This window comes from Ictidomys tridecemlineatus, chromosome 11, assembly GCF_052094955.1.
Source record: "Ictidomys tridecemlineatus isolate mIctTri1 chromosome 11, mIctTri1.hap1, whole genome shotgun sequence".
Classification (NCBI taxonomy): domain Eukaryota; kingdom Metazoa; phylum Chordata; class Mammalia; order Rodentia; family Sciuridae; genus Ictidomys; species Ictidomys tridecemlineatus.
In genome coordinates, this window is record NC_135487.1 from 93,193,324 (window position 1) to 93,265,412 (window position 72,089).

Below are 72,089 nucleotides of genomic sequence, written 5' to 3' on the forward strand. Positions count from 1 at the left end.
ACAGATGTGAGACCCTGGGTTCAATCCTCAGCACCATATAAAAATAAATAAGTGAAAAAATGTATTGTGTCCAACTACAAATAAAAAAATATTAAATAATATTGATTTGTATAATAGATATGTTATAAAACCAAGTTGTATGCTTATGTCTAGATTAGGTATACAGACACATAGACTAAGCTCAGAAGTGTATTTAGATTTCAACCACTGTATTTAATATGTTAATATTTACAAAAGTTATATAGTTATTTTTATTTTCTGTTTTTTTAAAACAGACATTGGACTTGGATTGGAAGGTAACATCACTTTTATCCCAGATCAATGATTTTACTTATTTAATTATTTCAATATTAAGCAGTGTGACTCTTCAACCATCATAAGTCATATTATAGAGACAGAAATGTCTAGTGTTATAACACAAGGCAAAGGAAAGAAATGACTGAGTTAAAAAGGATTTTCTTCTAAAAGTAAAGACCTCCCATGCTGTGCTGTCTTGCTGTGGAAACAGTGTTACATGATAAAGATAAATGAGAATATTCGATTTAATCACAATTGAAAATAATCTGGTTTAATAAATCAAGTCAGACCAATTCTCAAACCATATAGATGGATACTCAACAATGGACTGTAATAATTTTTTGCTTTTCATGAATAACTTTCCTTTGACTATCTAGTTATTCTTCTCTATGTTTATGCTGATAGATATTTATCAACATTGCAAAGTGATAAATGTAATGAAACAATAATTAAAACCATCTGTTACTAAGAGAGGAAAAGACAGATGGATAGTTGGGAAAAAGTAGCCCTGAAAAATATTATTATATGCTGAAAAGGAACAAGTAAAACTGATAAGAAAAAATAAGTCTTGTTAACTACACAGGGTTGAGATATTTGGTTAAAATTTAAAAATATAAGTATTTTATAAATTACTCAACATATTACAAAATTAATGGCAAATGAACTCATTTATTAGATTAAAATAGGACATATATTATAATGGCCAAATATGAAACTAGATACTATTATCTGAAAACAGCACTGTTTTCTAAAATTAAGACACAAGAAATTACAAAGCAATGAATCAAAGCTATCTGCATCTATAAAAATAAAATATTCTAATTCTACTCTAAATTTGCCATAACAACAATAACAATGACAAAAGAGAGGTACTATTTATAGTAAATAAGCTCATTTTTCAATTAGCTTACAACTAACAATGAAAAATAGTAAGACGGGTGAATAGATAGGAAATGACAAAGATATTTAGCTTACAAAAGATAAATAAGAAATGCAAAATAAGCTTTAAGTTTTGACTAAATAACTCCACAAGACGAAGTTCCAGTCTAACCAAGATGAAGCTACATTCACTCATTCCATGTGCTAAGCATTTATTGAAGAAATATTTATGAGTCTGTCCCATACAGTGGGTATAAATTGATAGAATGTTTTAGAATGTAAATATATGGACATGCCTCACAAGGTATAAAAATAGACTTTTCTTCTTTTCTTTTCTTTGGGTAATTGAAAATTCTCAAAATAAATAAATCATGCTGATGCTATCATTGTTGTTTTAACTTTAATAATAAAAGTAAGAGGTCATAAATTCACATACAATAATCCAAAATTAAATTATTAATACATTTAATCATATAATGGCAACTGCAAAGATGTTAAAATATGGAAGTATACTGTGACTTAAAAATATGAGAGAGAAATAAAAACATAAATCTCGAAAATAATTTTAAATGCCATTTTGACAAAGTAGGTCTTACCTACTCAATACAATTTTAACAAACCAAATCCAACAATGTTACAAGAATAGCAAAGAATACCAGTAATTATTTATCTCTAGAATTCAAAATAGCTTAACATTTGGAATTTAATAAATGTACTCTGTCATATTAATAGACTAAAACTACCACAATTAGATGTCATTATATATCTAATAGATTATCTAGAACAAAAAAGATTGGCCATATAGGTAGTATTTAGGAGGAGATGGGGCCAAGGAAATCTTATACACTGTTAGTACAAATGGAAAGTGAAAAAGTTATTTTGAAAAATAGGTTTGAAGTTTCTTAAAACACCAAATATGTTAAGTTGTTACTGCACTTTGTGTGTGTATATATGTATATACACATGTAAAGATGGTTTCATACTCTTAAATATTTCCCATGTATTATATTTCAATTATACCATGGTTAAAACAAAGCAAATCAAGACAAAAGCCAGATAATAGAGAGGAACATAAAGGGTATTTCAATGATATGCTCGATATGCTCTTAGACTCTGAATTTCCTTCTCCTTAGAGAAAGATCACAGATTTAACAAAACCCCATGAATTGGAGGTTCCATGTTAGCCCTTTCAGTACTGGGAGGCAGATGGATGGATTGGATAAGATATAACTGAGAAAATAACATTGTATAGAAAAATTAATTAAGATAAACAAGAGTAAAATAAAATTGCTCAGAAAAAAGACTTACTCGATATACATTTAAATATTTGGTTAAATAATCAGTTTAAATAGAAAGATAATAAATTTAGTGTACACTATGGAACATGTGGCAAAAGTAGTAACAGGCATGTTGACTGACTAGAGTAAAAAATAGGGCATTAAACCATAAAATGATAAATGAGCCAAGCATGCCACTGAATATGAGTGCTGTGGGAAATGAGCTGTCTTCTACTGTCCACTCAGTGCCCAGGCACAGTATGGGTGTGAGGGTCCTGAGAGAATAACTGCTTCCAGTTCTGTGCTGGTGCTGTCCTCAATGGCCAGCTACCATGCCTTGTACTATGTAGTGCTTTGGTTTGTTGTGTTCAGTGAAGGCATTGTGTTTGGTCAGGAAATAGAAGGAACTGAGTTTGGTCAGGAAATAGAAGGGATTGGAAGCTAGAATCACCCAGAAAATAGAAGTAAAGAACTAATGAGAGGACAGTTCCATACAGAGCACAGAGTCAGTCTACCCTGAGGGATGTGGCCCCATGTGCTAAGGAGAAGCTGGTTGAGTCCAACCTGGTTCTGATATCCTCTGAGGTTACTCTTTAATTTTCTGTTCTTCACCTGATCCAAAAGGCTTTATAAATTTGACCGTCTCTGCCCAATACATGGACTATGGATGGGCCCTAGAAGATGCTGCAGGAAAAGTCACTTCTCACTGAAGAATGAGCATTTGATGACAAAGCTCAACTGCTTTTTTATAATTTGCCTCTCAGAGATCCAGCCCCATCCTCTTTCACCTCCCAGTGCTCCCTGGAACTATTAGCTTCTTGGAAAATTGTGCTTCTGTTGAGAGAATCCTTCAGTAGAAGATCAGGGGCACCTTTTGTTCTAATCCTGAAGCATTGCAATGTTTGGGTACAATCCAAGTAGTTGAAATCGAATATCATTTTGTACAAAAAATCCATTTTTTCAGAATTTATGGTATAGAAACATGCATACTTTTCTACATATGGAAAATTGAACTTAATATGAAGAATATTCAATTACATAACTAACAGCCAAAGTCCATTAAGGGTGTAAAAAAGCTTTGCACCTTTGATTTTGTGCTTAATAGCACTGCAATGAAAATATGTAACAAAATGTTAGATTTTAAAAGTGTTATGTGATAATTCTCAAAAATTAGCTTTTGTTGATATGATTGAAGGGTATTTCAAACATATTTCCATACATTTGAAGTGAAATGCTTACTCCAATGATGTGATTTAGTAATGTCTAATGACTTTTAATTGATTGAATATGTTTTAAAAATTTAACATCAGCTATATCTTTCTCCTTAATTTAAAATTTCAATTTCTTGGCAATATAAATAATTACAAATACACCACATTTCTATAAAAAAAACTTTTGATTTTAATTCATAATCTATATATACGTGTGAATGGATGAATCAGGAACATACATATGTGTGTATATAATGGCATAATTACATATACTAATATAGCAAATAATTAGACATATTACATTTCATTCTCCAAAATGGGTTATGTACGTGAATTTTAACATTTATATGTAAGTAAGTCTAAAAGCAATTTTAGATAAATTATTACTAAATTATTTACACTGGAAAGCACCTAAACTTTTCATAAGGAGAATATAGTATTGAATGGAAATATTTAAAATCTCAATGAAAATATTTGATTTTTTTAACGTTAAAATATAAATTTGTGCTGTGAATAACCAACTGTGTTTTTATCTTGGCAAAGCCTGTCTTTGATCATTATATTTGTAGGTTGTGTGGAGACATAAGGGACAGGAGACTTCCATATCCCTGTTATGGTAAAGCCACCTAGGCAAGCATTTCATGGATGCAAATAAAAAGAAACAGACAACAAGAGGAACTTTTAAAAACTGTTGGGAAAACAATGCAGGGCAGTCTGAACCTCCGCTCCTCACTTGTTGTGCCCATGTCTTTTGCTGTCCAGAACAAGCAGTCGCCCAAGAGATTCTCAACAGTGAGGTAGCCATGCTCCTTGTTGTGCTTAAATAGTCAAGCGATCTCTGTTGGTTAAGCCAAGAAACTGCCCATCCAGTATAATTTGTAAGCAACAGGGTAATAGAAGATATACTCAAACACCAATTTTTTAGTGCCTTTTCTGTCCTGGGGCTTTTCACTTACATATGGGCAAAGTAGTTATTAGTATGTAGATTCTGTATGTTAATTTAAGGCCAGTATTTGTTATTCCCTAGAGAGACCCCAAGTTTGCACTTGAAAAGCATGGCTGATTGTTGTATTTTAGAAGACAGAACAAATAATTTGTCATTTAATATTTAATGGATTGTTATATTTCATGACACACATATATACACACAAATACACATATCACTCTAACATACATTATTTATATAAGCAATAAGATAAATCAACATATAAGAGAGGGGAGAAGATATCAGTATAGAAAAGCAGCAGAAATGTGGGAATAATTGAGAAATAGGTACATGTGTGCATATGCATATTAACATGTCTGTACACTGAGGTTTTCTATTTTAGTAAAATGAAAATGAAATGGAAGCATTAATAAATTTGTCACTCAGAGATAGAATACCTGTTCTCTTTAACACACTTCCTGTGGGTGGGGCTTCAGTCTGCACAGGAGTGGAACAAGTCTATTTCTATGGTTGCCTTGTTTTGAGCCCTGGCTCCTGTGTTTCCATTGATGGCTGTGGTCTCTGAGAGCAGGAAGTCCTCTTCCTGGGCCACTGCCTGGACTTGCTCTAATTTGTTCTATTAATGGGCTCCAGATGTCAGATTATAAAAGGAAGCTGGACCAGGCTAAAAGATTGTCATTCTGACCCTCTCTTGGATTTTAAAGCTCTTGCCCTTTTGTCTTCTGTGAAAATCAAACATTCACAGAGAGGGTGAATGAAGCGGGAAAAGCTGCTTTTCTCCTGTGGAAGTCATGGCAGCAGAAGGATGACGGATGCTTGGCACTTCTCTGGAAGGACAGCATCTGCCACTGTTCTGTGAACTGTGCCTTGATGGAGAAGGTGAAGTCATAAAGAAAGACAGTAGGAAAGAACAGTGCTTGTGAGCTTCACTCCAGAGACATCTTTTAGTGACTGCTACTCCTTCCTCCATGGTTGCAGTCCCCCAACTGGGTCTTTGACATCTCCCTGTAGGAAAAATGAAGAATAGATCTGAGGTTTTGTTTTGCTTTTTCTTTTATTTTTCAGTAACTGCAGTGCTAAAATGTATCTACTTGTATAATACATATCTAATTCATTGCATTTGTCACTCCATTTGTCTTGGTAAAACACATTTAAATCTGAAAAAGTCTCCACAGAGTAAATCAAAGTGAATATAGTCAGATGCCTGCTGCTGTTGATAAGAGTACAAACTGGTGATAAAGTTGATCAACTAGCACAGGATTTACACCTCTTAGCATTTAATCCTCATTTTCATTAACTGATTTCCTACAGGATCAGAGGGTTCTGTGCAACTCTTTCTGAATTTGTAATGAAGTTTATTCCAAAAATGTTCAAAAGGTTTAGGCTTTCTTGGTTTAAAAGGGGATTTCTGTTTCAGTTAGTGTGTCTACAGCAGGCATATTTGTTTTTTCTGGTAAAGGTATAGTTGGAGGAAGAAAATAACCTTTTTTTTTTTTTTACTGAGGAAAATATTCCTTTTGTTCTTCTCTGGATAAGTAGGGAATTATAGAAAAAATAATTGGCTATTTATTCATACAAAATTTAATATAACTTTAAAAATAAGGTAGGGATCTGGAATTATTTTAAAATTATAATAATGAGCTAATTGCCTAGTAGTGATGAGAATGATATAATTTAAGGTTAGTAGACAACCTAAGGTGTTTTGAAGAATCACTGTCCATTGGTCTTTGAAGCCTGACAATATTCACATTTGTTTCTAGGTTCCTTCTCTTGTGCTCAGGACACTCAAATTGCTATGCTTGTAGGTGATAGGAAATGCTAGGCACCCTGAAATTCAGGAAATGTTTATCACGTTGGGGAACGGAATAAAGCAGTTCAGAGGAAGCCAAATCATCATGGAAAATACACAGAGTGAATAAAAACAAATACAGAAAACTGTACATATTAAGTTGAGAAATGCAAAGAACTATTCCATTTAAAACATGTCATCTGAGCTCTGGGATTAGGAGCCTGATCTGAGATCAGTTAAATTCAGACCGAATCTGGTGAGCCTGGAGTTATCCTTGTCCAGCATAGAGAAAGATGAAGAATATGCTGATACATTCCACACTCCTTCCCAAGTACATGGTTTGAGACTCCCATAAAGGGGTGTATCAGAATTTTCCAGCCAAAAAAGCGAGTGAAACCTTGCAGTCTAACTCTGCATATGGACGCCCATAACAAGTTTAATTACATAGGATCAGAGCTGATAATTTATAAAACTGCACAATAACTGAAGCACTGGGGAAAAAAGCATCCAGTTTCAAAAACGTTACCAAGAAAAATAGGGCTGCTGAAAAATATTGTAAACAATTATATTTTTTTAAAATTTATTGCTGTAAAGCCTTATTCTGAAGTGGCTGCTATTATTAGAAATTAGAATCCCTTTTTAATGTGGTGTTAGAATCTGGACATACTAGTGAGTTCAACTTGAGTGAAAACATTGACACCAAGATATTTTATCAATATAAGATAGATATTAAAAAAAAAGCACATCACTAAAAGTCCCTGGTATAAAAGTCTAGGGGATAGATCACCATTTTCCAAATCTACGGTTGTACACAGAGTCACATCCTTTGTGTCTTCATACATATACTTAAGGTAATGATGATCATCACATTCCACCTTCTTTCCTACCTCTATGCCCCCTCCCTCCCCTTTTCCCCTTTGCCCTATCTAGAGTTCATTTAACTTCCCCTCCCCCCTCCCCACCGCTTATGTGTAATATGAATTGTAATGCATTCTGTTGTCATATATAACAAATTAAAATTTTTAAAATAGAGACAGTACATATGTTCAGCTTATAAGCAGTCAGCAAAGGAAGACTTAGATTTTTTTTCAAATATCTGAGAGGGTAACATGGAGAAGAGTGAACAGATTTGTTACTTTACAGATGGCCAAAACCTTAAATAACCAAATAAACACGAATCCTTAAAAAAAAACTAGATGAGATAATCATCCAAGAGATGGATAGAAATACTAATAAAAAATAAGGAAAATGCTAACCCAAGTAGCTTACAACACAGCTGACGCTGCTGTTGAAGCCACAGTGGGAGAAATGCAAAAAAAAAAAAAAAATTTAGAATGTTGACAATTAAAATTTTCAAGGAATAAACAGAAGATCTAATGAATGAACTAACAGAGAATATGCAGGTGATGAAAGAATATTTTAATGAATATATAGAGATACTGAAAAAGAACAATGCAGAAATCCTAGAAATGAAAGGCTCAATAAACCAAATACATATTCTGTTGGAAGCAACAATAGATTAGGCCACTTTCAAGACATTCTCCAGCCTCAAGAACAAAGTATATAACCTTGAAAATAACTTTCACAATAAAGAAAAGATGTTAAAAAATGTTAAATTACTAGAATATTCAAGTTTTTAGGATAACATTAAGAGGCCAGATATAAGTATTGTTGGCATAGAAGAAAGCACTGAAATCCAAACAAAATAAATGTATAATCTTTTCAATAAAATAATACCAGAAAAAAATTTCAAACTTTAGAAATGAGAAGAAAATCCAAATATAGGATGAATGTAGAACCCAAAATAGACAAAATCAAAAAAGATCTTCTACAAGGCATATTATAATTAAAATTCCTAAGGCATAAAAAGACAGAATTTTAAAAACTGCAAGATAAAAATGGTAGATCATGTTTAGAAGGAAGTCAAATAGTATTTTTATTGAAAAATGAAAAACTAAAAGCCAGGAGAGGTTGGAATACTATATAGTAAGACTTGAAAGAATAGTTCCAGTCAATATTATTATATTCAGCAAAACTGTTCAGAATTAAAGAAGAAATAAAACTTTCCATAATGAGAAATTTAAAAAATTCATAACCACTAAGCCAACATTACAAAACATACTCAGTGAGGTCTTTCATATAAAGAAATGAAAAATAAATATCCAAGTCAGCATATAGATGAACATCTCATGAAGCATAGCCACTGAAAAGATAATCAAGTGTAAATAAAGCATTATAAATAAATAAAAATGGCAGGAAATAAAAATCATCACTCTATAAGTACTCTGGATATACTTGTTCTAAATCTTCAATCAAAATATATAGATTGGCAAAAGACCCAAGCATATGTGTTTTTTTTTTATAAGAAACTCACTTTACAGACAGACATTACTGGCTAAAGTTGAAAATATAGAAAAAAAAAAAACTAAACCATGCAAATGGAGACCAAAGTAAGCAGGAGTAGCTACTCTCATATCTGACAGTATATTTCAAACCAAAATTGATCAGAAGACACAAAAATGGTCATTTCATCCCAGGTAAGGAAATAATTTAACAACAATATATAATGATTTTAAATACTTATGCTCTTAACATTGGTGTATCTTCATCCATGAAACAAACCCTGATCAATGTAATGAATAAAGGAGATCCCAATACAAATATTGGGTGATTTCAACACATCTCTTTCACCAATAGATAACTCATTCTGACATAAACTAAAAACTTCAAAACCAAAAATATTAGTCATCAAATGGACCTAAAATATATGTAGATTATTTAATCCATTAACAATTGAATTAACTTTTTTCTTACAGGCACATTGAAATTTCTCTAAAATAGACCATTTTATAAGACACAAAGCAAGTTTTATCAAATACTTCTACTACTACTACTACTACTACTACTACTACTACTACTACTACTATTACTACTACTAATAATAAATGCCTTGCATATTAACTGATCATAATGGGATGAAATAAGTAATAATTAACAGGAAAAAGAACAGAAATAATTATAATAATACCTGGAGATTAAATAATATGCTTTTGAATATGAATTTATCATAGAGGAAATTAGGGGAAATTTTTTAAAACCTTAGGAAAAAAATGAGAATAAGGATATAACATATCAATGTCTGGAAAAGCAAGAAGGAAGTTTAAGGAGGAGAGTTTATAGCATTGAGTTCCTCTATTTAAAAAAAAATCAAAAGACTCCAAATAATATAAAGTTGTACTTAAAGTTCCTAGGAATACCGATTCAAAAATCAGTAGAAAACAGTGTAAGATAAATGCCAAAATAAGTTGAGTATAATACCAAAATAACACAAAGGACTGATGCAGCAAAGAGTTGCTTCTTGGAAAAGATAAACAATATTAATAAATTCTTAGTCCAGCTAACCACAGAAAAGAGACAAAAGATGCAAATCAACAAAAATTAGAGGTAAGGAAGAAAATATTAATTCAGATGCCATTTATATTTAGAGGATCATTAAAAATCTATTTTATACTACAATAAACAGAAAATCTAGAACACATTGATATATTTCTAAATAATTATGATGTACACAAAATGAACCATGAAGATATAGAAAACAAACAGAACAAATACCTAGCAATGAAATTGAAGCAGCTTTCAAAACCCTTTCAACCATGAAAAGCCCAGGACTAGATGGATTCTCAGCTGAGTTGTACCAAACTTTGTAATAAAGGACGATAATAATCTTTTTCAAATCATTCCATGAAAAAGAAAGAGATGAAGCACTCTGAAATTCATTTTATGAAGCCATTATTCCTTGGATACCAAAACCAATAAAGATACATCAGGAAAAGAAAACTACAGAACAATATCACTGATGAACATAGACTCAGAAATCCTTAATAAAGTTTTAGCAAATTTGCATTCAATAACACATAAAGGGGCTGGAACTATAGCTCAGTGGCAGAGTGCTTGCCTAGCATGTGTGAGGCACTGGGTTCGGTCCTCAGCACCAAATACAAATAAACAAATAAAATTAAGGCGTTCTGTCCATCTAAAACTACAAAAAAAATTTGTAAAATAACACTTAAAGAAGATAGAACACCATGATCAAATGGATTTCATTCTAGGAATGCAAGTTTAGTTAAATTTATGTAAATCAATAAAGGTAATTCACCACATAAATAAAATTAAGGACAAGAATCACATAAGTATGTTAATTGATGCAGAAAAGCCATTCACAAAATCTAGCACCCTTTCATTTTAAAAATACTGGAGAAGCTAGGGATAGAAGAAATTTACCTTAACATATAAAGGCTATACATGACAAACCCAGAGCCAACAGTATATTGAATGGAGAAAACCACTGAAATCATTTTCTCTAAAATCAGGAAGAATAGAAAGATGTCTTCTCTCACCACTCGTATTTGATATAGTTCTTGAAATTCTAGCCTGAACAATCAGGCAAGAGAAAAAAAAAAGAAAGAAAGAAAGAGAAAGACACACAAAATAGAAAAGAATTAGTTAAACTATCTCTGTTTGCATATGCAAAGATGCTGTGTTTAGAAGACCCCAAAGAACTTATTAGACATCTAGAGCTGATAACAAATTCATCCAAGTAGCATAACAAAAGATCACATAAAAATTCATTATCTTCCCTACACTTTAATAACTAACCTGCTGAGAAAGAAGTCTGGAAAACTGTCCTGCTCACAATAGCCTTGTAAAAAATAAACAAATTGCTTGGGATAAATCTAACCAATAAGTTCTTTCATTGTAGACCTCTACAATGAAAACTGTAGAACACTGAAGAAAAAAATTGAAAGCAGACTCTAGAAGATGGAAAGATCTCCCATGTTCTTCAATAGGTAGAATTAATAATGTCAAAATGACCTTACTACCAAGAATAATGCAATCCTCCTAAAATACCAATGACACTATTCACAGAACTATAAAACAAACAATAACAAAAACTACACTCCTAAAACTCATTTAGAAGGACGAGAAAACCAGAATAGCAAAAACAATTCTGAACTAGAAGCACTGATGCTAGAGGCATCCCAATACCTGATCTCATTACACTACAGAGCAATAGTAACAAAGTGGATATTGAAATTGTATTGACATTAAAACATATAAGAAAACCAACAGAATAGGATAGAATACACAAAGACAAACCCACATAGATACAGTCATCTGGCCCTTGACAAATGTGCCAAAAACATTCATTGGAGAAAAAATAGTCTTTTCATCAAATAGTGCTGGGAAAACCAGACATCAATATGTAAAAAGATGAAACTAAACCTCTGTCTTCACCCTGAAGAAGTCAACTCAAAGTGGATCAAAGTCTTAGGACTGATCAAAAACACAATAGTTGCTAGAAGGAAATATAGGGTCAACACTCTATTATAGTGGTGCAAGCACTGACATTCATAACGAGACCCTTAAAACCCATGAAATAAAACCACATCAATAAGTGAGGTTATGTCAAATTAAAAAGCTTCTGCTCACAAAGTAAACAACTAGGAGCTTGTTAGTCTACAGAATGGGAGAACATTTTTTGTCAGCCACTTCTCTGACAAGGGATTAATATTCAGAAAATATGAATAACTTACAAAACTAAGCATCAAAAACACACAAAAAATCTCAACCAATTAATGGGAAAAGAAGTTAAATATACATTTCTCAAAAGAATAAATACAAATAGCTGGCAAATATATGAGGAAATGTTTAACATCCTTAACAATTAAGGAAATGAAAATCAATACTACACTGAGATTTTATCTCAAATCAGTCAAAATGGCAATTATCAAAAATACAAATAATAAATGCTGAGTGAATTTGGGGTAAAAGATGCATTCATGCATTGTTGTTGGAACTACATGTTAGTACATTATGGAAAACAATATGGAGATTTCTTATAAAATTAGAAATTGAACCACCACATTACCTAGCTATCCAACTCCTTGATGTACATCCAAAAAGAAATAAAATCAGCATACTGCAATGATACAGACACATCTATGTTTATAACAGCACAACTAACAGTTGCTAAGTTATGGAAGCAGCCCAAGTGCCCATAAACAAATGAATGGACAAATATATTATATATATTTATTTTATATTCATATACACTTATATTCATTCATAAAACAAGAATGAAATTATGTCATTTACTGGTAAGTGGATGGAACTGGATAACATCCTGCTAAGTCAAACAAGCCAGACTAATAAAGTCAAGGACAAAATATTTTCTCTCACCATATGGCGGGGAAAGGGGAGTATCATTATAATAAAAGGGAAATCGGTAGAGAAAAAAGATTGGTGGGTAAGGAAAAAATATGAAAAAGAGGAGGAACTGTGGCATTAATTTGACCAAATTATACTATATATAATTTGGTCAAATTAATATAAATAAATATGCCACAGTGAAGCCCCCCTTTACATTTCATTATAAAGCACCAATTAAAAATAAATAGAAGAACAATAGAATAGATAAATGAGAATGGGGGTAGGGAGAAGAGGAGAAAAAGAGGAAGTAGTGGAGACTGAGTTGGAGCAAAGTATATTTCAAGCATGGTATGTTAAAATGAACCCCTCTATTACATATAACTTTAATGCACTAAGAATAAAAAAACAGACAATTAAAAACAGTATTGGCAGTGCACTTTTCCTTCTAATTAGTTTTATCAGTTATGGCTTTTTGTCTAGTTGATTTGTTCATATTATTTCCCTTTTTCATTGAACTATTTAAAAATAGTTTTATTTTCACAGCAAAATTGAGTAGAAGGTAAAGAAATCTCCCATAGCTGTCCCCTATAGACACTTATAGACTCCTCCATTGTTTTCATCACTCACCATAGGGTTATTTATTTATTTATTATAACTTACAAACCTACACTGACAAGTCATTACCACCCGAATCCATACTTTACAGTAGGGTTCATATTTAGTGCAATATGCTCTACAGGTTTTGACAAATGTATAATGGTAGATATGTGCCATTGTGGTAACACACCCAGTGATTTCACTGTCCACCACAGCCTTCCTGCTCTACCTATTCACCCCTTCCATCCTCCTACCCCTCGTAACAACTGCCTTCTCCCTGTCTCATGGTTTTCCCTCTTCTAGGTGGTCATTTGATTTGACCCCACAGTATGTAGCATTTACATATTGTCTTCTTTTCTTGCAATAGATACATTTAAGTTTACTCCTCACCTTTCCTAGACTTGAGATCTTCTTTTTTTTAAATGTTAAAAATATTCCATTGTATAGATATATAAATTTCATGAAAGTTACTTATCCATTCCCCTGTTTTGGGATATTTTAGTTGCCTCAAAGTCTGGGCAACCATAAATACAGCTGCCATGTACATCCCTATGCAAGTATGGGTGTAGACATAAGTTTTAATTCTTCGTATAAATACCAAAATGAGCAGTCATCTGGATTGCAAAAGCATGTTTACTTCTACAAGAAACCTGTCTTTCAAAGAGATGTGCTGTGCTGCCCTCTTACCCAGAATGAATAGGAGCTCAGAGACTGTATTCTGAGTTTGGGCCATTTTAATAAGTATATAATGGTATCTCATAGTAATTTTAATTTGCATTTCCTTAATGACGTGTGGTATGCTGCATTGTTTCATGTACTTATTTTCATCTTTAAAGTTTCTTTGGTGAGGTGTCTATGAAGAATTTTGACTTCTTTTATAGTTAGGTTTTTTTTTTCTGTTCATACAGTTGAATTTAAAAGTTTTCATTTTGAATAACCATTTATCATGTATGTCTTCTGTACATATTTTCTTAGAAATCTCACAGTTGTTATTCTCTTTATTTTCCCCCAAATGTCAGAAAATTCAAGTATGACTAAGACTTTCCTGAGATTATAATAATTTTATATAGTGATTTTGTTATTTTTGTAGTAGTTTCTTTTTATTTAGAATTTCTTTGAGAATAGTAAATATTCAAGAAATATGCTCTAAAAGAAAAATTCAGACATGTCAAACTATAATATAGAAAACAGCACAAACTTATATAAATCTGAGTAATTCATTTATATCAAATATATGTACAAATTTTAAATGAGGTTTAAAGAGCCTTCTTGGCATGAATTTTAAAATATCAAACCCAAATGATTCATAGAATCTTTCACAGTCCCGCTTATTAATGTAACATAAATGTTTTTACATGTCTATGTAACCATCAGATTCTCCAGATGATAAATTTTCTCTCTATATATCATCAGGAACCTCACTCATCAATGCTTTATTCTTAATTTGCGGGAATAAAACAATTGAACGAATGAAACAACATTGGAGGGCCTGATTCTCTTTCTCAGGTTAGGCAAATAAACACTTTGAGAATTTGCCCTGGATATAATGGATCTTATGAGGAACATTGCAGTCATGAGGTGGCACTGGCTTGCACTAGCAATTGAGGTCTATTTATGTGCATCTCTTCCAACATTTTTCTTTAAGGACAATGTACTCAAGGACATCGAAAAACTACAAACTCAGGCTCACCACGCTGCAGAAAGCCAGACCACACAACGCATTTTGCTCAAATGGGCATTAGCACTTTGGGGATTTTTTTATGGTAAAAAGTCCTAATTGTTGGAGTGCACTGCAGAACCAAACATACATGCTAATCTTATAAATCGAGGTCCCAGCTCATTAAGGTAATCAAAATTTTCATCCTGGACGGTGTCGGTTGACCCTAAGGAGCTCAGGGAGGCTGGCCAAGGACCCCAGGCCCTTGAAGGCGTAGGTCTGAAGGGAGTCAAAAGGTGGGGCGCAGGGGTCCGAGTCCACCTGGTCCAGCTTCTCCAGGATGAATTTCCTAAAGAGGGTGCTGTAGGGGCCCACCTGCAGAGACTGCCTGTAGAGGCTCCGGATCTCTGCGAGGTGGTCTTCCGAGCCCTGTGTTCCCGCATCACAGCGGTGCTTCTGACTCCGCAATGTCGAAAGCCTCTGTGTCTTCTCCACCTCCTTCATCGTCGTAGCAGAAGACATTCTCTCCCAAGAAAGAGGATCTGCTTTCTTTGTTGTCTTAGCGCCAACATCAAAAATATAAACCCTGATGAAGAAAATGTATCAGAATATGAATGAACACACACAGAGCATAATGAACTCCACAATCCTGAGCTTGTTAAAAGCTCCAGACACAACCTTGATTTTGAAGATAACGTGACGGAAAGTAATTTAAAACTGGACTTGCAAAATGACATAAGGAAGAAAATAACAAACATTCTTGCTGATGACTTAGAGGGAAAACACTGTGAAAATACATTGAACTGTTTTCTGTGAACAATTTAGAATTCAAATTTAACTTTTCTCAAATATTAAAATGGAACCAAGTAGATTAATAGAGCATTTTTCCAATCTGAATACACTTGGCAAACTCAGTGACAATGAGTCCGGTTAAAGTAAGTTCAGAACAGGACAGTTTTATATTCCACATTAAGGGGACATTCTGTGACATGATTATTTTCTAAGTTGGTATTTATTGACCACAAAATATATGTCAGTTTCTTCTAAAAATTTATATTTATTGATTGATTTAGTTCTTATTAAATTCACATATATGTTATATTCCTTTAAGATGAGAAAAGTAAAGCCTAAAAGCATTTAAATCACATCCCCAGAAAGACCCAGCTAGGAGACAGAAAGGTCATCTTCAAATTAAGAAAGTTGTTTCAGAGCCTGGGCCCCATGATACCACATTAATTTCAGAAACTCCAAACTATCTTGCATTTGAATCATAATACTGGTTTGTGCAGATCAATATTTATTACACAAAATAGTTTTAGCAAAATGTAGAAACAGAAGAATTTCAGAACACTTTTTAATTAGAAGAAAAACTGTGTGTGCATATGCAGGTGCATGCTTGTGTGTGAGTGTGTGTGTGTGTGTGTGTGTGTGTGTGTGTGTGTGTGTGCACATCTAACTAACTAACCTTTCTACATCCTTGGATTTACATATCTTTTCAGCACATCAGGGATAGGATTTGAAACACATATGAAGGGATGTTAGAATTTTCACAAAGATAAATATATTGGTACTATTTTATACAAAAAGAAAACAGTGAGGAGTCTCAGGTTAGTAAAATTAGAAATTAAAGATGAGGCATCATAACTGATATCAGAAAATAAAGGATAATAAAACATACTGTAAACTATCACAGACCAAGTAATTGGAATTAATAGATAAATTCCTAAAAATATATAGCTACCAACACTGTGCCAAGGAGAAACTGGAAATCAGGACAGAACAATAAGTAGTAAGCATATTGAATCAATAATCAAAATCCATATTAAAGTCTAGGACCTCATGGTTTCAATGCTGAATTCTACTGAACAACTGAAGAAGTAATTCCAGTAAATCTCAAAATCTTCTGAAAAATTAGGAGAGGGAATACTACCAGATTCATTTTATGAGGCTAATAACACTTTTTGATACTGAAACCAGACAAATATGCTGCAAGAAAAGAAAACTACAGACCAACATCACTGATGAACATAGATGCAAAAATCCTCTAAAAGGGTTGGGGAAGCAGGTAGGACAGGGAAGGTGGCCATAACCACTGTTACTTCATAAGGTTACTATGAAGATAAAATTTCGTAACACATGCAGGGCATGAGGACAATTTTCTGGACAACAGAAGTGCCCAATTGTTCTTAGGTATTTTTATATCTTATATTTGTGCAATGCATATGTCAAAACATTTATAAACTGGCATACATACACATACTCTTAAAATTGAAGGGTCAGTGATCTTTGGTTTGAAATGTGGATTTGCCCACTCTATTTTTCATTTATTCTATTTGGTTTAAAAATTATAATACATTTAGAATAGCAGTTAAACCATACTGCTATTCTATATAATAGAATAGCATAGAATAAATAGAATAAATATATAATATAACATAATTATATATTTATCATGTTACTTTAATAAGTGGAGATATGTTCAGTTCAGCACTACTTACCACATATTACCATAATGAAGATGAGAATAGCAATTATTACTTCGACCCTGAGTCCCAAGAAAAGCACGAGTTTCTTATCACTGCAGGTCTGTGTATTCCCACTGTCATCACAGTCACAGACATGTATGGTAAGTGTGTTTGTTCTTGTAAGTGATGGGATCCTGTTGTCCGCAATTAAAATGGTTATGAAGAAGTTGGGCTCTTCTTGAAGGCTAAACCCACTTCTATTAGTCAAAATTGTACCTGTGTTATCTAAAACAAGATACCAGAATTTATCAACAACATAAAATAAATCAATCCATCTTGTGTATTAGAGCCACTACTATAGAGATATGATTAAATAAGTTCAAATAAAAGAGAAAATTTTTGATTAAAAGACAACTTGAAGGTTCCCTGAAAATTAATTAATGCTTTGACATTACCTAATTGTGAAATGAGATGAATTATTTAAATCAGTTCCAAAACGTTTTTGAGAAATATGGAAAATAAAAGCAGAGTAGAGCAAACATTTCTATAGCCACATATGAGCATTTATAGGGGTTACTAGCATTAATTTTATGCAGATGCTACCAGTTTTATTTGGATCAACTGCACTAACACTGCTTTTTCTAACATCTAGAGCCCATTATTTTCATACATCTTAGAAATACATAGATTTTCTATTATATAACTATTAAAGAATGTGATCTCAAATAGTAGGTTTTCTAAATAGAAAAAAGAACTGATTTTACTTTTAGGAAAATATAATAGTAGGATATCTGATTTTGACTTCACTCATTTTATTTTTAAAATTCAGAGAATCTTCAAACAATTTTTATCTAGAGAAGCCACTCAAAATATTAATGAAAATGGCCAACACATACTCAAAATGTAAAATTGTTTTTCCCCAAGTCCCAAAATATTCTGAATGATTTTTATCAATGTGATTCTTTGGGTCTTAGATCTATATTTCCTCTGTATTTATTTATTCAGAATAGTTTTGCAATACCTAAGTATGTTCTGAATCCATCAGTCTACTTTATAAGATGATAGTAAAGTGCAAATAAATGAAATCTTCTTGAAATGCATATGTAGTTAAACCTTTTTCCAAATCATCTTTTCAATGCTAAAAAGATAATGCTCTTGAAGTCCATAAAACACATGAAATTTATGTACGAGGCAGATTTAAGTGGTGAGAAACAGTTCTCATCTTTTCAATTCAATGTGTTTTATTACCTTACTTGGGACTACAAACATTAAACCAAACTTGTATTCTTTAGGTTTTGCTATATTTATTTTGCCTCAGTAATATATGTTGAATTATTATAAAGATGTATAAGACATATTATATTTGATATTTGTGGGATTTTTTTCTAAATATATTTGAACTACTTTCACTAAGAATTTGATACAAATAAAATAGAGACATGTGTCTGTTCCCTCTCCCACCAAAGGCACCTCTGAATTGGAGACTAGACCCAGTGGTGGGGAGGAACGGCTCAGTATCTGGTCATAGATATTGTGTGGCTTATATATTTGAGGTAAAAAGAAAGGTTTAAATAGAAATCTATATTATGGCCAAATATCTCTTCCTAAAGCAAATTTAAAAGGAGCAGAATGGCCTTCTATAATTAATCCACTTCTACACAAAAGGAAGAGAAATTCTTTTTCTACCCAAAATCCTTCCAGAATATTTTATCCTTTGATTTATAAAATAATTTTGTTTAGAGGGAAAAGAAAAAAAAATAAACGACTTTCATATATTTGTAACTCCTTATTGATGACTTTAAACATTTGTGAATCAAAAACAGCTCACCTCACAGTACACTAAGGGTATTTTCTCTTCAGACAAATACTGAAGATTAAGATATGAATGAACAGCTAGGGTTGTGGCTCAGTGGTAGAGCACTTGCCTAGCACATGTGAGGCCCTGGTTTTGATCCTCAGCACCACATTAAAAATAAATAAGTGAAATAAAAGTATTGTGTCCAACTACAACTAAAAATATAAATGTAAAAAGAAAAAGATAACGAAGGAATCGAGAATCCAGGACTGCAATGAAGTTTGCCGGGTCAGACAGAAAAGAGCTTATAGCCACTGTGACTTTTAAAACCCACCTCTAATTTGAAAAAATGCAGTGAGAAGGAAGTGTGGCCAGTATTTTCAGAACTTGACTCTGAGGTTTTTTTTTTAACTTTTTTATTATTACTCTTTTGCTTTATTTCTTGACATTATGATATTAAAAGCAGTGTGAAAAACAATGCCTCAAGTTCCATTAAAATAAAAAAGTGATTTATGAAAAATGAGTCAAAAAATCATTATGACTGAATGGTGTTACCTTGATTATCTCTGATTGTGAAACTTGAGTTGTTTGTGTCTTCTGCAGAGAGAGTGAAATAAAAATGGTGGTCTTCTATAGATTCATCTCTGTCTACTGCGCTGATGGTTTGAATCACCTACGAGAAGACAGGGATAGACTTTTATCATTGCTGTATTGATTCAGGGCAATTATCACTGGTATTATTATTTTCAGCTTTTATTAAGTACTTTAGCCAAATAATTAGGGACACTACAGATGGGTAATTGTCAAATCATGGAGAAGATTAAAAATTTTCTTAGGCAACAATAATGTGTATGTTGTGATTTATAAAGAGGGTTATGACTTTATATAATACATTCTCATAAATGCATCATGTGGATTCCAGAAGCTAAATTTGTTGGAAGTTCTTCAAACATTGTTGCTATATTTTGACATCATCTTTTACCCTCCTTTCCTACATGTTCCCTTTCCTTCTTTCCTTTACTTCCTTCTTTATTCTTACTTCTTCTGAAATCTAGTCATTATGACTTGATGAATTTATACATTTCCTTTTTATACTGAGTTCAAAACGGGTAGAGTTATTGTCTTACTAAAGTATTTGCTAAAGTAATGAGTTTTTTAATTGATTTGAGGGAATAAGGCATTTAAAGCTTAGGGGGAAAGTATATGATTTCCTTTGACCCATAAAGATTAGAGAAAAGCGTTTTCAATCAAAATATGTTCCACTATTTATCTCAGATAATAAAATGATGAAGTAATGCAGATATGAACACATCATTTCTGAATTAATTCTTTTATTTCAAAACATGAATGTGTCAGTAAAGTAGTTCATTATGGTCAAAAAAAGATATGCTTGTCAAAATAGCATAGTGAGATTGTGATTAATTCTGAAAATTGAAGTAAATTGAGTATAGAAGCTAGTGTTTTAAATTTTCTATAATTAAAGTGCTTTTAACAATGTGTCAGACAAAACCATCCTCAGTTGCATGATGGCAAATACAAATTTATGAAGCTATATTTCAAATAACAGATTTCTCTCTACATGCATGAAGAACATTGTGAGGCTAATGCAATTTGTCTATTTCTCTGCATTCATTATATTTTTTTCATAACCTCCCTAAGTAAATAATAAATTTGTGATAACTAAGTAATACAATAAAAGAAAACATTTTCATTCAATCCATGTTTAAAGTAATAAATACAAATGTTGAATCAGGATGGTACTTTAATTTCAAAATATCATATGCTTTTGTATAAGTTGTTTTGTGTAGGTTTTTGTGTAAGGAGAGGACAAGTCCTAACAGTCTCATACTGTGAATCTCAGCTTTACTACTTGCAAGTTTTCTAAGTTTAAAAACTGTATACATGAACACTTTCAAATTCATCTTTAGGATCCTGTGCTTTAACTTATCAAAGAATTTATTGCCCAATTGGCATATTTCTATTAAATTTTCTTTGTGAAAACATACTCTTGTTGATATTTGTACAGGGTGGTGTCCTAAGTGATATTAGTAATCTTATATGAATAGCAAAGTAAGATTGATGGCATACTCTAAAATTGATTTTTATGATATAATTTGATATCACATACACTCTAGATTTTTAGACACCAGATACTTTATCTTATCACCTGATGCTCCATATTGAACACAAACTTTTGAGTATATGGTGAAAATCTCCACTTTGAATTTAAAGGCTTAAGAAGACTGCAGAGGCTTTGAATATATTTTGAATTACATTTAAAATACTATCCCAATTATAGTATTAGTAGACCGAGAGGGCAAGGATTCAAAACTCTGTCTCCTTTCAACAAACATGATTACACTTCTATTTGCTTTATAAATTGAGCCTCAAATAAAATATGCTTTATTGGATTCCAGTACTTTAAAACATAAGAATTCAATCAGTCCATATGAGGAATCATTGATTCAATTGAATTAACCTTGAACACATGACATGTACACTTTTCATGAAAACAAAAAATCTCTAACAAAGGACAACACTAAAATTTCTTCACTGAGAATATTCATTTTTCCTTTCAAAACAACATTGAAAAGGACTTTGTGTTAATTTTTCAATAAAAGTCTAAGAAAATCCTGTTTGTTACATTGCCCAGAGGTCTAAACGATTTACTTATGTTGACTAACTTGGGACTCATTTCTGCCCTTCTATATTTATGAGAGAAGCAAAGACAAATTGAAAAGTTAAGAACATACAACAAGTCACCAAGATTAAAAATACTAGAAATAGAGGCAATCGAATAATTCCAAATTACAACAAATGTCAAGAGCTCATACTTTTAATTTTCTCCTTTCTCTCTGGGTAGAATTTTGCCCCATGTCTTTCTCATATACTACATTCAATTTCCTATCTATAGTACTGTGAACTCTATGATGGAAATATATTGTGCCAGCCTAAAGAGTCTTTTAATAGGGATTCATCAATGGATTCAATGTTATCATGTATATTATTTCACCTAATCTTGCCATAACCCTTTTGAATAAATCCTGTTATTGACCCCATTTAAACTTGAGTTTTATGTAAGGAAAGGGCTGGCTCAGAATGACAATGCAATCTCATTCTCAGATGTTTTGAGATAATAGATTTACAGGAGGATTATCAGGCACATTGCTCTTTCCCTGGGTTTGCTACTGTCCTTACAGGTAGGATATAAAGTTACTGAAAAAAGAAATGGAACAGAGAAGGCCAACCAGGACATTTCTTATGTAAAAGACAGAGACATACAGAGAAATGTATAATATAACATTTATAATATACAGAGTAGATATAGACCAAAAATAATGGTTAAAAAGCAAGAAAATAATCTGAGGTTTCCTGTGAAAGACAGGGAAGTATTTTTAGGCCAGAAGTAGAGCAAGTGAATTAATTCTTGAGTAAAACATGAATTACTGGGGAAAGTTTCACCCAGACCAAATGCTAGCCCGTGAAAACCAAGAGGGCAGAGATATAATAGGTAGAAGTAAATGAGATTAACGTTTGTGGGTGAAAGATGGTCTAATATTGGCAGTTTCATAAGTTTCCGCTTAATTATTTGATGGAGTAAAAATAGTGTTTGACTCTGAAGATAATCATGGGAAGAAAGATAATCACTGCACTGTGTATTTTTCCAGAGAAGAGGCATACGTAGGACCACTTACTAAAATGTCACTCCTAGCTTCATTATCCTCGTTCAAAAAACACACATTTTTTGACAACTACACTAAGAAGCTGCTATTGTCTCCAACAATATATTTGACTCTGTTTCCTTTTCTTGCAGATCAGCTACCAATAAAACCTACTTCTAAAATAAGTCTAGGAGTAAATTGCTAAAGATTATAAAATATAAATTGAATAAATACACAGAAAATGAGCAATAATTTTCATAAATTAATTTTATAAAATGTACTTAGTAAGCAATGTTCCTCAGTACAAAAATGTCAAAGAAAAAGTAGGAATTGCAATAAATGAATGACATAGTTTTTTTAATTTCATCTGCCTTTTTGATTATGTATATATTCTATTGATTTTTACCTTGCAGTAGGCTAAAGATGCAAATTCTTTCCCATTGTCAGAAAAAAAACTATTCATAAATTTGAATTAGACCATCTCCTTCTGTACTAATTTATTGGGAAAATGATTATAAAATAGACCCACTCTGACAAAAATAATCTATAGAACTCAAAAGAATTTAAAAATATCTGTTCAAAAACTAAAAGTAAAAATTGATACAGTAATAGTTGAGCCAACAAGAAAATATGGACAGTAGTGTTTTTGCTCTAGTTTTGCCTATTCAGCAGTTTACTGGGAAAACATTTTTGAGAAGTTAATGGTAGTATTACATTCTGGTCCTAGACAGAGACAGAGAAATACCGAATTTCCAAAAATGAATCTCACAAAATTGGATTACATACTTTTAATAGCAATTTTCTTGTAGAAATAAATCTATGTTCCATTAAAAATTATATATTATATATTCTTAAAGTTTTATCTCAATGTATAATTTCAATTCCCTTTAGGATAATTTCAAAATTTATAAATGTTGTACAAAATAAACATATGAATGAAAACTACTAAAGTACAAAAGTATCTGATTAATGTCTTGATATAATCATTTGATGCCTATTCCACTGGCAAGAACATGTCAAGTGCTTCCAGACCCTGGACACGCACTGTCTGTCCCTATAGTTCACATTCTAGTGGAGGAGAGAGAGAAACAGAACTACAAACCTGCAAAGTGTTGAGGAAGAACTTGAAATATATAAAACACCTAAAGTCCATAATGCTCAGAATAAATAGGGTCAGAGGACCTGGGATATAGACTGAAATTAGAAAACCTGCTGCAGAGTGAGTCTTGTGTGCATCATGAAATGTTCTAAGATGGCATATTACAGAGTTTAAACTTCATACTGAAAATCACAAGTTCTAAATTGGGGAAAATCATGATCACTCATTTTTATTTGGGGTCCTGTGACCCATGGAAATTAATTAGTTTTTGAAAAACTCTTTCTGAGCACATTTTTAAAGCAGGTATGAAAAAACTGTTGTCATGATACCAGGGACCCACTGATTGTTATTGAAGACTTCCTGATAAGAGATCCAAAAGTATGCTAACAATCAAAATCACAAGAATTATTTATAGTAAGAAACATACAGAAATTAATGAAGTGTTTAAATGAATTGAGAATACTCAACATAACTTCAGATTGAGACAGAGCTTGTGAATCCCACAATTTCCCCTTGGGTATGCTGTGCTTCACATGATGTCACCAAAACAATATTTTTTCCCCATTTCCAAAGGGACTATGTATTATTTTGACCATTGACCAACCACTGAAATATGATTGTCCAGGAAACTGTTTTCATGTGTACAGCCTTGATTAAAAAATATAATTAAAAATATATAATTAAAATATAACTAAAATATAATTGATTAAAAAATTAGCACACATTGCCATGTACATGGTGTGAGATAAAAAAAGCAAAGTTTGATATTACAGAAGCATCCCTTTTCATAACTATCTAAGAAGGATCCACTTCAGAAGAGATCTTAGGTCCTGGGTAGTGTAGGATATGTGAGAAGAAAATAGAAATTGACATATGAAAAACAGGGAGGAGATGGAATCAGTGGAACTTGGTGATTTACTGCATCTGGAGAATGAACATAAGAGGAAGTAAGGATGATGTCCATATATCTTTCATGTGCATCTTGATGAGTGTTAATATTTTTGCTAGGAGTATTGAGAAAAGTTGAAAGCAAACAATATAAGCATAGTAATGTTTTTTAGTATATGATTTTGATCATTGATTTTAGCACTAGTTACAACAGTTCATTCTCATATTTATTATGTGTGAATAATAAATATGACTTATTTCGAGTCAAATAATAAAGTTGACTCATTTCATGGCAATGCAGAACTTTGGTTCAATTTTATCAAAGAGCTTTCTAGAATGCAACTTTTTGTGTTATTAAATGTTAGAGTCTGTAAACAAGTCTGGATGGCACCTGGCAAAATGCCAGAGGGAGTGGTTTGTGAAGTAACGCCAGCGAGCCATTAAGTATGGAGATTCCTTATTGGTTGACTGCTGTATCTAGTTTGTGTTAATTAGATAAGCTGTGTTGCATGTATAAATACCGATTTTATCCTACAATAAATGGCTCCTACTCCTGCTGTATCAATGTACACAAGTTGCTCATCACCCCCCGGCTATTTTGCTGTAGCCGGACTGCGGCAATTAATAAAATGATCATCAGTGAAATTAATAATATAATTACATAATGAAAAATTTTAATAGATTCAAAATATTAAGTTTTGCTACCCTTCTAAAAACATTATGGTTTTAGATATTACCTTTTAATTCTTCAGACCTTGTTCTTAATAATAATTTACATATTGTTACAACCATATTTGTAATACTATTTGTGTTGAAATTAATATGTGCAAATGTCTAATTTCATTTTTTTTTACTTTTTCCATAAGTAAAGCTACTTAAAATGGTTTGGAGAGCTGGAGTTGTGGCTCAACAGTAGAGTTCTCTCCTAGCACGTATGATGCACTGGGTTTGATACTCAGTACCACATAAAAATAAATAACAAAATAAAGGTATTGTGTCCAACTACAACTAAAAAACATATATTAAAAACATAGGCTGGAGATCCTTTCTTTATTTTGGGAAAGTTTAAATCCTATGATGATATTTGTAACTTATAATTTTGAACATATTCATGTTTGCAATTCTCTTGACTAAGATATCTCTTAGGATTTTATATCACATGCTCTAATAATCTTAATGGTCATTGCTTTAATTCACTCTCCTTTGGTTTTTTACAGCATTACTTGAATATTTTATTTTGTTTCATTTCAACCTAATGATTCTCTGAACTGTGTATTTTGAAATAGGTATAGATTCATAGGAAATTGCAAAAATAATCCATAGGCTCTCTTAAACACTTCATTCAACTCTTACTAAAGGGTGGCATCAGATATAACCTCAGCACACAATTAACCTTACATCCTTCCACTCAAACAGTGGAAGCCAATCTCAATGATGCTACAGAGGAACTCACAACTTTTCATTTGCATCGTAAATAGCGGATACCCTCACACATCTGGCTAAAGACATGAACCTGGGTCTGCTGCCCTCTGCAGTCCACGCAGTCAGTGCTGCTTCTATGCAATGCCAGCACACCTGGCAGCACATTCTGGTCTTCACAGAAGGGAACAGGCTTCCTGCTAAGAACTTGGAGACACAGTCTCATCACAATCTTGAAAGAACAAGTTTCACTATCCAAAGAATTTTCCCTTAATTATTTGTGAATACAAGTTTTAAAAATTTGATAATCTTGATATTAACATTAAGGTAATCAGGGAAAATTGATTTTCTAGGATAATTTATTGATTGTTGTAGAATCTAATTGCCTCAAATTGTGTTACTTCAAGACTCATTAATCTGGTTGCTCTATTAATTTAGAAGCCAATTTGAAATATATTCTACTTTTTATTGGATTTAAGGTGCTTTATTATGTGAATGGCATTCAAAAACACTTCTTACTTTGGATAATATTCCTAAATTAAGAAAGATCAACTTTATACAAATTACATTTTACACAAGTTTTATATACTTTGATGGTAGCAGGATACAAAATCAATTTATTAAAATACTCAATCCCCATGCTATTAACAATAAAAATTCTGATGTAATAGGATATACAGCCATATAACTCTTAATAACAGGGACTTGTGAGAAATGGGTTGTCAGGGCATTAACCCCTGGGGCATTATGATGGAGTACTCTCATACCAACGAGGTGGAACAGCAGACCACACACCTAGGTGCCATGGGTCTAGCATCACCTATATTGTCCCACTCTAACTGAAACAATTTTAGATAGTTCATCACTGTGTAATAGAATATAATTTCTAGACTTTACAAAAGTAAATAATATGTTGATTTCTGTCAATACATTTCATGAACAATAAATTGTTCATATATTACTATCTAAATGTAGGAGGGAGAAAGAGATTAATATCATGTTTGTAAGATTTTAGTGGCTCTTTCAAAGGCTATTTTGTTATTTAGTGTTTGGTTTTGATTTTACTTGCGGAAAACCTAGTCAGAACATTTCAAAACAAAAATCTGAACTCAAGTTAGTCTGAATCTACTATTAACCTCTAAAGAAACACATGAAAGGAACAAGGACAATCTTGTCGACATCATAGCACTAATGCCTAGATTATGAAAATAAGGCTTTTCAATGAACACGAAATACAGTCCTTGTTGTCATGTACAGTGGTAGCACTTAAATCACCTGCACATGGATTTCAGTCCATCACCTGTAGTGCAGCAGGAGGGAGACATATTTAGGTTTCCCTTTGGTTTTGAGTGGAGTAACATTCTTTCAGATACTTCTAAAACTGAGATAATTTGAGAGTGACATCTGAAAGTCCCCCTCATGATTATTTGATGATGTCTGTCCTTCCTCCTTAAAGTAAATTGATTGTAAAATAAGGCTGATCCATGTGACATTTTGAGTTTGAATTATGATTATTCCAGACAAAAGGTGAGAATTAAACTGACTCTTGACCTCAACATCATGAATATAATTCTTTCTACAAATCAATAGAGAAAACTCTTATTTTCATGTTTGTTTTCCACTATGAAAATAATTTAAGGATAGCTATTAAGATTACTAAGGCAAAAATAGTTACAATTAACTCCCCTCTTGGAGACAAGTACATAGGACAAGCTTGACTTAATCCATTGTAAATTATGTGGAGTTGGAAAGTCAAACCTTTTTGAGGCATGGTATAATCATCTGTAAACTAGAAAAAAGCATGCTCTTTTATGGATATTCCTGTGTAACTTTACATTTAAACTTTCATCAGAGTACAGGAGAACTCTTATGTCCTTAAATTCAAAACCCTCCTTTCTTAGTAGGGTTTAATCTTGGCTATACCTTTATAGTATGTTGTACCAAACATTAGTATTTGAATTTTCTTTTGAAAAGTTCTACCAAGATGTAGATGTTGATATTCTAAGTTTTTTTCCTTTTTCTTTGTTTTCATTCTTACAAATGTTCCAATGAATAAAGAAAGAATAATTAACTTATTTTAATTTAAAAAATGTTAATTCTTTTTTCAATTACTATATGGGTACATTGCAAATTTTTTAAAAGTTAAGACACTATGGAAACAGTGATATATGTTTTGAACTTTGTCAAGATATTTCATCATTAAAACAATTATTTCATCATTGCTCATAATTTTTTCAAATGTGCTTCTAAAGAGTTATAACATTTCAAAACTTGTACGATGAAAGGCCTACCAGAATGGTAAAAATGAAATAAATTTTCACCATAATATTCTTCTTTTAATTGTGTTGCTCCTAGTATAATTTAACTTTCAAAGAGATTTAAAAGAAGACTGACACACTATCATTTTAGTTTGATTTGAGTTTTCATTGTAAGAAGTTAAAACTTCAGAATTTTTTTATTTTATCATAAGCACAGGGAAAATTGAGAGGGGAAGACATTTCACAAATTTTAAGTCAATCAGAATATGAATACCAAAGTAGAAACTAACACTGTAGGCTCAGGATACTGGTAAAGTTTACCATGAAAGCAAAGATGCAGATTATGAGACTTCAGGTGAAGTTATACCATTTAACTTTTCTCAAATTAAAAATTGTATCTTATCCATATAATTATTCTGAGTTAAACAGTATAATTATATGGATAAGATAAAATTTAGTAATCATCCTATAAGTCATTAAACAAGAAGAATTTCATTACAAAGTATCTTGAGCCATTCTGTTTTGCTAAACATAAGTGGGATATTCACTTCAGTCTATGGCCCAAAGCCACCTATGAACATGATGTCACTATCACTAAGTGGTACCCCCATTCTCAAAAAAATGTGATTACTCCTATTTTTATAAATACACTGACTTCTGAGTTGTAGCTTATGAACCAGAATCTTGGAAAAGAATGTGTCATCCACTCAGGTGGTAGAGCTACACATGAACTCCAATGCAATGAAAAAGGAAAACCCAATCTATCAAATGTATATTTCTCATTTACACATGGTGCAAAAGTAGAAAAGGGTTACTATTAACATAGCTATTTATAATTTTATTGTAAACAATAATAGAGGAGTTATAATAAAAAATACAGTGTGTTCGTTAGAATCACCTATCTTTAGTCAACAAATATTTATCAGCCAAATCTAATACTCTGGCCTAGACTCCAAGCTTCCAATGTGTAAGTTGTGCTGTCTTCCCAAGTCTTCTGCTCAGTGATCTTGGCTCAGCTGAAAGCACTGAAACTGCAGACTTACTTGGTAAATGACTTGCCACCTGGGGCATCATAGTTATATAGAAAAATGAAGTATATTAAACCACTTTTTAAAATTTTTAGAAATAGTTTCTCTTATAAAGGTGACAATTTAAATACATTCACAGCTATTATGAAATTATTGCCATATGAGTTATATATTTTAAAATCCTAACATACTGCATATTTCAAAAAACTAGAAAAAAATCTTGTCATTTTCACCATGAAGAAATAATAAATGTTTGAAGACATATGTGTTTAATCTAATTGAAGCATAATGTGATATGAATTAATAAGCACATTTTTGTACAATGAATCAAAATGCATTCTACTGTCATATATACCTAACTAAAATAAATAAATTAATTAATAATAATAATAAAAAAAGACACAGACCACCAAACTACCAGCATGTAAACTACAAAAAGTTGCCTTTAAAATATGCTCTAGTATTTCAAAATAGTTAATAGATACTCTTTTATTCTTAATGTTATTGGGAAAATATATTAAAAACACATATTAAAAACAAATAAAATATATTATAAAATAATAAAAAATAAGCACATTTTTAATGTTTTAGGTACCAATTAAAAATAATTTTTTCCAATTAAAATTTGTAACTAGAAAGTTGAAATATGTAACTTTAAAATTTAATTATACTTACAATCATTGTAAAATATAATTTATGTTCAGTGCATAAATTTAATATGTATTGATTAGAAAATTGCAAGATATGTTGATTATTTTCAAATTATTTAAATTTTGAGGAAACAGACTTACTATATTTAAAGAATCATTAATTAGATGTAAAATAGTTAAAGTGATTTTTCGAAGTTCATTAATATATTTGTCTTTCTGTTCAAGAAATCAGACGTGTTTAAAATGTTTGAAAACATCAAAATTTATGTATGGCATATAAATTACAAGTGAAATAATCCACTTATAATATAAACTTTTTAAAAATTATGTAAGCCTAGTTTCCTTGGGAATTGTGAGTTCCAGTACATTTGCATTCTTTTCTTATTTTATTTTAATGATCTCTACCAGTCTACACATATGTCCCTGATTCTAAATTTCTTAAATTTTATATTTCTGGGCAGTATAGCACAAGGGAGAAACTCAGAACTTTTATATCTTCCACTTTCTCAAAAACTATGGTTTTTAACCCATAAAAATGAATAAATTTAAAAGATTATTTGCATATTTATAATCATGCATTTTAAAAAAATATATGCTTAAAATTACAAGATTTCAGATTTTCAGAATAAAATGGTTCAAGCATAAACATAATTGAACATAGTTCACTTAACAGTTTAAAAACCATAGACAATTTCCAGTATCTTATGGTTGAAAAATGAATAACAATTATGATGTACCTATGTCTTAAGATATTCCTATCTGCTACTGTATTAGAAAATTAAAAGTAAAACATAAGGTTGGTTACTACTCCTGATTGGTAAAAAATGTAATTCCTGCTTTTGTAAAATACAAATGGTACCAATTCGCTTCATTGAGAAATTTAATGTCATTTAGAATATATTGATTTCTGTATTTCTGAAAATAAGACTATAAAATTTTTGGGAATTAGAGGCCATTTGAAAAACAAGCTATGGTATGTATCATACAGAGTGCCCTACAGAGTGTCTTTAGAAATTTTTAAAATAAAATAATCTTTGTTTTTAGAATTTTTTTAAATAAAAAGAAACATATACTATTATGTTTAACACAAAACAGAAACATGTAATTAAGATAATTAAAGTGTCTATGAGAACATTTCAAAGTGGGATAAGTATATAACAAAATCTATGTACAACATATAAAATATTAATTATGTCTAATATGTGAAATATAGAATCACTATAGTATAATATATATATATATATATAATATCATATGAATATTAGTATTATATGTGATATAGTCATTATGTATAGTATATAAAACAGTGATGTGTTACTCAGACTTCGGTAATTTAGGAAACTTTCTTACCTGACCAGAGTCTGCATTTTCACACACATAAGTCTTATAGTATTCAGAGAACTCAGGAGCGTGATCATTGACATTTAGAACTTGTACATACACAGGAACTGAAGAAATCTGTTGAACATTGTCTATGAGTTGAATAATACACAATGAAAAAATAAGTTTAATAATGTCTTATAATCATGAAAAATTGCCTTCAAGACTATACAGTATATTTCTTTTTTTTTTTTCACTTGAAAAATCAAAGAACCAGATCTCTGTATGAGGACAGGATCTGCAAATGATTCATGTATTTTTTCAACAATATAGCCAAGGAAAATTTCTGTTTCACGCCTTCTCCTCAAGCAATATTTACTAAGTGTCTTTCACTGGATGTTGGTCATAGTGGGAAAATAGTAGGTATAAGGTCAGCTTGCTTCATTCCTGTAATTGCTGTTAGTATTTATATAAACAAACCTAATTCTGATGAATGTATGTATTGTTAATTTCCCTGATTCCACTGACAAAAGATTGAGAAACCATTTACCATTCAGCATTGCCTGAGATTTCAGTTAATGTAGAAATATTTGTATAAGAATATACAAGGCAAGCTGGGCACAGTAGTGTATGATGTAATCCTGGGAGGCTGAGGCAGGAGGATTGCAAGTTCAAAGCCAGCCTGAGCAACTTATGGATGCTCTAAGCAACTGAGCAAGACCTTATCTCTAAATAAAATATAAAAAGTGCTGGGGATAAAGTTCAGTGGTTAAGCGCCTCTAGGTTCAATCCGCAAAATATATACCAATCAATTCTCTTAATCACTAAAATTAAGGTGCACCTTTTAAAAACAAAAATTGTTTTGTTTAAATAGAATGTTCCACAATGTACAATAATTTTTAAATTATGTTTTATTTTAAAAATAAATATAATATTTTAAAAATATTGATACTTTATTTCAGATGATCAATTTCAACATTGATGATTTTGTATATAAATTATATATCTACTTTTATTAAATCTCATGTTTTAATTTTTTCCCTTAAATTCAACCTGAAGCCTCACTGTTTTTCTCAGGAGAATTCAAACATTTCCAATTCTTTTCCTTTGTTCTCATGTTATCTGCATTTATATTCCTTATTTTCAAATATATAAGTATAATTGAAAAATAAATGTATTTTGGTTTTATTGTTTCAAGAAAATTTGTTTTTCTTTTCTTTTTTTTCCTTCTGGTATCACGATTGAATCCAAGGGAGCTTAATCACTGAGCCACATCCCCAGCCAAGACAATTGTTTTGTAAGAGAATTTCTAGCATATTTAGGCAAGACAAGCCCAAAGTATTTAAAACATATTTGGTATTTAATTGTTTTTTTTTTAAATCCCTTGAATCATTTTAGTATTACTAGATACATGTTTCACTCACTTGAGAACATAGGAGAAACAACATATTGGAGATAAATGAGACACCTCAGAGAGTAGTGACAGGAATTTGGCTAAATGTTCTCATAGATTGTTCAAGTTTGGTTCTAAGGAAGACACACAATGAGGGCTAATTGAGACCCTACATTTGAGTCATTCATACAAATAAAAGCATTTAAATATAATTGTCTTGCAAGTTTAAAAATGGAAAAATGTGACTGGTGAGGAGTATAATGTTTATAGTTAATTTAGAAAACACTGAGTGAAACACATACTTTCTTTCATTTGCTCTATTAATATGGGAAAATGTAGCATACGATTAAGACCACAGGCTTTGGAATCTGATATAATTGTGATTGTTCTATCCATTTATCACTGAGGGTGGGAAAGCAAATTACAGAGGCTGCAGTTTTGTGTGTGTGTGTGTGTGTCTGTGTGTGTGTGTGTGTGTTTGTGTGTGTGTGTGAAATTCAAATAAGATTGACCTCAAATTTTACTGTGAATTTTAAAATGATGTTACATAAAATAGTTTAACAAATCGCTGAGATGTTAATCTGTAAAATACTTAATAAAATGTTTATAATATGCAATTTCACAGAACTCAATCTTTTTAGCCACAAACTATAATTTTTATAAATTAATATGTGAAAATGTGATTCAGAAGTGACAAGATGAAGACATTTTCCCTGATGTGCCTCAAATGATTTTCAGTTTCTGCTATCATTGCTGTTTGGTTATTTTCTTCAACATACACAGCATTGTAATATCTATAGTTTCTAGTGTGAGCCATTGGAATATGTCATCTTTTAAACTATAAATTTTATGTTCTATTAACTGAATAATGTACATTACCACACACATATGTAAACATGTGATTTATGCAGAGCATATGGAGCTATTTCTTAATGCTGTAGGGGCTGTGGATCAGTTGGGGAACCAATGCAGCTTAGGAGCTGAAGTCTTGTCTGAGTACCTGCATTGTACTGGGCTGGTCTTTAAATATTTTAATATCACCCTGAACAGAATATATGATGACATAATTATAGTGTTGATCAGATTATGCACTTTATTCATAGTACATATGTAAACATACAAGTGTTGAAGTAACGACTTTTGTGGATAGCAGGTATCTTATAACTCAAAGATACGTATTATTGTTTTTGTTTTGTTTTACAATGCTGAACCAAAAATGCTTAGATAATTTTCCAATAGGGATCTTCTATCATAGAAAGGCATTTGTCTGATAAAAAGTAATTATATAGCTAATTTGATAGTATATAATTAAATTATCTGGCAATTTTTGTTGCATTCATTTATTTTTTGATTCTTTTTATTCATACAAGATTAGAGCATTTTATATCTAAAAGTACAAACTATAAATTTTAAAGAGTTTACCTTCTACTAATTCACATTATGGTACATCTAAGTTAAGAAAAGAAATTATATATTCTTATAAGCATTATATTAACATACAAAATAAGCTTAAATAGAAAACATTTCTATACATTCAATAAATTTTGATCATCTAATAGCTGAGAGCAATTTTATAGAGAAACATATTTTTTGAGGAGTCTAGTCTTCCCTCGACCTGATTTGGATTCTTTTTTTTTTACAATAGCTTTGTAGAGAGTGACATTATGAATAATTTGTTCTCAGAAATAATCACGCATTGAATAACAGCTTCTTGCTCTCGGAATAAACACCTTTGTGCTTCCTGACAGGAAAAGCCTTGGCATTTCTTCTGCAGCAGCAGGCATTTGTTCCATTGTAACATTTGCTCCTCGTCCTTTATTTTTTAGTTAGACAGAAAATTCAAATCCTGACCCAAGTCCTGCTGCAACATTTCTGCAGAGTTATTCAACATATTGCAAAAAAAAAAAAAAACATGTGAGAGCACTTTCCACTCTGCCATATCACCTGCAGCTGTTCAATAACATGAGGAATAAGGTAGACTAAGGTTTAAAGCCTCAAAGGAATACAAAAAAAGTGAATAAGATTGTTAAAATTCTATGTAAAATCGATTATAAGAAAGGATGCCTTCTAGAACATCTCAAATTCACAGCTTACTCCTGTGCTGTACTACAGTATTACACTAAATTCATGTGCCAAATAATGGCGATGATTTTGACAGTCTTTCCTATTGTGTTGTATTTATTCCTTTATGCTTTATGTCAGATGATTGAATAACCGATTCACTCATAATGTTATGGACACTATTCAAATGGTAAATTGGTATTATTTTACCAACTTTTATACCTCAACAATGAAATCATCTGCTTTTCGCTGAAACAAACAAGCAGACAACTGGTCATTAATGATTAGTAAGATCTGACCATCAGTTCAACTGCAAATGTAAGTTTAGTTAAAAAATGGACCACTCTTTTTGGGATATGCAGACAGCTGATGAATATGATTTGTATCCTGCATATTCTGTACTATAATAATATTGAACTATGATTTATGTTAAATGTCTAAATTCTAAAAGAATTAACAGTAACATTTTATCCTAAACACAGGTAAAAACGGAGGCATTTCTTATTTACTTTCTGGGAGAGTTACTTGTGAACTGATAGACTAAACTAGTTATGTTTGAACTAAACAAATATAAATCATTATAAACCTAAAACTTTAGTTCAGATCTTATAGTATTACTATTATTTTCATAAAGCAGTATATAAAACTAATTACGTACTTCTCTAAATTGACAATCTGGGGTACCAATACCATGAATTGAGTGCTACAGTTTGCTACCTGAAAGTGTCTTTTCAGATGAATGTTTTTAGAAATTACATAAGATTTTTCTTTTTTAATTAAAATGATAATATAAAAATAAACTTACACAGAATATATGTTCAAAAACTTGTAAAAATATGTTTTTAGTTTTTATTTATTGAAATGAAAATATTTCAATGCATATGATTGTCAGGGAATAAAATTTCAAGTTTTATATGTTGTGTTTTCCTCCAAATTATCTTTGTATTAAACATTATTTATTGTTATATAATAAGTAAAAACAGTTTAGAAAATACTTAGTCAAAACATTTTAAGAAAGCTTTAATAGAAATGAATACATAATAATTTATGATCAAATAATATATATGTATGTAACCTTACATATCTAACATCATTTAACTACACATTTTAACAACATTTAAAAATAGCTCTGTCCTCAGGTATAGGGATAATGCAATGTCATTAAGACCACCATGATGAAATATATGGTTTCCAAATTAGTACTTACATCTTTCTGTGGCTGTGACACTTAGGTTGTACCATGCGTTGATCTCCTGGTCAAGTGTGCTAGTGACAATCATTGTGCCATTGTCACTGATAGTGAACTCTTTACTTCCAGTAATAGAATATCTGCATCAAGAGAAAAGACTCCCCCTTGTATCATCATATTTGCTGTATCACATTGATATATAACATGGTTTTATGCCACTAGGTAAATTATTAAAAGCATATTCTGCATAGCTTATGAGATGCCGGTTTTAAAAATGGCACATCCACATATTTAGTGAACTCCACAGTCATAGGAAAAAGAAACTAATACAGCTTTACATTTAAATTGGTGTATGCTAAATCTAAACACGCATAGCTCATTATCAAACCCAAGACAGGATTTTAATATGTAAATGACATGGTTAAAAAGAAATACCCTGCCCTCCCCTGCAAAAAAATTTTGTGAGATACAGAGAAGTAAAAGTAAGTAGCAGAAATGAGTGACTGTGAACCTTTTCTTTTTTCTTTCTTTCCTACACTAGATCTACTACGTGAGAATCTGTGTATGATATTATAATTACTTAATTACTATAATACAAAAGTTACTTTTGTCCATTTAAATAAAAAAAAATTCAATAGGACTTGATAAAAATGACTTCTTTTAGTAGCAGATTGACCTTTCATTTTGTTCCAGAATTATATAATATTTCAAGTTCCAGAAATATTATAGATCCACTGTCCTTTACTTTGGGGATGCACATATTGATTAATGTACAATGGAGCACACATGAAAGGAAGTCAAGGTGCAAAATACATCATGCGAAAGTCTGCAAAATTATCTCAAATCTACAATTAAAGAAGCCTTGAAGTTCTCGGCATGTCTCATCAGCTTGCAAATGATGAATAATGAAAAGTAAAGTAAAATACCATGTGGTTTCAATGACGGCTTCTCACTGTGCATATATTCCTGAATATTTCCATGAGACTTCAGTGAGATTTGCCAAAATTGTGGCAAAGATGAGAATAATTTAATCTTGAATTGACAGATTTCTAAAAATATTATACTAATTTTTATCATGGTGTTAAAGAAAGAATTAAAATAGAAATTAGAATGAAGACATAGAGGAGTTCAGTTTTAAATATATTTAAACATTCAGAAGCATTTTATTTGAATAGCTACAAGTGATCATATTTCCCACTGAATATATTTGTCAGCAAAATTAAAGAGGATTTTAACAGTTGACATTTTGTATTAAATATCCCATTTTGTTTCTGGAAACACCACTGCAACTAAAACTCACTAAAAGTTTGATAAGGAGTTATAAATTCTTATAAATTAGTAGATAATAAATAGATCTAGATCCCATTGACAAATTAAAATGGAATAAAATCATATTTGATCCCCTAGGAAGATTGGATAATAGTTTGTGATTGAAGCAATAATATATAATATGAATTATTTTCCTTATTTTTTCTAGAGCCACCAATTCTGATTATATACATTTTTTTCATTCTCACATCATCTTCACCAAATGAAATCTCCTTGGCCTTGAGATAAATTGCAGCTAATCAAATTTTATATGTGGATGCATTTTCCTTTTACAAGATTTTTTAAATTAGGAGAAAACATCAGAAAACTAATCAATAGTAAATTATTTTATTTTGGTTTGTACTATCCTCCTCTCAGTTACACTGGCAATGTTCTCACTAATTCAATTAAATGCATATTTTTAAATAACTTAAGTCTCATAGGACTATTGTCAACAGTACAAATTTTCCCTTACGCCTCTCACTCAGATTCTGCTTCTAAATTGTTTTATATGACCATAATGTTATTATTATTTCAAGATAAATTAAATGCTCTACTTTTATTAAATAAAATACAAACTGTAGTATTGGATTTCACCAGTCACTCCACTAATGTTCTTTTCCCTTATTCATAGCCCTGTCTGGGATTATGTAGTGCATTTTTTTTCCATGTCACTTTAGTCCCCTCCACAGTGTATCAATGTCCTTGTTTGGTATGCCCTTTAGTGTATGGGAAAATATTAGTTGGTGATTTTATACAGTGCCTCTCAAATGTCGGTGTCTGTCTGAGGCTTTCTCATGATTAGATAAAATGGGCCTGAAAGTTACAGAGGTATCAATCTTGTCTTAGTAATTGTAATATTAGCTGTGACTTTTTATCAAAGTATTTGCCAGGTTTCTTCACTGTAAAACTACTATGTTTTTTTAATTATTAAAGATCTCAGGAAGATATTCTGAAAACATTTGGCTTCTTTTTATATATTAACCTACTGATTTCAGTATCCATGTATAAATAATGACCACAATGTTACCACTTTATTTTGCTAATGTTGATATCTATTCCTTTGATTATACATTTATTAATTAAAATTATTTTACAAGTGATTAAAAATGTGCTTCTTTATTTATCTTCATTAGTATCTATTCATAAGAATTGTTTCCAATGATTCAAACCAAAACTCATCATACAAACCAAATATTTTAATTCATTTTTTGTTCAAATACTCAGTTTTGGACATTGGGTATTAATTACAGCATGGTTCCTTGGCCCTTTCAACACACTCCAATTATTCCATTCTTTTATGGCTTCTTCCTTACATTTTTAGAACCACAATGTTCTCCCTGTAATAACTGTGGATTCAACCAATTCTCCAGTCAGTTTCATTTCTTTTGATTGGAGAAGAGTATTTTAAGCAAGATCTGGGTGCAACAGTCTCCATTACTTCTTGTGATTCTTTTATTTTAAGACCCCTGAGTAAATATCCAAGAGCAAATATATGTATGCATATCTGTGGTAAAAAACAAACCTACCTTTATTATCATATATATTATATATACATATAGAGAGAGACAGTTATTCCTTCACATATGTGGGTTCATGTCAGTGTACTCAACCAACTATGTATCAAATGCATTTGGAAAATGTGTATTTGTACTGAGTATGTACAAGTTTTTCATTATTTTCTAAACAACACAGGCAACAACTCTTTAAGTAACATTTACATTGTATAAGGTATTATAAGTAATTAAGAGATGACTTAAATAATATCAGAGAACATGCAGAGTTTACATGTGAATATTATGGCATTTTATATAAACTTCAGAGTTTCATATAAACTTCAGAGACTTTAGAGACCAAAGATATTGTATCCCTGGGAGTTCTGAAAGGAATCTCCCAGGATATTGATGGATTTCTGCATTTAGAAGGCTTTAGTGTATACTGAGACATGAGATTCCAATCCTACACCATGGTGTTCATGTAAGGCTTTTCCCATTTCTTTTCTGTATCCTCTTCCTTTGGCTATAGCAGACTTGTTCTCATTATCTGCAGTGTTTTTACACATTTGTTCAACCCTAGTTTATGTTACATGTATCACTGCAATTACTAAACAGTCATATAAAAACAACAATTCATATGCTGAGCACATTATTTGTTTTTATTTATATATTACAATTAAAATACTATTTCCCCAAATCACTTGGTTATATTTCTATATTTACCTCTTTAATTTTCTTATGTTACTTAATTACAATACAGCAAAATACACTTACAGTAGTTTGTATCATATTGGAATATGTCCAAATTCTGCTTGATTTTTCCAAAATTTACATGTATTCACTTCTTTAGACAGAGACTCCCTTGAATTTGGAGAATTGAAAACTTGTGTCCACCATCTTGGTGATGACCTAGAACAATTTGATCACTCCCTCTTTCTCTGCATTTTTGTATTCAACCATTTAACAAGTTTTATCTTTTAGCTTTAGTTTCAGGTTTTGATCCATTTGTCCAAAACATGTTATGTGTCATTAAAATAATGTTTCAGTTTGGGGAGTTTATGAATAAAACTGCTATTTATTTCTGCCTACAATGCTTCATGTCAAAACAAGTGCATGGTAGGTGAGTTGGACCCACCCAAACACCACAAATTGAGTGGCTAAATATGGCTGAAATTTATTCTCTGAGTCCTGAGAACTCAGAGTCCAAAAATCAAGTGCCATCAAGGAATCATTCCTTGCCAGATGCTGCCATTGTGCTCTGGCCACCCTCACCTCCTAAACTTGTAGATACCTTCCCTCAGTCTCTGCTTCCCTGGTCATCTGTTTCCCCCATTTCTGCTTCCATTGTCACTTGTCTGTCACCCATCCTTGTGCCTAAGTCTTCCTATCAGGACCTCAGCCCTATTGGATTCAATGCCCACACTCCTGCCCTCTGACCTTCTCCTAACTACTCATCACTTTGACTTCGACCAGTCTCCCCCATTCAGGCTACATTCTGATGTAGTTTGTTGGACCCAACATCATCTTTTAGAGACATAATTAAACTCAGAACATTGCACTGTCATTATTCCTGAACCAGAGCCTGAGAGGAGAATTTCTGGGGCTTCTGATAAGTGTATGTAAAACTTTAAAATAATCTTGTATTCTTCTATCTTGAGAAAACTCTTCTATGTGGAAATTAGGTGAGAAGGTAAGAAGAAATACACACAATTGTTTATTTGCTTATCCAATCAGACTATAACTCATACTTTGAATAAAATAAAAAGAAAATCACAACATAATAACTAAAAGGAGATTATTTTAACATATAACAAGCATGTTGTATCTGATTGTACCATGAAAATTTATTTCTAAACCATTGTATTTATATCACTTGCTCCTGTTTACTTCTTCACTTTTTGCATGGCATTTTGATTAAGTAGAATTTAAATGAACCACATATCAATGAAAAGTAATTTTTCTCTGACTTGGTATAGAAAAGGGTTTCATTTCCCACCCCCTACACTCTGATTAAGAGGGCATCAACTGCACTGAATTTTTGTTGGTGATTACCTATTTCTTGCATACATTTGTAATCTCCTATTTTACTGCATCTTAAGCAACATTAAGGATCCCTCTGTTAACTAATTCAATTAAATTGGTATAAATTCATTTTAAAAAAACATGCAGAGAAACATAGGTGAGCTGTTTCCTTGCTTACATTAGAGTTAAACTTTATTTTCATACTAATTGAGTGACTTATTAATGTAAAGCTGACATTCTAGACTTACTTACCTGATGGGCAATTTCCTTTGATCTGGATCTATGGCAGATACTGTGCCTACAAAAGCTCCATGTGATTTTCTTCCAAAATTTCAAATATATAAGTTGGGAGGAGGAAACCAGGAGGCTCATCTTCATCGTCCACTGGGACCTTAATGAAAGTGGTGGAGGCATCAGCGTGGTAGATCAGGAGCTCCTTGTCCACACGCTGGTTCCTAACTTTGGCTCTAATACCGTAGTAGCTCTGGTGCTCAAAGTCCACCTTCTACAAAGAACAGCAGTGTACACAGAAGAAATGGCTTCATGAACCCAAGGTATTACTTAGGAAAAAAATGTATTGCTTATTAAATAGCATTTGTTTTTCAGTTAAATTTTACTTTTTATGTAAATGATTTACTATTATATTATCATGACACAGGCTTCGGAAATTTATCTCTTCACAAACTTTATCGTAAAGTGGTTTGAAGTAACTATCATTTCATTTAGAATTAAAATTATATTTTTATAAGCATACATGTCTTGTGGAGTTGACAAATAATTTCTTGGTATTTAGGATCTTTGTTCAAAAAATCTCCTTTATTTGAAAACCTTCTTATTTATAACAGTTGTACATATAATTCTAAAAGCTCTATAAAATCTCTTTCATCTCTGAACTCATTTTCCCTTTAAACCATAAATCAAGGGTTCACATTTCAATTACTTAATGAAGCAAAAAACAAACCAGATACACAAAATAATTAAGTTTTTTTGTTTTTGTTTTGCATATTCTGAGAAGCAAATAATCTAAAAATATACTTACCTTTTTTAATATAACAATTCCTTCTTGAGTCTCATTATTAGTAATGATGTCAAATGTTTTTGAATCATCCTCTTCAATGCTGTAATCCATTTCTGCATTCTCTCCTATGTCACTATCATATGCCATATTTTTTCCAATAAATGTTCCAATGGGTGCAGATTCAGAGACTGCAAGGCGGTAGAAACCTTTAAAAACAAAATTTCAGTTTCTTAACAAACTCCCAATTATAGCATTTTTGTGTATGGTGTATAAAAAAATCCCTAGTTATTCTTCTAGTTACTTTTCTAAATTTCAGTCTCTTTCTCTCTTTCTTAGAGTGCATGCATGTTTGGGTATGTGTGTGAGTGTGTGTAATATATACACACTTTTTACCTTTATTATAGAATCTGAACTTTTTCTAATAACTTACCTGGGTACCTATCATCATCTCATATATTTTAGTGATATCACCAGTATATATAACTCCAGATACCCATTCATATACACACCTTAAATTCTGTGATTGACTTTTATTGCATACTTTGACCATCACAAATTAAATTTGATAACTTTTTTTTCCATTTATACTTGAACAATTCTTGATATTTGAAGTTACTTATGAATGTAAGTGTAGATTAAGTTTGGGAGAGACTGAACACATAATAATCTGGTTTTGAGTTTATGAGCTTTGATTACATTAGCCATATTTAAAAAATAATGAAAAATGGACCCAAAAGAGTTAATAACTTAATAACAGTTTTGGAGCTGAAGATGACTAGATTGATTTAGTCAGATGAAAATGATATCATATATTTAAATTATATAGATGGAATTGTAAATTACTGAATTCATTTCTTAATTTTTTTCAGAAGACATGTGCATAAAACTAATAAACTATACCATACTTAAATTATTATTTTTAAAAATTTAGTTGTCTATGGACCTTTATTTCATTTATTTAAATGCAATGTGAGGTAAGCACTTTATCACTGAGCTACAACTCCAGCCGCCCATTCTTAAATTATTATATGTGATTTATTCTGAAATGTAAGAAATAATCCTAGGTGTTTATATTTCAATGAATGAGACTTCTTGAAAATAAAATATTAAAATAAAGCAGACGTAATAGAATTATTTAAAGGGATTTTAGGTTCCTTTAGAAGTATACAGCAAGTTACTTAACAGCTTGCATTTTGAGACTATACTTTTATTTAAAGTGGGAAAATAGTTACTTATAAATTGTGAATATATTACTCTTTATTTTTTTGTTTTCTTTGTTCTTTTATTTTTTAGAGTGAATGTAATGATTTAACTGTAGTTCTTTCCTTATGGAAACATTTTTAAAAATAATTGATTTGATTGTACAAATTAAAGTTCCCAAAAATTAATCAAGAGAAAACAATGACATTAACATACACTTCAAAACAGATGCTTCAGAATTAAATATTATTGAGTTTATATTAAACCACCAGGTTTTAAAATTAGAAAACAAAAGAATATTTTCTACCATCAGTACTCAGTCTTTGCAGTTTATTTTACATTCAAAACTATTTTTTTCAGCATAAATTCTTAACAAGTCCATATTCTAGTAACTGGGATACAATAAGGTAAAATATATAGAATGATGCTTCCCTCTGCTCATATTAGCAGGAATGAAGCATACAATAAACTGGATACTAACAAGTACTCCGGCTATGTTGTGGTGGATAGTTTTAAATTTTGATGAAGTGGAAAGAACTCACTGTTGATATGGCTCTTGGTTAAGAATTTAAATAGGGGAAGAAATATCTGAGGACAGAGAAGATGAAAATCCATGTTGATTGCCTGAAGTTGGTTTTCCAGAAAGCAAAGGATAGAGTGACATAGATGAGGTCTCAGAAATCCTGAACAGGATTGAATGGTGTCAGATCATTTAGGAACGCTAGGACCCATTAGGTGATACTAAGGGTTCTGACTTTTCATCTGTGAGATGGGAAGGCATAGAACTGATAAGATATGACATGCACTTAGCAAGATCATGACAGCTGTGTTGAAATAAACTAAAGGAGGAAGATGGTGAAACTCGAGGGTTAGGTGAGAGCTTATTGCAATAACAGAGACTGATTAAGACAGCAGCATGATCCAATGTGGTTGGAAGGAGCAGGTGAGAAGCATCCAGATTGTTTTGAAAGTGAGAAACGAACAATACCTGCAAAAGATTGAGTTTTTGGTTTGAGAAAGAGAAAAGGACTTCTAAACCTTAACAGAATCCTCTCCTCTTAAAAGTCGAGTGTGTGTATATGTGTCTTTGCTCACAGAAAAATAAAAATCAGAAGGTATCAGCAAATGTACAGAACTGATCATCAACTCAGCTGAGTAGAAATTAAAATTGAACTGGATTTGGCCCAGTTCAATCTGAGTTGGATCATTAATTCTTCACACCCAGTGGTGTTTGAACTGAATAAATGAGATTTCAGCTTGAGCAATATGAAGCCTGGATTTGTTAATAATTGAGACAAGAAAATCTGTAGGAATAAGAGGAATAGCAGGCAGATGAGATCAGAAGCTGAATAAAGAGAATGTTGGCTTTTAAATGTGTATAACATGTACAAATGAAAATGCTGAGTAGAAAGCTTGATGTCTACCTGTGGAGTTCAAGAGAAAATTCAGAATGGACATGTAGACTTGGAAGTTGTCAGGCCCAGCAGCAGTCTTTAAAGCCACAGGGTTGATAGCATCAAGGATTAAGGGTTTTGGGAAAATAAGTCCAATGACTTGATCCAGAAATATATCAAAGTTTAAACTATGTAGAGACTGAAAGTCTGAAGACTGGGAAAAGACCAAAAACCTAACCGATAAAAAATAAAAAGAAAAGGCATGGAGGATGTTACAATGAGCATTCAAATTGTGTCAAAAAGGAATTTTTCAGATCCATGATACTATTATGGAACCACTGCCATTCTTCATTGTTGACCAAAACATTTTTTGATACATAAATGTTTTGCTTGACAAGTCAGAAGATTTGAGAACCCTAATCCGGACAAGAATTTGCTAAGTTGAGCAGCATCGACATGATTTAGACCTGTGCATTTAGTGTGTACATGCACACTAACAAACCATTCTCCCATATACAACTAATGATTGGGAAACCTGATATGTAAAAATAGAATTAAATGTTGCTAACTTGCTGTGGTTTACTGATTATTCTACTGGAAGAAAATGAGTGAAAGTGACTTCTGTTGAGCCATCAACATAAATATGATTTCACTGGACATTGGGGCATGGGGCAAGTCAGAGAGAAAGTGAGAGAAGAAGAAGATGAAGCAATCAACAGTTTTGTTTCATTTTTCAACAGTCAATAATTAGGACATCATGCTCTGGTTGAATATGTGTGAATAGATACAAACACACATACACAATTTTACTTGCTTCTTCTTTGTTCTATGTTTAATCATAATTTCTTCTTATGAGAGTTGCTCATGCTTTCTGGAAATGTTTGTAAATGTATTTGTTTAGCTAAAACAGAGTTTCCTCAAAGAGATATTTCCTTAAAAAAAGAATTTTCATACAATCTACCTTACATTTATTACTTGAGCGATCAAAGCAAGTATCTTATTCTTGCGACAAAATTGCACAATAAAAATAGTCATTTAAATTATTATTTGGGGTATGAAGAAGAATAATCTCACAAAAGCATCCATGTCCTAATATCTCTGATTCCATAAGTTTACTACCTACAGCCACAAAAGTGAATAAAAGTGAATAAAAGCACTTTACACCTAAGCCACAACCCCAGCCAACAAAATCAACAAAATTCATTTTTTTTAAAATCAGAAATACCTGTTGTGGGTTCAACAGAAAAATAGGCTTGCCCTTGTCATAAGTTGTACAGGAGACCTGCATTATTGCCACTTGTAGGATCATCAGCGTCACTTGCTGTTACCTGGATGATGAATGTTCCTGAAGGAAAAGCACATATTGACAGGAAATTAAGACTTCAATATTATTAAATATGAGTTCAATTCTGCAAAGCACTTTTCATTAGCAAGGAAGATCATACTATAAAACAAGATCCTAGTTTACCTGTTTTCTCTGAATTATTGAAGTAATGTTATTTTACAGACAATGAACATAATCCTATATAAACTAGCCCTAATTCTTCTACGCATTACAGAACTTCAGATGCAGATCCATAACATGTCAAATATTAAGCAGTTTACTATAATGTATAATCCATAATCTTTCCAAGATGTGTTATTATTGGAAAATTTTTTAAAAAATACTTGAAAATGCTTTTCATCAAAAATCTTAATGTGGCCGCTATCTCAAACAATTGCAGAATGTTGACAAATATTGATAAAGATTATTGAAATGAGCTTGAAAGAATATCCAGTGGAGGCTAAGAATAATGATTAGGCCTGTTTCAGTTCTTTCCTCTGTACTTATTTTCTTTGAGGAATAAAAAGCAAAACAAAATCTAGTTGATATTAATAAAGTAAGCCTTCTTTCTAACTTCAGTATTAATCAATACAACCATGTGAAATAATTAGTTGTGCATTTACTATAAATGCCCAAGTGAAAAAATATTTGCATAAAATATTGAGCTTTGAAATCATATCTATACAAATGAAATTGAGCATTACCAATTTCATCAAAATCTATGTTTGTTGAAACACAATATGCACTCTCAAAAAGAATGATCATACAATGGTACAAAATCCAATAAGCTCTGTGATTTTCTTTAGAACTAGTATTATTAATTTCCCCATCACTAACCCTGTACCATGGCATGTGCCTGTAATCCCAGGCACTAGGGAGGCTGAGATATGAGGATCACAAATTCAAGGCCAGCCTCAGAACATTAGAGAGGCTCTAAGCAACTGAGTGAAACCTTGTCTCAAAATGAAAAATAAAACAAAAAGGGCTAGGGTGTGGTCAGTGGAAAAACACCCCTGGGTTCAATTCCCCTTAGCAAAAAAAAAAAAAAAGAAAGTAAGAAATAAAGAAATTTCCAACACAATCCTATTGTATAAACTGGGACACCGTAATAGGAATTGCTTCTATACTTCAAACTGGGGGTGGACCTCAGTATTATGCATTTGTCACTATTTGTATTAGTTCTTTTAATGTTACATACAACATTTATTTTAGTATCAAATAGCATATTTTACCAAAGAATCCCTTTTTGTTACATAACTTTAATTAGGCAACACTTTCACAGGGTTGAAATAAAACTAGAATAATAAAATACTTGAAAAGAAAAATTTACCTACTCCTTCCAATGCTTAATTATTTCAACCACTTAACGTGTAGACACTTGTTAATTTCATATATTTTTAAGACATGCCTATACAATAATTTTGATGATTTGTTCAAATAAAATGATTCAGAAGGACCATTACTTTAACCAAACTGAGTTAGATTGATTGTTTCATTTACCCTTCTAAGTACGCATTGAGTTAAGGAGTTAGATTCTGTTTCCAGCCCTGCTCTTTAATATCTCATTTTAAGTTGAAGCTTTCTTTACTTCTAACTGAAACTTACCTCTTGAGCATCTCAATATGTCACTCCCTTGCCCTCTACAAAATGGAAAACCTAGTGTACTGTTGAGAGAGAGAGAGAGAGAGAGAGAGAGAGAGAGAGAGAGAGAGAGAGAAGAAATAAAACAGAGGGATCTCATGAAATTAGAAGAAAGACCAAAAAGTTGAGGAAGGAGATTGAGAGGGAGGGAGGAGGGGAAAGTATAGGGAAGTACTGAGGAATTAAATTTACCAAATTGTCTTATATGAATTATGAATATACCACAATAAATCTCACTTAAATATATAGTTATAAGGCACTAACTTAAAAATAATAATAACAATGATAATAATGCTATAAAGGAGATCAACAGAGTAGAAACAAGCATATCTTGGTGATGGAAGAGGAGAAGAAAAGGGAAGATATGGGGGAATGAGAGATGCATGTGTGAAGAGGGCATAATTAAATTTACTATTATCTATAATTATAAAGCACCAACAAAAATAAAAAAGGTCATCAATAATACATAAACATCAAAAGATTTCAGAAATATAAAATCACTTGATAACATTTTATACATTCCTATTTTGCATATAGTTAATAATCAATTGTTCAGTCCACACGAGAATGAGAACAATCAGTAGGAGACTAACAACATGTCTTTCAATATAAAATATCCATGGTCTCCTAATCCCTTCTTTCTCATATTATCAGTTACATGCACATTAATTAAGCTAGTTCGTGTTTGTATTAGTTCTTTTAATTGGACTCTACCAGACCAAAGATTCTCTTAATTTTAATCTTAGATGTGGATGAGACAAATAAATGATTAATTTCAACACTAATTTGTATAAGAATGCATGACATCCTTCCTTTCTTGGTCAGTAATATTAGAGATGCTTCAAGCTTGAGTCTTGAAGACCTCCTTCTACTTTAGGACATCATCCTCTGATTGTATTTATATAGTTGATGAAAACTTAAAAATTGAAATTGGCCAGATCCTTGAATCTCATCAGGAGGAATAAACAGAGAGTAGAAAAACCTTTACTTGGTTATCAAGGAGTCTAAACGTCAGTTTGCATCCCTCAGTGGAGTTAGTATTGTTTGGTAAGAGATCCTTGAGCTTTTAGGAAATAGGGATAGCTAAATGACTGGACCCTACCAGCCCAAAGATTATCTTAAATCAATGTGTATCTAACCTGTTTCATTAGAAAAGTATAATTAGATGACTGTAGCCTCAGAATCACATTTCGATAAGACTAACTTATCAATTGTCTTACTTGTTCCAATAATAAACATAAAATATAATTGTATAATAATTTTGGTTTCTATTTTTACAATGATTACTAGTTTCAGTTGGCTGTATTACTCTTCAGAGACACTTTTTTTACAATTGAAATTGAAAATATTGGTTATGTCTTTGTAGCTAGCTTCCGAATCATTATAACTATCTGTCATAAAAAGTCCTTGTGAATTTAAGTTTAGCTTGATATTTGGCTATACCTATTCAAACAGGCACTCTATTTGTAGAAACTTATTGTTAAGTAGGTGACACAGGATATCAACCTGCACTGAGTGCTTCAATTAAAAGGCATGGTTTTTAGAAGTCTTTGGAAATTGCCTTTACTAATTAGTTCTGACACAGAAAATTATAATAATAGTATACACACATACTAATAATTGTTATGTATGTGGAGCTGCACTTAAATTACATTTTGTGGCAATATTAATAAATACTAACCTATATAAAGTTATGTAAATATTTTTGAAGATTGAATTCATGATAGCATCAATAACAGAATTTCTCAGCACGTAAGACTTATTCTGCCATCACTGAGAACGATCTTGTGTAAGGAAAGTGTAGCTCTGTCACTGTTGATTATGTGCATTTTATTATCAACCAAGAGTTTCACAGAAGATTGAACAAGTCTCCTACAAATACTAATTTTAACATTACAAGAAAGCTTTATTAAATGGTATTGTCAAATATCACATAGAATGCTTTAATCTCTGGTGATTATGGGAGGAATCCAAACACAAAAGTATAAAGGAGAGATAATTTTTTTTATATGAGAGTAATTTGCTATCATGTACGTAATAAGGAAGTCAGCAACCTGTGGCAAGAGCATTTCATAATTAAAGCTTGCATTTATTACAGAATCCTAAATTAAATACATGTGGTAAAGTTTTTTATTTTACTATTTGCTGAATTCAAACTGCATATTTCAAAATAACTCATTTGTTTTAGTATGTAATATCTTGGTGTGAAATTCTATGTTATAAAGGTTAACAGACTTCTTTTAGAATGAAAATATAAATTTTCCAATAGGAAAGCTATTTTAACTTGCAGTTTTAACATGAGTACACTTGAATTAATCTCAGATAAATTTTTTGAGGTGTTTATTTGTGTAAAGAAGCATAGATTAAAGAAAGATTTTTTTTTATTGTTGGTCGTTCAAAACATTACACAGTTCTTAATACATCATCTTTCACAGTTTGATTCATAAAGAAAAATTTTTACCTGTACTCTAAGTCTGTGATTTTAGTAACGATCAAATAGGTATAAGGTGAATTAGAGAATTTATTGGTCAAATTCAGGATGAAAATATTAGTTTCCTTGGTTCTCCTGTTTCCACCTTTCAATGGAGACCTGATTTTATCAGTGTGAAGACTATTATTTATTCACAAGTCCTGACTGACCTATCCTCAGTGGATTTATATTTGAGAAGCAATTACTTTACAACCTAGAACCTCCAAATGAAATTTTGAAAAGAGACAGTATTTTCCTACTTGTTACCTTAACTGTGCAAAGTATTCCTCAATTATTTCTGTTTTTCTGTCCATAACTATCTGGAAACTAGGTCATTTTTATTATTTTTGTGTTTTATTTTGGACACCTCAACTTTTTATAATCTGAGATAGTATAATTCAAGTCAAACAAATTAGACTGTGTAAGAAAGCAAAACATTTAGAAAGAATAGTAAAAACAATTTATCCAAGTCTAATTTATTTTCAGCTCATGTGTCTGAAGGCATAAGATTCTTAAAATCTAATTTTCAAATGTGGTAAATTTCAACAAATAACATTTTTTTTCCTGAGAAGGAATTGAAATAAATTTACATGCATTTTACATTAATTGAATTTAAATGTTTTTCTTATTGCCACTTATTATGATATACTTGTGCCATATTGATGATAAAATTATAAAGGTGAATTTTATATGTGCAATTCCAAAAATATAAATTATGTGAATTTAAATATTTCCTTAATAATCATAGAATTCAGTATAACCCACTTTATTCACATTTCAAATCTGAAAGGTTATAATAATCTTTTTTATCTTTAAAAAAATAAAGTTTTTCTTATAAGACATTTCACTTCAAAAACATCCTGACTTTGATAATAAGTAAAATGCCCATCATAAAGACCATAAATGTTGGACTCTTGATAATGTTGAAATTGATGTTTCATGAAAAATTGGGTGGACAATATTTATTTGATAGTGCTCCAAAATATGGGAATAGAGGACATTAACTAGTAATTTATTCTAGCTATCTATAGACAGGAAAAAATATATAAAACCAAACTTTTAAGTATTCAGGCTTTAATTTTTTTGTGTGTATACATACATATACATATATTACAAAATTTTTTATGTATACATACATATACATATATGATAAATAATTTCAACCCTAATTAGCATTTGAGGCATGTGAAGTCTAAATATTTATTTATTATCATTGTTTTACACATAATGTGGCCTAATTTATTAAAGCATGATTCACTTTTAGCAGGATGTTGTAGTGATCTGCAGAAAATAAATCACTTGAGTCTGCATTTTAAAATCCTTCAAGGCAAGAGTTCAATGTTTAAAACAAATACTTCCAGGTAGGTTTGGGTGATATTGGCAGAACCTGTCAAAGGAGGTTTAATTGCTCTTTAAGCAGCATACAAAATCTATTTTTAAATGCCCTTTCCTTTGATGACATGCTAATGTTTTATGTAAAAGCTAATAGCCATCATTGAAAGATGGGATTATCTGTTTGATAGACAATTATTATGGTACCATTAAAAGGACATAAAAAGGAATATGTAGCTTTTGCACTAAAAACTTTCCAAATGATGAGTCAGCATTTACAATTTACCTCCAGCTCTTGGGGTATTATATGCCTCCATCCAGACCAGTAGAGTCTTCCTGCATTTCACAGCCACCAGTATCAGCTACCAAACCTGTCCAGTCACTTATGTAGTATTTTTTACCACAAATATATCCATTCATTCATTTATTTGATCATTCCAAACATGACAGCACCCCATGTCTCCTGGTATTATATTTTCACATGGAAGGAAGACAATGACTTTGGCCATCCAGGGTAACAAGTGGGAAAATATAATGTTATATATCCATTCCACTTGACAATTGAAGTTTGAAAGTAAGTGAATTTCAAATATAAACACAATTGGCCAAACCCCAACATTATATGTAAAGAAATGTATGTTTAATAAGCAAGTACATAATGAATATTCTATGGTACTCATAAATATGGATGAATATTGTCAATCAAAAATAATTAATTAATTTTAATAGAGAAAAATTTGTAATGTTTTGGGTTTTTCTTTTCTAATGACATTCAAATGTAGATTTCTTTCAGTAATTCTAACCAAATTCTAAGTTCAAAGCGCAGACTCAAAATCTAATAATTAGTGGTTGACTCCAACACAAACCAAAATATTTAAGAAAAAAAAGTCGCACTGGTTAGTTCTTAAAGGCTGAAATAGTTGGATACTGAATTTGGAAACAATGGCAACATGGAATTTGGAAACAATAACCCATCACTTGGCAGTGAATATGAAAATAAATTGAAAAATTAATGATCTATTTAGTAAAATAATTAACTTTATTATTGATTAAACATTAAGGTAAGCCTGTATAACTATATTATTTGGTTTCTTTACTCCTAATCAAAGTCAACAAAATGCAGAAATGCTTCAGAGGGCGCTGATGAGAAGGTTAACAGAGCAATAGGAATATCTCCCTATGTTCGTAATGGACACCTTGATGTTACACACTTTGTTGGACTTGGCCTCTAGGGAGGTATAAAAAGTGCTCAGTGGTGTTACTATGAGTCCATGTGCAGCCTGAATCCTGACTGGCACTTTCATAAGACGTCATGATCTATGCAAATTGACTAGAAGATTTGTGCATGGACCTCAAACAGGAGTGCACAAGATGAGTATGGCAGTTAGATAGAGCCTGCACTAAACCGTGATTTGGGAGTCTCTTGGAAGCCACAGTTAGACTGCAGTGATACCATGTCATCAAAACTGTAATGTATTCAAAATAACCCCCTTGTAAGTGCACCATTTGACTCTGAACAACACCTGCATTTTAAAATACTTCATGTCTTTCTCTTCTTCCTATGTCACCAGCCAAATCTGCTCTTTTTAATTTGGCCGCCCACCCCATTTTGCTTAGCAGTGGAGTAAGCCTGGGTGTTTTTGAGCTCCCTAGCTGCTGTATTCTCTGCTAAAAGGATCTCAGTTATGACCTACATCATTGACATATGTCAATGACTCACACACTGCTACAAACATTCTTCATCACTCTAATATGGAAATCATCTTGGGATAAGGTGTGGCTGGCCTTTTTGCATCACACACTTTTAAAGTGCCCCCTATTTCTCCATGCAGTTCATCATCATCAATCATTTACACTTTACATTTTTATAACACATCTTGTCAATTATAATCTTGCTTAAAATTAGTTATTTCTTGTTTGTGTACGGAATTAAAATATAATCCATGTTAGAAATTAATTTCTGTGTGTTCTTTCCAATTCTATTCTCAGTTTTACAGAAGAGCTCCTAGTACATGAGTATGTAAGATATGCTTGATGAGAAAGAAGGATAAGTTAGAAGAAGAAGGAAGAAAAAGGAGAAGGATGAGAGGAATGAGGAGGTGAAGAGGAGCCAAGCAGGGCAGAGAGGAAGAGAAGGCAAAGAACTATCCCTTTGCTTAGCAAACAAAATTGAAGTATTTAAAATAATTTTTAATATCTAATAATAATTTGGATACATATTTCACAGTTTGATTTGTTTACACACTAGTTAAAATACTTATATTCTAAAGGATGTAGAAAGATACCTTTGAATTTCTACCTAGAATATTAAAATATAAGAAATCAGAAAACTATATAAAAGAATATATATTTTTGGAATCATTGGATAATGAATCACATATTTAGGTAAAGCAGTTTTAAAACATGTTAGCATCATTTTAAATGATCATTATGGAATCATATTTTTCAAAGTTAAGTAAATTTTTGAATTAAATTATACTATTTATTGTGCTTTTAAAGTATTTTCACTGATTGAATTAAGGGAAAATCTTTGCATAAACATAGCTTTTCCCCTACTAGAAAAACATTTCCAGTTTTCAAGGCGATAAATTCCTATGTCTTATGGAAATCACCCTGTTCTTTATATATCATATTTAAATCATTAGTAACAATAGCATTGGACTTTAAAAGAAACTTGAAATAGTTGCACAGGGGTTTTCCACCACTTTGCTTCATTTTTAGTCTTTAGATTCCTTAGTTTTGATGTCAATAGTAGCTCTTGTTTTATAAATTGGCTTTCTATATTCTAAATAGATATCCTGCAGAATTTTATTAATTGCTCAAATAAACATGTTTGAACTTTTTTACTGCTTTCCAGAATGAGACAAATTTAATAACACAGGTAATTTATTAATGCCCAGTACCATTTTTAATTTTTTTTTTACTATAGACTAGTTTTTAAAAAATATTTCACTTAAACATGTTCATAGAAGGAAGTGTTAATGTAATACTTAGATAATCCACTTCCAAAACATATGCTCAAAAATTTAAAATTTGTTGTCATTGTTAAAATATCTTTGATGTAAATTAATATGCAATACCTTCTGGAGACATCTCTGGGACAATGGGCTCATAAGGTTCATTTAGGAATTTTGGTTCATTGTCATTGATATCCAAAACTCTGATGACAAACTCAGACTCGGGCTCCACAGCCCTTTCAGTGGTGGTGTCTATTACCTGGGCTCTCAGAGTGTAGAGGGACCGTTCCTCTCTATCGAGCTTAAGTATGGCATATAGGTCACCTGTTCTGTTGTCAATGGTGAAAAGACTTCCAGCTCCATCTCCCCAGAGCTTGTATTGAAAAGAGTTGTTTCCATTGTCTAAGTCAGATCTTAGCTGTAAGTACAAACAGGTACAACTGAGTTTCCAGATATGCTCAAAATGAAAAATCCATTTTAAGAGTTCATTTCCTTTTGTGCTAATCATTCCTTGAGTTAATAATCTTATTTAATTTCTATATTATTTTAATTCACACATCAATTTCAAATTTAAGATCGACCATCAGAAAGAGAGTTATTTTTTTTAAATATAAAGAACTACAGAAATTTGATTCTTCTACATAGACAATTCTAGTAATATATTATTACTGAAAAACAAAGTCTCTTTCATAAAATATTCAAAACATAGTTGGTCCATGTTTGTTCTATGGTTACATCTTTGGTCACTAAAACCAAAGCCTCGAATATTTATATTTGGTTGGAACCTAGAGAAAATTTTACTTATATCTATGATCACAAATAATTATAACATTACAAGTTACATAATACTTATGAACTCAATCTTTTCTATGCAGAAGCAAAGACAGAAAATTTTTAAAAATTACCCATAGTCTCAGGTTTCTGGGAAGTTTTATGATTTCGCACAGGACTGTGGATTCCAAGATTCACCCATGATGATAATTATATAACATGCTTTTAAATCTTTAATTTTAAGCTAGAAAATGCCCACTCTTTCTAACACATTTTACTTGATTTTTAAACATATACTTTTCTTCTTTTTATTTTGTGAAAAATTGCTCATTCATAGTTTTGATGAGTTATTTAGATTTTAAAATTTATATGTTAAAAGATGTCATTTTGATATTGATGTGGTTAAATAGGCTGTCTGGTTTATCATAATTAAATCTACATAAATAATTCTCCTTTTGTACGTAAATGATGCCTTTGTTATTACAAATGTGTGTTTTCTTGATCCACCATTCATGAATATACTCTTCTTCAAAGGAAGACTTCCTATGAAAATACAAAGATAACCATGAAATGCCATCCTAAACCAATTACAACTTGTCTGATGGCTGCAGTTAAAAGTTATTATTCCTCACTAACTCATATAACTTTTCTATGCTATTGTGGAGAAATTCTAAACATACTCCAAATAACAATAATATAGTATTATTGTTGTTGTTGCTCTTATTGTTGTTGTTTTAATCTGCATTATCATTGCTACATACTGGAAGAAACAGATTTGGGAAAACTAACATCCAACTTGATGTTATGGTTATAGCTTTTTTAGTTTGATAGTCTTTAATTATTTATAAAGAGAAGAGATTTTGTATGTCATGAGGTTATGAAATTAAGAATAATTAATATATTTTCTAATGAATATGTCAAATGAGCAATGAATAGACCATGTTTTTAAAATGATATCACTTCAGTGTAGTTTTAAAATTCGTTCAATATTGAATGAAGGTAAATTAAATTCAGTAAAGAATAGGAGTATACCAAGCTTATTTAAATTATAAATTTCAAAGACCAAGGAGGTTAACATTTTTAAAGACACATTTTTTTCTTTTTTTTTTTTTTCGGTACTGGGGATTGAACATAGCAGCACTCAATCACTGAGCCACATCCCCAGCCTTATTTTGTATTTTATTTAGAGACAGGGTCTCACAGAGTTTCTTAGTGCCTCACTGTTACTAAGGCTTGCTTTGAACTCAAGATCCTCCTGCCTCAGCTCTGGAGTGCTGGGATAACAGGCAAGTGCTACCATGCCTGCCCATAAAGAACAATTTTAAGCGGTAAATCACCAAAACTCTTTTACTGAACACTTGCCTCTAAATGTCTCAAAATGCATGTGTTAAACTCATTTTGATCTCATGCACTATAGTACATATTTTGAAATTTACTATATTTTTATTTTAAAATATTTTCTCAATTAAGCAGCTGTTAAATATTTGACCAAACAATGTCACTTTATTTTTTTAACATAACTGCCTTTCCAATTTTTATTTTTTATTTATTTTTTTTAAAGAGAGAGTGAGAGAGGAGAGAGAGAGAGAGAGAATTTTTAATATTTTATTTTTTAGTTCTCGGCGGACACAACATCTTTGTTGGTATGTGGTGCTGAGGATCGAACCCGGGCCGCACGCATGCCAGGCGAGCACGCTACCGCTTGAGCCACATCCCCAGCCCCCAATTTTTATTTTTTTAAATGAATGTATCAAAAGGCACTTTAGTGGGAGACATCTTACCAGCAGTTCTTCAGTTGCATACACCTAAACATCCCCCAAAGTTTCTCCCAAACCAGTTATCTCGGTGTAATGTGAGTCATGAGGTTGTTTAGAGGAAAAAACAAGTATTTTTAATGGATGTTTGTTATAGAAAGAAAAGAACAGGCAAAGCCAATCATTCTGTGACATGAGGAAACAAGAGGCTGGTGTAGGTGGCAGAAACGGAGTAGGAAATGTGACAGCCAAGGAGAAAGTCTTTGTTCCTGTCACATTGGTACAGTTAAGTACCTTATTTACAAAAAGCCACTGAACGGTATTTGCCTGTCACCCTCTTCAGTGACAGAAGAGTTTAAGTCATTCTGGAGATCACTCTAAATGGAGCTAGATAGACTCAGTTCATTAGCAGCCCCTTAAGATGCACCCTATTTTTGCCACAGGGCATGTGATTTACCTGCAGACATTGTGGAGAATTTAAAGGGTAAGGAGGATCCTGTGGGAGACAAACACAGATACACAGGAGTGTTCTGAAGCCTAATCTAAGCCTGTGGTTGAAGGTACTCCTTTGCCTGTGGTTGATAGGATAGAGGTACTTAGATGGAATCCGGATACCACACTAATGCTGAGGCTCCCCTGAATGGGCTAGAAGACAGTTAATGAATTTTGAGTGCTTCACCCTTTGGGCCCAATTAAATTTTAGTGCCAGTTAATTAGCGGTTAAACTTACTTCAGTTCATTCATCTAGAGAAAGAACCTTATGGAAAAGGACATGATATTGTAATTATCTGTGTTTAAAGAAAACCAAATAATAATCAAAACCAAAAACATAAATTGGAGGTGTTTTGTCTCATTAATGACATTTTCTTAAAATATATTCTTCTAAGAAGGTGAAAGTAACTATTCATTGCACTTCAACTTCACTAATCAAATGAAGTGTGTGGGTTTCTGACACTCCTTGGCTGCAAAAGGATATAGTATTAAACTGCTTCATTAAAAATGAAGGAGGGATAAATCAATAGCTATTTAGCATAACAGAAAAATCAGGTAAAAAAATGTTGGTAGATGATATTTGACTCATTGAGTCTGCTTTGATTTATTACCAAAAATTGCACTACTGAATTTTTAGCTATTGATTAATGAAGGTAGCCTTTTCATGTAGGAGACTAGAGTGAAATTTGAACCTAGAACTCAAGTTTTTAATGATGCTCAGGTGCTTGAAAATTCTAAATAATTAATAATGTTCATGTTTGAGGTTTTCTAGTGGTTCCACTGAGAAAAATGCAGAACTCAGCATACACCAAAACCATGGACTGGAAGACTTTCAGAAAGTAAGTACCCGTCCAATGTAATGACTTCCATTTATTTCCTCTGATACAAAGAATTGGTTCCACACCCAGCCTCGATTCACTCTCCAATGAGAGTCTGCCCGTTTTACAGCCTTCTCTCTGCTAGACTCTCCTGCCACTGCAAAGCCAGGCCAGAGGCAGGGGATCCCCAGCACACAAGACAGCAGCCAGCAAACGTGCATTGCGATGTCTCCTTGGGTACCAGTGTCACTCTTCCAAGGAAAGAGTGTGTAGCCCACCAAAATCCTGTGCTTCTTTATCATCTTTTTTCTCTCTAATATCTTTTGTATTTCTAAAGCACAGAAACAAAACAAAATTTCTCGTTTAAGAAATAACATTTTCTCCCATAATTACTAAAGACAGGTTATAGCTTTTGCATCTGAGAGAAATGGAATAAAATATACATTCAAATTATCCTTTGATTAAGCTAGTAAATTATATTTTGTAGCCCAACAATAATCCGATTGCAATAATTATAAATTTCTACTCAAGGAACACTTGTTGTAAACTGCAATCACAAATCCGCCTGAAGGTTGAAGTTACTCTTAGCTATCTCCTTGACTGACAGATGACATAGAGAGAGAGTATTAAAATATTATTTAATTTACTTATGTCCTTCTAGCCATCTCAGAAAAATTCATACTATTCCCTGAAAGCAATCATCAAGTCATGAGTAAAAACCGAGACATGTATTTATCATCTTTTCATGTGATATAAATAAGATTTATCTTCCAGTTTTGAAAATTATGATGTTTTATGTAGTTAATTGAATAGACAAAGTAATAATTAAGCTTAAAACCCAAGAAATGTAATAATAAGTTAAACTATAAAACATCCGAACTAGAAAGCCTGTGCAGGATAGTTACCCTTCTATATTTTGAAAGATTTGGTAAAATTATTTCTCATTGAAAACAAAAAAAAAAAAAACATTTTTTAGGATTAAGTACAAAATGTGATGCCAGGGTAAAATGGCTCATGGTTTATGATATGTATGATAGCTATGAAATGAAATAGTAAAATCAAAAACTCAGCCTACTGAGTTTTTTATTCAAAACCTATTGTTGAAGGGAAGCTGATGTTACAAACTGTCTCTTTCATAATTGGTAATGCTCTTCCTTATATGTAATTGAATAACTTCATTTTTCCCTCCTCTATTTAGGATTCCATCAAACTATGTGGGGTTTCTTTCTTTAGCCACCATGAAGGAAAATTTGGTGAGATCCATAGTAGCATTTTCTTTCATGAACTCATCAGGAAAGCCATACATCCTGGCTTAGAAGTATTCCAGCATGATCTTGTTTTGAATATTCTGTAGGTGTTTTTTTAATAATTCCTGAGAGAGTTTGGGGTCTTTGGCTCTTGTTAGAAAAGGTTATTAAAAAACACTTAATTAAGAAAGAACACAGGGATTCTGTGTTCCCTCTGTAGTCCCTTCAAGTGGATGTATTTTTGTTACTTGTTTACTTAATGAAGGTCATAAAAAAATTCAGTTGAAATGAAAATTAAGGATAAATTTTATCCTTACATTGGATATTTTAAGTACTTAAAAAGTCTATTTTTTAAATGTTAGTGAAAAATATATTTTGATAGCTAGTAAATAATCATTTGTAACAAATACAGTTTACTTAATAAAAAAGATATTTTGCATAAGTTTGGTAAACTATCACTCAGGGTGATAGGAAAGTATTTGTCTTATTTGACAAAGTGATATTTCTGTTAACATTATATTTTAACCTTCTCATACAACTAAAAATAGAGAAAATAACATAACGAACCACTGTGCATCCCTGTACAGCTACAATAATTACCAGCAGAGGGCCAACCTCATGTCATGGATACATACACCACATCCTCGGAGTAAAACAGATTTCAGATGTCACATCATTGTAACCACACCAGACACACTATACTTGAGCTTACATGATACATGTGTATGTGTATGCACCTCTCAAAATCAAAATTGGATACTTAAAGCTAATATTAAGATTTTGACACAATCAAATATGCATGGATTGTTTAAATTAAAAAGTTTCAAACATCTTTGAATCACATTTCAAATATATTCACACAATATGGTGTGCTGAGATATTTCTTGTCTTGTTGTTACCTCAGTTTCCTCTATTTTTCATTTTCCTTTCCATTTATGTAAGATAGTCTTTGGTCTCTATATTGTACCCCACCCTCTGGATATTGCTAAATGTATTCCCATGTGTGATCAGATATGGTTCTTTATCTTGTGAATTCTCTATAAATTTCTAGTGACTTTCTTCTATACAATTTAAAATACTTGTTAAACATAACCATAACTCATGTTTTACACTTCTTATTGCATGACATCCAGTGGCTGAAATGGCCTGAAATTTTTTTTTTCATATCTTGGTTTTACTGTAGTGGGAGATGGGTTTTTTTCTCTGTATATGTATTAGCAGATGATATACTATCAGAGGAATCATTTGTTATAAATTTCATAGTAAACTTTCTCTTAAGGTTTTCTTTAGTTTTTGACAACTATTGCCCAAATTGGATATTTCAGTAACCACAGTGTGAAACAATGAAGAAATATAAACTCTAAAAAAACTAAAAGTAATCCCCCAAATTTAATAATATGTTATTTGAAAAAAATTCACAGGATTATTTTTATCAGAAAAGTGATTTTTATCAGAAAGTTGAATAGTGCAGAAGAAAATACCTTTGGTTATAAGGACAATTCAGTAGGAACCCATCAAACTAAATTACAGTGATAAAACTAACAGTACACAAATAATTTTTAAAAATAAAGAGAATTTCAATATCTTTTGGAACAATATCATGTGGCATAGGATATGTATAATTGGAATTGCAAAAAAAGAGTGATAGTGTCAAAAACATTTTTAAAATTGCCAATTATTTTTCAACTATGCCTTACATTATCACATTGAAAAAGAAAAAAATAATAACCTCAGTAAACACCAAGAACCCCCCCCCCAAAATAGCAACAAAATCAACCCTACTATGCTCTTGTAAAATACTAAAATAAGATATATATATATATATATATATATATATATATATATATATAAAATAAGATATATATATATATCTTAAAATCACTGTTGAAAACAGCAAACAATAATAATGTTTGTTAAATGTTCATCAGATCTGGGTGTGATAGCAGCCTGGGAGGCTGAAGCAGGAGTATCATGAATTCAAAGCCTGCTTTAGTAAAAGTGAGGCATTAAGCAACACAGTGAGACCCTATCTCTAAATAAAATACAAAATAGGGCTGGAGATGTGGCTTAGTGTCCTAGTGCCACTGAGTTCAATCTCTGGTACCAAAAAAAAAATCATCAGAAATAATGTATGGTAAATTGAAGCAGAATATCATGCCTGAAGTTCTCAGAAAATACACTCCAATTTATACTTATGCATCCAACACTATAAGAACAATATTAAGCAGAAATGCAAGATTTCACCAGCAGCAGGACTTCATGACAAAAATAATGAGAAAATCTTCAGATGAAAGACATATGCACAAAAGTAATGAATCATGTAGAAGTATTAAATATGAATGAAATTAAAGGGCATTTTGCTTATTTATTAATATATTTAGAAATTGATGTAATAACAACAACATATTATGGGATATATAACACATGAAAAAGGAAAATTTGTAATGATAGTGGCTCAGATGGTGAGATATGAGAAGTGGAAATACCTTCCCTGACAAATGGAGTGACGCAGCAGGACTTCAAATGATGACCCTGATAAGTAAAGAACTCCAGTTCAAATCTCTGCAACAGCGAGATCTCACAAAAAACAATGTACAAAAGGAATAATATGAATACAAATAAAGTCTTAGTATGACAGTATAAAAGTACATTTAACCAAACAGAAAAAGCAAACTCAAGATTATACAAACAAATCTTACAAAATCAATCACTGTGATAGAAAGGAATTAGTGAAATCTGACAAAGAAAAGGAGAAGATTGTCACATAAAGTTTTAAAATTCAACTATGTACTATGTAGAAGAAAAGCACTTTGATTACAAATACACAAGAAATTCATCAGTAGGATGATAAGGAGAGACAGTATAAGAATAATGCCTTAAGATATTGGAAATAGCCATAAAAGTACTTTGAAGTAAAATCCCATGACCATAAATATTACCTGAATAAGAAAGGACATTTATTAAAGATAAAATAGATACATTCATACAGTTTTAAGTATGAGTCTACTTATTACAGAGCTTAAAAATACATGAAGCAAACCTTATCAGGGTTAACAAAAAGCAGACACAGTCACATTCGAGGAGGATGGTGGATTATTTACCACTATTCTCCTTTATTGAAATGCCAAGATGACAAAAAGATCATGAAGTACATGAAAGATTTAAGAAGTGAGCCAACTAGCTTCAAGGAATGAAGCCATTGTAGAGAGCTGCACCAACAGAATACAGATGTTTTACAAGGACACATGTACATTTTTAATGGAAGAACACACACTGGGCCATTAAAAACTTTTTTCAATAATTTTCAAAGGTTTCCTTATTACAAAGTACACTCTGTAATGGCAATAAATAAAGTATAAATCAATAACAAAATTATACTGGGAAATAGCTATGCATTAACAAAATTAAAAGTATAGTATCATTATATAACCAAATTAAGAAATCAGCAAAAGAAGATTGAAGCAATCTCAATTAAAGCAGAAAAAGAAACAGTGAGCTTGAGAATAGAAATAAATAAAGTAGGAATAGTAATGACACAAGGAAAATTAACAATACCCGAAGGTGCTTCTTTTAAAATATCAATAAAATTTATGACTAATTAGTCAGAATGATAAGGGAAAAATGAAGAGGCACAAATTAGTAACTAAAATGAAGGGGAGGATGGTAATGTATCTTCTACAAATTTAGAAGGGGAATGTGAATAACACTGTGAAAATGTTTAAGACAATAACTTTGACAACTTTTATCAAATATTGAAATAAAAATTATTTAGCTGACATAAAAAATATAAAATTGGAATTGTTCAATAGATATTAAATGCATATTCTATAATGTACACTATCCTGCAAGGAAACACATAGATCCAGGTACATTGTAATATAACATTTAAGGAAGAAATACTACTAATCTTAGATAACTTTCTTCCAGAAAATACAAGTAGACATTTCCCTACTTATTATAATGAGACAAATATAATATGATTATCAAAACAAACAAAAACACAATATACATTTAAACTACCAATTGGCCTCATGGATATAAATGCAAAATCCTAAACATAATAATAATTATATAAATAATAAATAATCCAAACTTTTTTAAAAGGAAATGCATCGGAAAACAATTTTATCATTTCTGTGAAGAATAAAAGGGATTTTGATTCAGATATTGATCAGCATAATTTTCTCTATTTACAGAATGCAAAGGTAAAACCTTGCATAATCTCAGTAGACACCAGAAGCATTTGTTTAAGGGCAGTACCCATATATGTAATGCCAACTCATAATGGTAGAAAGCAAAAAGAGCTCTGGTACTCCAACAAAGGACAATTACATAAAATCTACACCCACCATCTTAGTTTAAATTATAAAATGAACATTCTCCCACTAACATCAAAAACATTACAATTGCGGGGGCCCACTGCACTTCTATTCTTACACACTCTATTCTACACTTTTGTAGCAAGTGCCATAATGAAGGAAAAAAATAAGTGAAAAACAAAAAGGAAAATGTCTTCAATTAAGAACAGTTGATTTCTGCAAAAGAAAAATGGTATGTATTGAGATGATAGCAATATAATGGGAAATGGATCCTTAAGTGTTGTGAAATAGGAACAATGAAGAAAACACAAATGTCACACACTCACTATGCAACAGTTATATTTCTACATTCTAGAATCATGCTATTAAAATGTGAAATAAAAACACCTTAGACAAACCCTTTGAAAAACCCTTTCATGATAATAAATTATGGGCAAGATCTTTATAAATAAAATAGAAAATACTGTTAAAAATAAGAATTAAGAGAATAGAAGTATTGCTCAATAATTAGTAGACCAAATTTTATTATGATATAATTTTTCTAGTATGTTCAGGTTTCTCATTTTTTACTAAGACAGAGACATAAGGGCTATTTTTTTTTGTTAAAACAATTTAAAGCACACAAATAAATAAATACATGCAACAATGTTTCTCAAGGTATTAATTGTCACTCATTGGAGGATGGTGATCTATGAAAGACAAGAAACAGAAGCAACAAGTCCTAAAATTGCCCCCAATTACTGAATGCAGAGGAGTCCAAGCAGCAATTTTGAAGGGTAGAGAAGCTTACATTCTGAGTTGATGAGGGCTAGAAACATGGTACTTCAGTGGTGTCTCCTATGACTATAGGTCATAGGGGACACCACTGAAGATGAGAGAGTTGTATGATTAGAGAACTTTGGCAATCTGTAGAGTATCTCCATTGCATATTATTAGATTAATGTTAAATTATGTATATGAAAAAACTACATCTTCCCATGGAAGGAGCCACCTGAAAGCATTGGGGAGTAGTCCTTTAAGTCTGTAATCAACAGTGAAAGTGAGATGCCTCATGGTTCATGGGTACAGGTGGGGTATTCAGTATTTTTCCTAGGCAATAGGAAAGAACTGTTCTAGATAAACACTGGTCTGCTTTTCTCCAGGAAATCTTAAAAGCAAGACCATAAAGGTCAGCATTTCCAGCTAAATTAAAAACATCTCTGAACAGAGTTCAAAAATAAGCATAGGAAAATAAAGCCTTCAACAAAAAACAAGGTAAAATTTTGAGTCTGACATCCAGTCAAATGGCCATTCCTATAGAGAAGAAGGAAAGCATGTCCAAGGAGATTTGTCCCAATCAATTAAATCAACCCAGAAACCAATTATGGTATATCCATAAAGTGTAATACTCAATATAAAAAACAAATAAACAAGTGATGCACACAGAAACTGAATGTTGACACTAAGTGGAAGAAAAAATTAACTCAGATTGTATGTTTAAATTTATGCATATAAATTTTTAGAAAGTTAAAACCAATCACAGTGAAAGAAATGAGCCTCGTACTTGAGGCTGGGAGAAAGAGTGAAAGGAATGGATTTCCAATGGACCCCATGAACTCCAGAGAGTATGGATGGCTATGTTCATTACCTTGATTGTGCTGATAAAAATAAAATATCTCAAAAAAACCCCAGCAATAATTGATCTTGAATACATACGATGTATTGTGCCAGTTATACCACATTATCACACTTAATTATTTTATTTGTCAATCTCAGAAGAAGAAATTAGATGATTTGTGCCAAAATGATAGTAGATATTCTGATATGTTACATTTTAACATAACGGACACATTCTTAAAAGTATTTTTATCAAAAATTGAAAGTTAATTTCCAGGAATTTACCAAGAATAAAGTTAACTATACCAAATGAAATGTATCTAAATTGTTAGTTTCTCTGGAGATCATTTACCCACAGTGTGATTTGTGCAATAACAGCTGGTTGTGTAGCTTGTGTGAGCTCCAGCATCTCCAGATACAGGGACATCAAGTCAGCATTTTGTCACACTACCCATGAGGTCTGTGCATGACAGGAGTTCTGAACAGCACTGGCACCAGAAAAAGGATCCAGGTCCTTCAATACGTCACTGGTTTCAGAAGAACAAAATAAAAATAGAGAGATAAGGAATATACTGTTTTAGATTAAAAGAAATTCAAGAAACACAAAACCTGGTAGGATAAAATGATGAAACATGAATCATGAGTTCTGTTAATATGATTTTATACTTAGGTTTTTAGGATAAATGAAAATTTAATATGTGTACAGTACTATATTAGGTGATAATCAGGATATGTTGTTAATGTGAATGATTGGAAGTTTCTTTGTAGTTGTATAGAATCATGCCATAGTTTTGGTTATGTATAACTCATATCTTGGTGCATATTGGTTTTGGAAAAAACAGGATGCCTAACTTCTAAATTTTTTAAATTAAATATTTAAAAATATTTAAAAATATTCAAGAATAAAATAGGAAGATAGGTAAATAACCATGGCAAAAACGTGATAACAATTATTCCAATGGGGTCATGAGAATTTGGATAGTTTATTAATTTATTTTTTCAATTGCTTTTAAAACACACACACACACACACACACACACACACACACACACATATATATATATATTAAACCAATAATAAAAATAGAAAGTTTCATTTTAACACTAATATAGTAGTCTGAAATCAATAGTTATTTTAAGAGCAGCTATTAATGAAAATATACAGAAAAAGGAATATTCCATAATACTCATAAAAATGAAAATTTGTAAAGCATTTTGGAGAATAATTTGGCCAAGCAATATTTTAAAGTGTTTAATATATAAGCTAGAAGTTATATTTTATAGTTCCATACCTAAAGAAATGTTCAAAATTGTCTGCTGGTAGGAAAATACAAATCGGGTAAATTTAGGGAAAAAAATGAAAAATAATGTTCAAATTAGGATTCTGAATGATATTCATTATATAAGTATTTTTTCTAAATTTCAAGGCAATACTCTTTCATACTGTTAATGTGAAGAAATTCTGTATAATTCTAAGTCTGATAATATTCACATGAACCACAATATTTATTATGGTAACTACCATAATAGTAGGAAGTTATATCGTTTTAATGGTTGAAATTTAGAACCATTTTATATTTTATTTTCTCTCCAACAATCAAAAGTAAATATTTCAGTATAATGATGCTCACTAGATGTGAATTATCTCTCTCCTATATGATAAACATTTTTAAAATTAAGTTCATATTTGAAATATTCAATAGCTAAATTTAAAATTAACAGCTAACATGTCATTTTATAATTCTATATAATAAAAAGCAGATCTGAAAACTGTTCACTGTACTTTCAAATATATATTCATAATAAAAAATGAAATGGAAGCAATAGTTATATCTGAATTATGAAATACTGTGGTTTTGTTTATATGCTTATATATGTGAAATTTTCTATATTGGTTATGTATTTCAGGGTAAGGAAAAAAATACCTTTTCAAATAATGATGCACTTTTGATTGAAGACTGATGACAGCTGTCAGCTGTGCAAGACTGAGAAACTTTCTGAGCTGAGTGTAGGCATACAAGGAAAAATGCTAACAATTAGTTATATTTGAAATGGGCTCAGGAGAAACCAGTGGTGGCATTTTTGCCTTGCTTTTGCAATCCTGGTTATATTTTCCTATAAGATGAATACATTAATAAAATCTTCATAATACTTCAATATGGAAGAAACATGCTAATACTGTGTCTCATATTAGTGTGGTTTGATTTATTCTCTTATTGCTATTATGTAGGTGAATTAATGAATATTTATCATGTTGTACAATAGAGTACATTTCAACATATATAATGCATATAAATAGAATGAAACTTACAAGGCACAATAATAGATAACTACTATTACCACCTTAATACTATTGGAATAACACTTAACCATCAAAATACTATCTCAAAAGAGAATCATGTGAATTTAGTTTTGAAAAGTTTATTTAATCTAATATATTACATCACACAGAAAAGAATTTATATTCAGAAGTGACCTGCCAAATATCAAATACTTCTTTGAATGTAGAAAAAGGACTGAAAACCTCACTGCACTTTACTGAACAGGAGATAGGAAATGCTCAGACACGTAGCATTGTGACATCTGACACTGAAATGTCCCCTTGTTTACATTGAATCAAGATCTATACACTGAATTTTAACCTTTGGGCCATTCTTGAAACCAGACATAGTAAAATGTTTCCTATTATTGTCTTCCAGACACCTTATATTCCCCCACCTTGTTCTGAGGTTTTCAGGTTAAAAAAAAAAAGTGGTAAGAATAAGTCAAAATGATGGATTTGGTGGCTGGTGGGAGAAGATAAAAGTTGAAGCTGCAAAAAGTGGATGGGATAAATATAGAAACGTAATCATATTTGTGATCTCTTAAAAATCAAGGGAAACTTGGCAGCCTATTAAAATGACGCTAGGTATAAAGACTTCGAAATGGCTTTCTCAGAAGGAAATATAGAAAAAATGTGTGTGGAAATAGCTTGCATACATAAGTGCAAAAGAGGCAATATTTCTGGGCCAAAGATTGTTAATAAATGGCATGCCAACTCCTTCTCCAAAAGCATTCACTACAGAGAGCTAGAATATGAATAATCTTTCTCTGTCCCATTTCTGAACTCTTGTGAAGCATGTGCTTTGCATATTTACTGTCACAAAGAAGCCTTTGGCTGCAGATAAAGTAATACAAAATCATATGTCCTCATAAGACTCTGCATATATTCTCATCAGACGCCCTCTTTGACTTTGCAGAGCCTTCCCATTGACCATTTGTGAGATGCCCTAAGACAGCTAAACCACTTCTCCCACATAATAGTTGTATGACCTTGAGCGAATATTTTGACCTCTACTGTCTCAGTTGCCTCATGTGAAGACTGATGATAATAACTGTGCTCATCCCCCAGAATCATGTTTTTTATAAAAAGAGTTGCTGCACATAGAATTTTGCCTGAGTTGCTATGTTAAGTGTTGTTAACAAACTACATATAGATAGCTAAGGATAGGCTAATGGTAAAGATCAGATGTTTTCTATATTTCTCAACTTGGAATATTCAGCTATTTTTAATCTCTCCAAACAATACAAATATACAATATCTTTATAAATGTCTACTGCAACTATAGTCTAGGCCTCTTGAATGTCATTTTTTTCTAAGCATGGCTAAGTGACTATGACAAATAAACATTGTCATGCTTGAAGCAATACATGATATTTTATGGACATATATAAGCTGAAAATGATCCCAGTGTGACTCAGAACAATTATGTTTTCAAAGAAGACTAATTATGACTTTAGGTATGGAAAATATTATAATCTATGCACTTATACAGTTTGAAACTGAATCTAATTAGAAATTGTCTTTTCTATGACCTCTTCTTGGTTACATAAAGATAATTATTCCATCTGTGAAAAATTATAAAAAATATAATGTATTCTAGAAGGCATGTGGAAAACTGAAATACTGAATGTTACTAATATCAGCTTCTCATAGAGAAAAGCAGATGGCAATTAATGTAATGGCCCCATCTTTGGAAAACTATTGACTCTGCTTGGCCAAAATGATACATCATAAGATATAATATGTGACGATCTGGAAGTCCCAAAGCTTAAAAAAGAAGAAAGTGTCTTAAAGTTTTCTAAAATATTGCTAAAATAGGATAAAAAGTTTTGCTACATCAGTTTAAAGAACATATAAGTTTTTTATAACATGATCTAAATGTATGAAGCAAGAAAATACTACTATAAGACCTATGTGAAGCAAACAATATAAGGGGATCTTTTGGAAATAGCAACAGACTTCACTTTAATCTCTTCTTATTTCAGGGATTCCTTATAAAAAGCAAGAATGAAGGCTTTGAAGTATATAATTACAGTTCCCCTTTATTTTATTATCTAATTACAATTCCCCTTTATTTCATAAGCACATATAATATAAATACATTGCAGAGCAACAATGTGGAAAGTTGGTGGCAGTTTTCTGACTGTGTCTCAAAGTCTGTTTTGTCTTGATATACATGCATACCTCTTGGCTTATCATGTCCCTGTACCTTCCTTCTACCCTTGCCCACCTCCCTCGGCACCCTTCTTAATCCCTCTACTACTTAGAGGTTGTCTTTGTTGTACTTATTGTTAGTTTCCACATATGAGAGAACACGCAATACTTGTTTTTGTGTTTTGCTCCTTTCACTGAGCATGCTATCCTCTAGTTCCATTTATTTTTCTGAAAATGACAGGACTTCATTCTGGATGAATGCTACTACATTGGATGTATGCAGCATTTGGAGCAGCTAGGCTGACTCCATATCTTAGCTGTGTGAATATTATCACAGTAAACATGGGTACGCATTTATCTTTTATATATTGTGACTTCATTTCCTTTGAACATATTTCCAGGAGTGGGAAGCTGGATTACATGGTAGTTCTACTTTTAGTTTTGTGAGGAATCTCCACACTATTTCTACAGCGACCGTACTGATTGACTCCCAACAATCCAAAAATGTTCCTTTTTCTCCACATCCTGACCAACCAACATTTGTGATTTATTTTTTTTAAAACAGATGTTCTTATTTGGGTGAGATGGCATCTCATTTTACTGTTAATTTTCATTTTCCTGATGACGAATGATACTGAACATTTTTTCACATATTTATTAGTCATTGGTATTTTATTTATTTATTATTTTTTTTTTGAAAATTGTCTAGTCAGATCATTTGCTCATTTAAAAAATTGGATTACTGGAGGCCCTTGGAATCTGTTACTGATTTTTTTTTGTGTGTGTGTGTGTGTGTGTGTGTGTGTGTGAGAGAGAGAGAGAGAGAGAGAGAGAGAGAGAGAGAGAGAGAGAGAGAGAGAGAGGTGTATGTATGCTCTTACATATTCTAGAAATTAACTTTTTGTTAGATGAATAGCTGGTGAAGATGTTCTCTCATTCTGTCTCATTCTGTAGGTTGTTTCTCCACTCTGTCGACTGTTTCCTTTGCTGTGAAGAGCTTTTTAGATTTATATACTCCCTTTTTTCAATTCTTGCTTTTAATTTTTGTTTTGTTTTGTTTTTTGTACTTTGGAGTCATATCAAGAAACTCATTGCCTGTACCAATACTTTGAAATATTTCTGAGTGTTTTCCTCTAGTAGTTTCAATATTTGAAGTCTTACATTAAGTTCTTTGTTCCATATTGAGATGATCTTTATACAGTTTGAGAGATAGAAGTCAGCCTTTAATTTTATGCATGTGCATATCTTACTTATCCAGCACCATTTTTTAAAAAGGCTTTTTATTATTCAATGTATGTTTTTGACAACTTTGTCCAGAATCACTTGTTTGCAGAGTGGATATAGTTTCCAGTTCTTTATTCTGTTTTATTTGTCCATATTTATGTTTTAATGTCAATGCTATGTTGTTGTTATTTTTTTACAATGGCTCTACAGTATTTCTGAAATGAAGTATTGTAGTACCTCAAGTGTTACTTTTTGCACAAGATTGCTTGGGCTATTAGGAATCTTTTGCAGTTGCATATAAATTTGTAATTGCTTTGTTTAGGTCTGTAAAGAATATTGGTATTTTGATGGAGATTTGTTAAATATGTAGATTTATTTGAGTAGTAGGGGTATTTTAATAATGTTATTTTTTTCCAGTCTATTATGGTCTTCTTTGAATCTTTCTTAAGGGTTTTATAATTTCCATTGTAGAGATCACAATAAATTCACTAGTAATTTGTAGAAAAGCTATTGATTTTTGCATGCTCATTTTGTATTTTGCTACTTTACTAAACTTTTTTTAATCAGTTTTAATAGTGTTTTGGTGAAGTCTTTATTGTGTTGATTTCTGATATTTCTATATATAATTTGTTCTGTGATTTTGTTTTTCATGAAGAGGTGTTAGATTTTACCAAGTTTTTTCCTGCATCTATTTATATGATCATGTGATACTAAGAAAATATGTTAAAACATGAATAAAACAATAGTAAGTAACCAGATTGATTTGGTAATGAGAATATTCTCAGCAAAGAAAAGTCCAGGACTAGACAGCTTCACTCCTTAATTTTATCAAGTCTTTCAAGAAGAACTAATGCCAATGCTTCTAAATTGTTTCATAGAATTGAAACCCTTTGACTCATCCTATAAGGCCAGCATTACCCTGCTACAAAAACCTGACAAGAACACAACAACCACAACAAAATGAAAAGAAACTGAAGTTCCATGTCCTTCTCTGATGAATATAAATGCAAGCATCTTCAGCAAAATAAAATTGAAATCAACAGCACAACAAAAAGATCACACACCATTATCAAGATGGTTCCAGGGATGTAAAGATGATTCAACACACACAAATCAATAAAAACATGGACATATTTAAAA

The 72,089-nt window shown here is 31.5% G+C and overlaps 1 pseudogene; it reads right to left on the minus strand.

Moving 5' to 3' along the window:
* Nucleotides 1-14,979: 14,979 nt before the first annotated feature.
* LOC144368605 (cadherin-19-like) lies at nucleotides 14,980-58,308 on the minus strand (annotated as a pseudogene).
* Between the last annotated feature and the right edge of the window lie 13,781 nt (nucleotides 58,309-72,089).